Source organism: Ictidomys tridecemlineatus, chromosome 5 (genome assembly GCF_052094955.1).
Source record: "Ictidomys tridecemlineatus isolate mIctTri1 chromosome 5, mIctTri1.hap1, whole genome shotgun sequence".
Lineage (NCBI taxonomy): Eukaryota > Metazoa > Chordata > Mammalia > Rodentia > Sciuridae > Ictidomys > Ictidomys tridecemlineatus.
The window spans coordinates 72,067,223-72,139,311 of record NC_135481.1 but is presented as its reverse complement, the minus strand read 5'-3'; the positions used below and the strand labels follow the sequence as shown (position 1 = coordinate 72,139,311).

Genomic DNA, 72,089 nt, shown 5'->3' with positions numbered 1-72,089 from the left:
CATAAGTGTGTAGTTCACCAGCCATTATATCTAGTGTTTATATTTTTATATGCTCTTTAACTTTCAAAACATTTATGAAAGTTCATGCTTGGAGAAAGGATAGTCTTCAAAGAATGGTGCTGGGAAAAATTCATATCCACACACAAAAGAATGAAACTGGACCAATTTCTCTAAGTAGCTACAAAATCATTCAAAATAGGTTAAATATTTAAATATAAGACCAGAAAATAAAATTACTAGAAGAAAATATAGGGTAAATACTTTAGGACATTAGAAACAGCACAGAATTTTTGGAGAAACCCCAAAACCACATGAGACAAAAGCAAAAATAGACAAATAGGACTACATCAAACTAAAAAGCCTCTGTGCAGCAAAGGAAATGCAGAGTGATAAAAATAATTGCAAAGTATACATTTGGAAAATATTTGATATAAATATTGAATCAAATAAGCTGATTAAAATTGAACAACAGACCTAAATAGGTATTTCTCTAAAGAAGATGTAAAAATGTTCAACATATATATGAAAAAATGTTCAGTATCACTAATCACCTGGAAATTCAAATCAAAATTCCAATGATATATCACCAAACCCCAGTATGAATGACTATTATGAAAAAGACTAAAGACAACAAATATTATTGAAGATATGGAGAAAAAGGAGCTCTTGCATACAGGTGGAAATATAAAGTATCATAGTCATTATTTAGAGCAGTGTGGAGACCCCCCCAAATACTTAAAAACATAACCATCATATGATCTAGCAATTCCACTATGTAGTATATTTCCAAAGGAAATGAAATCAGCACAAAGAATTGACATTACTACTCTGTTCATTGTAGCACTATTCATAATAGCCAAGAAATCCAAATAACCTGTGCCATAAACTGAGGACTGAGTAAAAAAAAAATGTGGTATATATACACAATGGTACATACATGATTCATTTAATAAAGAAATCCTTGTATTTGCAACAATATGAATGAAACTTGAGATAATTAAGTGATAGAAACCAGACACAGTAAGGCAAGTATTGCATGATTTTACTCATAGCCAGAGCGTTGAAAGGTTTATTTCATCAAAATTGAGAGCAGAATGGTGTTGCTATTGACTGTGAGAATGGGAGGAAGGAGTTTGGAGGAATGGGAAAATGTTGATATATCTAAGTTCCATTTCGTTAATTAGGAGCAAGAAGTTTTAGTGTGCTATTGCACAAAAGGGTGATTATAGATAGAAATAATGCTCTGCACATTTCAAAAAAGTAGAATAAAAAGCTTTGAAAGTTTCACCATAAAAAATGATAAATGCTTGAGAAAATAGGTATGTTTAACCTGATTCAAACATTACACAGTGTATGCATGTATCAAACATCATGTTACCCTATTAATAGGTACAATTTTTATGTTTTATGAACAAGTTAAAAATTAATTCTCTAAAGTTAGTAGGCATTTCAGGACAGAATTCAGAAAGGAATGTAGATAATCAAAGACAGAGAATCTATGAAAAGTTAGATATTTTCAGGACCAAATGTGTACTCTATGGTAGAGTGCTTGCCTAATGTGTAAGTCCCTGGCTTGGATTCCTAGCACTGAAAAATTAAAGGAGAAGATAAAAATCATTAAAATTATAATTCAGACAGAGTAAACGGGCATCAAATGAGGTAAAATGAATTTGAGAAAGTTTATATAGATTGTTATTGGGGAAAAGCTTCTAAGTAAAGAACTGCAAAGCCCTGCATTCAAGTCCTAAACCCCACTTGGAAGCCATGATGACAAGCATTATTCTCTGATCTGCACAGTCGAGGAAACATCAGCTAACTCAGGACATGTCAAGGAGACCAAATGAGCAAAGTGCAGTTTATGAATAATTTTATTTATTTACTTTTTTCAGATTTGAAGACATAATTTGACTCTGTTTAAAAAGTTCTTCAAAAATGTTTTAGATGTGTTAAGATACATGATATTTTTATAATCATTAAGTCTGTTTTAGTCCTGAAGTTATAGACTGCCTGAGGGCAGAAACAATGACTTGTATTTTTTTATTACCTCCCATTGTCTCTTTTCTAATGTTTGTAAAATAGTATTTTAGCATTGGGTTTTAATTGTTTGAAGTCTACTGGAAAGAATATTCCCTCTGGTGGAGATTTATTGCAATGCCCTCCAGAAAAATCCCACATAGCAACTAAACAAAATTCCAATGATAGTTTCGTTTTTTAATCCATCAGCAGTATTTCTTTAATTCATATCAGTTCTTCAAAGTTATCTATTGAGTCAGGTGCCATAAGGGAAAAAAAAGATGAATAAAACAATAGTATTATAGTCAAGTACTCAGTGAAAGAAAAGAATGCAACACCATACAGGTCTGATAATGTGATGCACCAATTTGAGGAGGGGAGATGAAGTGTGCCTGTGGCTTCCCAGGGGAAGTACACATCCACTCAGTTCTTGCAGGATGGGTATAAATTTAGAGGTGGACAAAAATGAAAGGGAATTCCACGTTAAGAGAAAACCATGCACAAAGCAGTGGAGGAGTGAAAGAGCATCAAATACACAGAAACCTACAAATGGTCCAGGACTATTCAAGTATAGAAAAATAATATGAAGGGCTGGATTCTACAGAATATAATATGTCTTCTTAAGGAGTTAGATTTTTTTTCCCCTAGTAATGAGATTTGGTTGACAGATCTTAAAATAGTTAAGTGTTAGTCGAAATTTTGAGAGTAATTTTGGTAGTTTGCATAGCAGGCATGATGAAGGAGATAGGGTTATTAGACAATGGTAGATAAGGGATAATAGTCTGGTAGAATTTTGCAGTTCTTATGTACAATCCCATTGGTTATTAAAATTGGTCTATGTCCTATGTAGCTCTTAAATCTACTACCAGATTTTAATAATTTATGAGGTAAACCCAAGGAGATTGGGTAAGGGTTCCCTGGAAGCAGATTCTATGTTAGAGCTGTGTAGAAAGTTCCTTGGGAGTGTTCTAAACCCCACTTGGAAGCCATGATGACAAGCATTATTCTCTGATCTGCACAGTCGAGGAAACATCAGCTAACTGAGGACATGTCAAGGAGACCAAATGAGCAAAGTGCAGGTTATGAATAATTTTATTTATTTACTTTTTTTTTTCAGATTTGAAGACATCATTTGACTCTGTTTAAAAAATCAACCCAATGCAGAAACAGAATTGAGCAGAAGCAGCAATTTAAAAAAGCCAATAAGGACTTCTTATGCCACATCAATGAAGACATTTTCTCACTGCATAATCAGAATCATCCTTCCTCACAGAAACTCAAAAAATTAAAGGCTTTGGGGTATTACCTCTAAGAAAGTTTACTCAAGCATCTGAACAAAGCATTTTTTATTCTAATATGAAAATGCTAACTCATCTTTGCCCTAACAGAGATGGGACTATATTAATAGTTAAGCAAGTAGTCCTTCTTAAGAAAGGATAAAGTTTTTGTCAAACATTTGTAAATTTGATGTTGGTGTGCTCAATGACAATGCAATCCAAATATTTTTGAAAGTATACCTTTAATTTATTACATGTCTATCTCCCTGGACAATTTGAAGATTTGATGAAAAAAAATCTTCTGGCCTATTAGATGTTGCTTAGGTTTTTAAGTGTATTTTAATCAAACTGTTAGAGTTACAGATTTAGGTCATTTAATTTATGAAAAAAAGTTCACTATATAACTTAGTGGGTACAGCCAGTCCTTACTATCAAATCTATCAATCAAATTAAGTTGGCCTCTTTCCAAGAAAGATACAACTATCATTTCTTCTTTGGAAATCATGACCCTTCTCACTTTTGAATTCTTAGACTAAGATAGGTTGTATGATGGAATGAAGAGGGAGAGGGAGGGAAGGAAGCATATTTAGGCTGAAGAAGTACTTTGGATGTAGAGGATACAATAGAATTTTTAGTTTGTAATTTTTTACTTGTTCTTTTTATAAAAATGTGACAATAGAGTATATTTTAACATACATGCATGGAGTATACCATCTCATTCTTGTGCTTGCACATGATTAGGAGTTACACTGGTCTTGTATTTCTATATGAACATAAGAAAGTTATGTCCAATTCATTCTACTGCCTTTCCTATTCCCATCCCCCATCCTTTTCCTTCATGCCTCTTTGTCTGATCCATGGAACTTCTGTTCTTCCCTCCTCTTCCCCATTGTGTTAGCACCTGCATATCAGAGAGGATATTTGGCCTTTGTTTTTTGGGGGGGATGGGATTATTTCACTTAGCATGATAGTCTCTAGTTCCATCCATTTACTGGCAAATGCCAGAATTTCATTCTTCCTTATGGCTAATATTCCCATGTATATATGGAGCTCATTTTCCTTACCTATTCATCTGTTGAAGGGCCTGGATTGGTTCCATACCTTAGCTATTGTGAATTAAGCTGCTATACACAAATGATGTGACCATTTCACTAAAATGTGCTAAGTCAATAACTGAGTTAAATTAGTGGTTTTATTCCATGTTTTCTGAGGAATCCCCATACAGCTTTCCAGAGTGGTTGTACCAATTTGCAGTCCCACCAGCAATGTACGAGTGTATCTTTTCTTCCATATCCTTATCAGCATTTCTCTTACTTGTATTCTCAATAATTGCCATTCTGACTGGAGTGAGATGAAATCTCAGTGTAGTTTTAATTTGCATTTCCCAAATTGCTAGACATGTTGAACATTTTTTCCAATATTTGTTGACCATTCATGTTTCTTCTTCTGTGAAGTGCCTGTTCAGTTCCTTTTCCCATTTATTTTTTGAGTTATTTGTTTGTTTTGTTGTTGTTGTTGTTGTTTTTGGTTTTTGGTGTTAAGTGTTTGTATATCCTGGAGATTAATGCTCTGAAGTGCAAATGGCAAAGATTTCCTCCCATTCTGTAGGCTCTCTCTTGATGCCCTTGATTGTTTCCTTTGATTGTTTCCTTTGCTGTGAAGAATATGTTTAGTTTGATACCATCCCATTTATTTGTTTTTAAATTAAAGTCTTTATTTATTTATTTAATATTTATTTTTTAGGTGTAGATGGACACAACACAATGCCTTTATTTTTATGTGGTGCTGAGGATCGAACCCCGGGTCCCGCCTATGCTAGATGAGCGCTCTACCGCTGAGCCACAATCCCAGCTCCCCATTTCTTCATTCTTGATTTTACTTCTTGCACTTTAGGTGTCTTGTGGAGGAAGTCACTTCCTGAGCCAACATGATGGAGATTTGGGACTACTTTTCCTTCTGGTAAGCACAGGGCCTCTGGTCTAATGCCTATGTCTTTGATCCACTTTGAGTTGAGTTTTGTACAGGGTGAGAAATAGGGGTGAAATTTTATTCTGTAAAATATTTATTTCCAGTTTTCTCAATACCGTTTGTTGAAGAGACTATCTCCAATGGATATTTATGATGACTTTGTCTAGTATGAGATAACTCTGTGTGTGTGTGTGTGTGTGTGTGTGTGTGTGTGTGTGTGTGTTTATCTCTGTGCTTTCTCCAAGTTCCATTGGTCTTCATGTCTGTTTTTGTGCCAATTCTATGACATTTTTGCTATTATAGTTCTGTAGTATAATTTAAGGTCTGGTATTGTAATGCCTCCTGCTTCACTTTTCTCGGTAAGGATTGCTTTGACTATTCTGGGCCTCTTATTTTATTCAAATAAATTTTATGATTGCTTTTTCTATTTCTATGAAGAACATCTTTGGAATTTGAATAGGAATTAGCACTTCTGGTAGTATGGCTATTTTGACAATATTAATTCTGCCTATCCAAAAACACTGGAGATCTTTCCATCTTCTAAGGACTTCTTTAATTTATTTCTTTAGTGTTCTGTAGTTTTTCATTGTAAAGGTCTTTCACCTCTTTTGTTAGATTGATTCACAAGTATTTTAATTTTTTTGAGGATATTGTCAATTAAATACATTTCTTAGTTCCTATTTCAGCTCATTAATCTTAGGTGTATAGAAACACAAATGATTTATGTTAATTTTATATACTGTTACTTTGCTGAATTTGTTTTGAGTTCTAGAAGTTTTCTGGCAGAGGTTTTTGGGTTTTGTAAACACAGAATCATGTTGTCAGCAAATAGGGATAGTTTTAGTTCCTCTTTTCCTTTTTGTATCCCTTTAAATTCTTTCTTTTGTCTAATTGTTCTGGCTAGAGTTTCACAAAATATGCTGAATAGAAAGTGGTGAAGGAGGGCATTCTTGTCCGGTTCCAGTCTTTAGAGGGAATGCTTTCAATATTTCTCCATTTAGAATGATGTTGATCTTGGGTTTGACTCATGAAGCTTTTACAATTTTGAGGTATATTTCTATTATCCCCAGTTTTTCTACTGTTTTGAACATGAATGGTTGCTGTATTTTACCAATTTTTTTCTTCATTTATTGAGATAATTATGTGACTCTTGTCTTTAAGTTTACTAATGTGATAATACCCTGCATCCTAATTTCATAATGGAATGAAATTAGAAATTTCAATGAAAAATTAAAAAAAAATAGAAGCTATTCTAATTTCTGAAGACTAAATAATATGCTCTAAATGACCAATGGAAAGCTGAACAAATCAGGGGTGAAATTTAAAAAATGCTTAGAAGTAAATGAGAATAGTGAGACAACATACCAAAATATCAATAAATGTAACAAGAGATTCTTTTAAAGAAATCCACACACTGGGAAATGTGCTGAAATTCTTTGTATCTTTCTAGGAATACATTACATTTACCCCAATAAGATTATCGCTTTGTGGAGAGTAGTGTGCATATATTTAACTTCATAATAGTTGGTAAAATAGTGACTTTCTTGTGGTGGCTAACCATTTGATTTTAGATGCATGCAAAGATTGGGGCAAATAGTTATACAATATTTTTTTTATAATTTATAACTATGCTTCACCTTATCATGTATTCATTTTCATATTGATTATTTGTTTCACTCCAATATAAGCTACCTGGGGGTAGATTTGTTCACAGCTGTAATGTTATATCTCAGAACAATCAAAAAAATCACCCATTAAATATGTAGACAGATTGAAACAGATTTTTCTTGCTGTAGAAACCACTATGGATAGACAGCTTGGGAAGATTCTTAAAGGAAAAAGCTGTCAAAGCAGAAGAAACAGTTCAAATAATCATGAATTTCTCTTTAGACATTCTGCCTAAATAGTAAAATAATTGTAAACTCAACCAAAGATGCAAGGAGAATATTTTTGCATAATGTTATCTCTCTTTATTTTTTCTTTATTTGCAGATTTATTTTAAATACAAATTCTAAAAATATATTTTGCACTTAAAGATGGTGATTCCTTAACTGTACCTACAAATGTCAAAACACAAGAAAAATAAGTTTACAAAAGGCATAAATATGATGCTTTCAAATTCAAAAGCTAGTTTTAATATCTGATGTTTTGCAAAAGTTTTTCTTATGGTTATACGTATAAACATTAAATTATTATTAATGAAGCAATTTAAGGACATGGAGCTTTTGCATCTTGACTTTTCCTGAAAGTATTTGCCATAAAATATAATGAATGTAATCTATTACTTAGAATTCCATATTTGTGTGTATGTGAATGAGTATGTATATCTGTATGCATTTGTGTGTGAGAGAGAAATTCTATGGCTTGTTTCACTGCTATTTGTTGACTGTTTTACAATTATAGATGCTCTCTGGGTCTTTTCTATTTAAATGTATCTAGCTAACCAGTAAAATAATATTATGCTTTGTGGTATTACTTAGCATCAATGATTTTCCAGTGTTTACAGGTATTATTTTTAGGATCTGAAATGTTTCCTAAAAACTCACTTGTTGAAATCTTGGTCCCCAGTGCAGCAATGTTTACAGGTAGGGTTTTGGGAGGCTAATTGGCTCATGAGGATTAATCCATTGATGGGGTCATACTTGATAGCATTATTTAGAAGTGATCGAAATTGTAGAAAGTGAGACCTAGTTGAAGACTGTGAGCGTGCTATAGTTTGGAGGTGAGGTGTCCCCCAAAAGCTCATGTGTGAGACAATGCAAAAAGGTTTAGAAGAGAAATGATTGGGTTATGAGAGCCTTAATTCAATCAGTGAGTTAATCCCCGGAAGGGTATTAACTGAGTGGTAAATGAAGGCCAGTTGGTTATGGCTGCCGCAGTCTAGCTAGGTAAATAACTGGGAGGTGACAAGCAACTTGAAAGTTCAAGCAGGAACTGCTTTAATGAGAGGGAGCCGCTTTAATGCAGGACAGCAGAGGTACATATACCTGATTACACACAGCTCGACTCAATTAGCATCATCTAGATATAGCAATCAGCCAATAAGAAATCCCCACCATCTTAATGGCTTGCTGGTGTTGCTTCACAAACCACTCCTCCTGGCAATCTGCCAGGCGCCATCTTGACTTGATTTGCATCCCCAACATCTCCTCCCTTTTGTTTTATTAAACAACAAGGATGTGGCTTAGGGACCGTGCCTGTCTTAGGTTGTCCAATACTACATATGGTCCTTATCCGTCATTGGATGGTCTGACCTCAAATCATCAGCCTCCTGTCTTAGGTTGGTACCATTGAAATTGGATCTTACCCATTTTTGACTACCGGCCCAGCATTATTTAGCCATACTTGTGGATAACAACCATAGTGGTTTTTACACAAACACCATAAACAATCTTCCACAAGCAGAAAGAGGAGGATACAAAATGTCATGATACCAAGCCATATGATGACTCCAAGAGAGAAACCCTTGGAAAAACTGTACCACAGATGACACCATCAGCAAAGATACCCTGGTACTGTTACAATTATCAATAGATTAGTTCATAATGCATATAAAGTAATACACAGTCCAGGTAAGTTCTGTAAGCAGCTTAAAGCAGAGGAATCCATTAATATGTACTTATTGATGCAGCAGTTTGTACAGTTTGTATGATAGCTATCGAAGAAGCTTTAGTAGCAGCAGCAGAAACAGCAACAGCTGTGATGATGGTAGCTGTAATTCCTTCTTCCTGTAACTTGCATACGGGTTTGAAGGCATTCCCACAAGTAAGCCTCAAGGTTTTCACATTTGAAATAGGCCTTAATGGTGCTCATTATTCATTAGCCTCCAGGTGTGGAAGAACCATTGTCACAGATGTAGCTAAACTGGAGTTCTGGATATTAGCTGTTATGGATTTGAGCCAAATCATCTTCTTTGTGGTCTGTAGAAATCGCTTTAGTTAACCTCTCTGGAGTCCAAATCAGCTGCTGTTCTCTCTGTGGAAACACAAACAGGCCCCCGACTCCAGACAATCACTGGGTCAGGACCTTTAATGCTAATAACTGTAAGCTGATGCAGCTGTGGTAAAAGCTGTAAAATACCAAAGAATCTGAAGGTAAATGCTATCACCATAATTGACAACTCGAGTTCTGGATGTTCCGTGGCAGCACCTGCAGCAAATACGGAAAAACTGAAGACTCATTAGTTATTGGAATTGGAAATGGCCAAACTTCAGGGGTTCCAGGCGTGTCCTCCACTGCCGGCTGCAATGTCCCCAGGCAGCCCCATGGCAGGGGGTGGGGAAGAGGCAGCTGGAAAGTCCCTGCTGCACCACAACCAGCTTGCTTATGCGCAGCCACCATGCTATGCTGTGGCTTCACACACCCTCTAGTAAGGAAAAGTGTTCAGTAGCAGCCTTTTGTTGTAACTCCTTCCCTGATAGTCCTTTCTCCTCTGAACTTTCTTCCTTTTTCTGACTAGAGTTTCTGGGCTTTTATCAACATATGCCCTAACTGTTCTTGGTTTTACTGGGGTGCCTCCTTCCTTTAGCAATTTATTTAACACCCTTTCAGCTTGATTTCCACCAACTTCTGATCCCATACTTCCATAACAAAGACAATACAACACACCAAGACAAAACAAAACAAAAACACACTGTATTAATCTTCTCCATTTTCTTGAACTGGCCATTCGTCCTCTCGCCCTATCTGCTTCCTCAGGGGTGAGCAGGTTTCCTCCTGTCCTATCTATTTCTAGGGACAGGCAGCTTTCCTTGTCACTTACCCCCGGGTGTCCCAGAGTTCCCTGTACAGGCCACCATTTGCCACAGTTCGGCTGGGCAAATAACCAGGAGGTGACAAGCAACTTGAAGATTCAAATGGGAACTGCTTTATTGCGGGGCAGCAGGGGTATATATACCTAACTAATTACACACAGCTTGACTCAATTAGCATCATCTAGATACAGCAATGAACCAATAAGGAATCCCCACCAACTTAATGGCTCGGTGGCATTGCCTTACAAACCACTCCTCCTGGCAAACTGCCAGGCACTATCTTGACTTGATTTCAGCCCTCAACATACGGCTGAAGGAGGTGGATCATTGGTGGCTTGCGTTTGGAGTATATATTTAGTATCTGACAAGTGAAGTGTCTCTCTGCTCTCTGATCATCATTTAAGCCTCTTCCCTCCACCACTTTCTTCTGCCATATTGTTCTGATTCACTTGGAGACTTGAGGAATAAAACTGCTCTCTATGGACTGAGACTTCTGAAATTGTGAGTTCCCAATTAAACTTTTCCTCCTCTAATTGTTCTTGTCTGATCTTTTAGTCATGGCAACAAAAATGCTGACTAAAACAAGTTCTTGGAAGCATGCCCTTGGGGACTACACCTTGCCCATGACCTCTTTCTCTCTCTCTTTTTCCAGACTGTCATGAGATGAGCGTTTTTTCGTGCCCTTCCACATAGGGTCCTTTCTACCACAGGCTCAAAAACAATGGAGCCAGCTGATCATGGATGGAAAATTCTGAATATGTGAGCCAAAATAAATCCTTTTTCCTTTACATTGTTTCTCTTAGGTATTTTGCCACAGTGACAAAAAGCTAACATAGCATGTAATTAAATATCTCTAAAGCTGAATTACACCATTAAACTATTTCAAAATACTACAATTGCACATTACTCTGTGAAATTTTCTTCTTGATAGACATTATGTGTTCGAAGATTATGATTGTATGAGCATACCAAATTCAAATGAGCAATCTGATTATCTACATTCTAGTCTCTTCCCCTCCACCCTTAGGTCCTGAAATCTTTTTGTTTTTATTCTGAGTATACAGGTTGCAGAATCACATTGGTCATACAGTCATGTATATACATATAGCAATACTAGTGTCTATTTTATTCTGCTGTCCTTCCTATCCCCGCCTTCCCTTCCCCTCCCCTCTCATCACTTCTCTCTACCCAATCTAATGTGACACACTTCTAGTCTCTTCTTCACCAATATTAAAATTTCTACATGTAACCTACATTAGTAATCCAAAAACAGCTTTCTCATGCCTTGCATAAACTTCAGTTAAACAACAACACTGCATGACACTGTTGAATATTTTATTTCCCCAATATTACCAATCTACAATCAACGGCAAAAGAATTGAAAACCTAATGACTTCTAATGTACTTTCTGCGCTGAATCTTCTGTTTTGGACTAAACTTTAAAATGAGTACTCCTTTGTATTTGTGATGCATGAAGAATATAATAAATTATTTAATTACCTCACAGAAATTATACCACATGAAAAAGTGTTTTGTTTTGGTACTAGAGATTAAAAACAGGGTGTTTTACCACTGAGCTACCTCCCCATTTTATTTTTAATTTTGAGACAGGGTTTTTCTAAGTTGCTGAGGCCTTGAACTTGAGATCCTCCTGCCTTAGTATCCTGATTTGTTGGTATTACAGGTGTGTGCCACCACATCCACCTTGAAAAAGTTATTGATAAATTATTGAAAAATAACTTTTTCAAGGTATTGACTTATCAGAGTAATTTTGTTTCTATATCTGAAACATCACAGCTTCTCTATTCAGTCTTTGTATTTACTCAACTATAGTTTAATCATCCTAACTAGATATTCTACAATATATAAATCTTGATATCTCTCAAATTTTTCCACAAAATAGTCCTAAATATTGCATTATTTGGAAAAATACCATATCAATTTAATTGAAATAAATACATTTTCAGCCTTGAACAGCAGTCAACTTACTAAATTCATATTATTTTCATACCAATTTTTGTTAAAGCAGTGGTTCACAAACCTTGTAACCTTCTAATATTTGCAATAATGAAATAAATAATATATAAAAACTGATATATATTTCAAGTTTTGACAGTAATTATGACAACTACTATTAGATATGGAATTTGAAATTAATTCTTTGATAATTTTACATCTGTATTTTTTATAATTTATTTTCATAACAATAAAAGAAATGATGTAGGTCCATGAAGACAAAGAAAGAGATGCTAAAAGAGATGAAGAAAGAATAGTTCTCAAGTAGTGGATTTAAATATTGATATCATGTTATTTTTAATATCTGAATTTTAAAATAATATGCATATTTCACTGTTATTTTATTAAGGAAGTTATTGTTTGATAAAATAGTGTTTCTTTCAATAAACAAAGCCTTAAAGATTAAGTGCTGCAAATACTTGTAATTGATGATTAAATATATTACCAACAAAAAGTGAGATTATTGTAAATTATATCAACAGCTTTTATAAGAGGAGAAGTTGATCTAGTGTATGAGAGTCTAGGGACAAATGAGCTCTTATGAGATTAAAGAATTGTAGAGAAATATAAAAGGACAATTGTGCCATAAACACATTCATGGATTGTTTATAAATGGGAAATTTAAAAGCAAGTAAAGGTTTCTAATACTTGCTAACCAGGTTTCTACAGACCAAATATCCTACTGAAAACAAGAAGAATATGTTCAGAAAATTTTCCAACATAAAACTTCTTGGATGACTTTTAAGAGTTACCAAGGCAATAATAATTTAAATGGTCAAGAGCTGGAAAGAGAAGAACCTAAGAAAACTAAAAAATAAGAAGCTAATCCTAGACTTATTTTTAACTACTCATTATCATACACATAGATAATTCTTTCTTGAGTTTTTTTTATTACCTTCAGGCCCAACCATCTAGTCTAGTAAGTATTTCTATATTGCCTAGTATATTTTAAATTGATATAAAATTACATTTGATCTAAAGTCTATTTTGAACTTCCAAGTAGCCTCCTAGTTGTAATTTACCAATGTTGATAATTCTATAATTCTATATTTATTCTGTTCTCTATGATTTTAAACTATTTTGGCCTTATATTCTCCATTTAAATCATTTTAAATATATTTTTTAGTCTTTACTTAATTCTTAAACACACGATCTTATAATTTCATTTATCCATCTGTGAATATTTTTCAAAATGAATTGCATTTATTTTAAGTGGAAGCAATAGGACTAAATTTAACAATCTACTGGTACTTGCACTTGGCAGAATATTTGGTCTCCTGTACCCATTTCTACTTTATAAATCAAAGGACTTAAACTTGTCTGTCTCATTCTACCATCCTCCCCATCCCAACTGCCCCACTCCTTCCCTCACTCCCCTCTGAACAATCCAAAGTTTCCTTCATTCTTCCCTAGCTGCCCCTCCACCCCTGGCACATACATACACTGTACATCAGCATCTGTTTATCAGAGAAAACATTTGGCCTTTGGTTTGGGGGATTGGCTTTTTTCATTTAGCATGATATTCTGTAGTTCTATCCATTTACCTGCAAATGTCATGATTTCATTCATATTTAAGGCTGAGTAATATTCCAGTGTGTGTGTGTGTGTGTGTGTGTGTGTGTGTGTGTGTGTGTGTGTATCGCATTTTCTTTTTCCATTCATCTATTGAAGGGCATCTAGATTGGTTCCATAGTTTATCTATTGTGAGTTGAGCTGCTAAAATATTAATATGGCTGTGTCACACTATAGTATGCTGATTTTAAGTCCTTTGGGTATAAACCCAAGGAATGGGATATCTGGGTCAAATGGTGATTCCATTCCAAGTTTTCTGAGGAATCTCCATACTGCTTTCAATTGTCAAAATAGGGCTTCATGCAGCCTCAGAAACTTTGAGAACTCCTTGAGACAAATTGCAATATAAAATGCTCATGTGTATATTGCAATTTTCTGGAAACTTGAATCATAATTTTTAAGAGAGTTTGTGATCCTGAATAGATTAAAACCTACCACTCTATATTTTGGATTAGAATCCAAAATTGCTATGACTGGCAATCCCCAAACCATTTTTATTGTATTTCTTCCTTGACTAAATCTGGCACTTCCAAATAAATGTATGTTTGAAATTTCAATGTGAAGGGAGATAATGTACAGTAGTAATTATGTTTTCATTTATGATTTTCTCCATTTTTTTTCAAGATAATTTGCATAAATTTACCATGCAACTACAAACTACATCTCTGCAAAATAAAAGTATTAACTATTTGAAGTTAATAAAAGTAAACTAAAGATTGGTTAATTAAGTAGGTTCAGAGAGAAAGAAGAGCATATAGGTCATTTTACCTTCTCTTTTATTTCTCAAATTTGTTATTAAAATGCTGTGATTTTCAAGTTACTAAATATTTTAGTATTGACCTGCACCTCATCTCCTTTTCAGCTTCAAGTTTACATGGTATTCAAGTATAGAGGACCATAGATTCTTTCTTACATCAAGTCTTTCATTCTGCTTTCAGTGCCTCTTCCACAATATGATTTTGTTTTTATTTGGTCAACTGAAATATTCTTATATAAGGTGAGCAGGGTGTTGGTTTTCAGCTTCTCTACATGCACCCTTTCTTTTCTGTGTACTGCTCAGGAGCCCAGGAAGCTGATCCAGAGGACCTAGGGCCATCTCCTGCTTTGCCCTCCAGGTTTGGTTTCTGTTGCTGGCAGAGGAGCCCCAGACAGGGTGAAGTGAAGACTGCTACTTGCTCTCTCCTGGAGGTTGCCTTAGGTTGCAGAATCCCTGTGCTAAAAACTGCTTCCTTCCTGCTGTGCTTTTTTTCTGTTCCTTCCTGGGTGGGCCTTCTGTTGCTTTCCAAGGCCGGCCTCAATAAAGCCATTGCCTTCAAGTTCATTTTTATACGGTTCTTCCACAAAATAAATCCTTATAAGGCACCAAATTGTTGCTCATCACATTCTTAAAAATTATTAATATTCTTCTGATCTACTCCTTAAGGTAAAATGTGTCACATTTTGCCTTTGAAATATGACACAATTCAGATTCTTCTATCAAAACGGAATTGTTTTCACTTTTCCTCTTCATTATCTCGTACCCAAGTTACTAACAGGACTAAGAACAAATAAATGGTGGTTCTGTCCTTTCTTAATTGATTGATCTTTCATAAATTAGTTAATTTGGCTTTTAATCAAATAGTTAATACTTTAGGTAATTTATCTCTGAAAGCATAAAAATTTAAACAAAAATCCAAACTCTTGGTATTATTTCAAAGATTAAGTTAGATATAAAGAGTTTATATCATCTTCCCTGTGCAGAATCTGGATCAATCTATTTACATATAGATTGATACAGATTTTATTTTTAACACTTCCTGAAATCTATCATATAAGGTTGTGCTCCAAAGTCACCATTTTAATTTCAGCATACAGTCCTTAAGTTATTTCTTGTTCCGCTAACCTTTCCAACATTTTTTAAAAAATACTTTAAAACACTTGTATTACTTTACATGTTATGTATTTAATATTTATATTATAATATCCTCTGGGGCTAGGATATATATATGTATCCTAATAACTTGATAATTATTAAATTAATATATGACAGAAATGACAGAATGAACTATAAATTTGTTTGGCTTGTCTCACTGTTTAAATAAAATAAAAAATCTACCATATTTCATCAATATGATCTCAAATTCTTTTCTCCACATGCTGGTAAACATGGTTGTCATTAGATCTTTATATTTATTGAATTTTAAACTGCATATTCCAGTTGTTCATTGGTGGTATATAAGCAATCAATTAACTTTTGTACATTATATTCTGTGACCTAACTATTATTATTTTACAATCCAAGTAGACTTTTTGTTGATACTTTGAGATTTGTTTCATCTTATTATATTATCACAGAACAAACACCATCTTTTTCTCTGCCCTCAAACTGGGTATGTTTTATTTCCATTTCTGATGTTATTACACTAGCTAGGGCATTTGTTATACTGTTGAAGAGGGATGGTGACATGCTACATTCTTATATCATTCCCTATATTAGGGGTAAAGAATCCAAATTCTCTATGTATGATATTAGCTATAGATCCTTACAGATATTCTTTTATAATTTTAATTTTTTATATATGATAGCAGAATGTTTTACAATTCATACCACACATTTAAAGCACATGTTTTCATATCTCTGGTTATATAAAATAGAGTCTTTATACATGTACTTAGGGAAATGATGTCCATTTAATTCCATGATCTTTCCTAACCTCATGCTCCCTCCCTTCCTCTCCCTTCCCTTTGCCCTATCTAGAGTTCATCTAATCCTCACATGCCCCACCCCCAACCACATTATCAATCAGCATCCTTAAATCAGGAAAAGCATTTGGCATTTGTTTTTTTGGAATTGGCTAAATTTACGTAGCATTATATTCTCCAACTTCATCCATTTACCTGAAAATGCCATGATTTTATTCTCTTTTAGTGTTGAATAATATCCCATTGTGTATATATGCCACATTTTCTTTATCCATTCATCTACTGAGGGCATCTAGGTTGATTCCACCATTTAGTTATTGTGAATTGTGCTGCTATAAACATTGATGTGACTGTGTCCCTGTAGTATGTTGTTTTTAAGTCCTATGGGTACAGATCCAAGAGTGGGATATCTGGGTCAAATGGTGGTTCCATTCCCAGTTTTCAAGGAATCTCCATACTGTTTCCAAATTGCCTGCAACAATTTACACTCCCACCATCTGTGTATGAGTGCGCCTCCCCCCCCCGCCCCCCCCCAATATCCTCGCCAACACTTATTGTTTGTATTCTTAATAGCTGCTATTCTGACTGGAGTGAAATGAAATCATAGAGTAGTTTTGATTTGCATTTCTCTAATTGCTAGAGATTTTGAACATTTTTTCATATATTTTTTGACTGATTGTATATCTTCTTCTGAGAAGTGTCTGTTCAAGTCCTTGGCCCATTTATTAATTTTGTTATTGGTTTTTTTTTTTGGATTAAGATTTTTGAATTCTTTATATATCTTGGAGATTAGTGCTGTGTCTTATGTGAATGTGGTAAAAATGTGTTCCCAGATTGTAGGTTCTCTATTCACCTCACTGGTTCTTTTGCTCAGAAGAAGCTTTTTAATTTTAATCCATCCCATTTATTGACACTTGATTTTAATTCTTGTGCCATGCTGGATGGGCCCCACCTCACCTCTTGGTGGTGGGTTCTTCTGTTGCACTATCCACATTCTTTGCTGATTGCCACTTAGTTCTCAGTTCCCTCAGGAGAGGTGTCCTCAATGCCTAAAGTACACCTAAGGGCGTCCCCTGCCCTGACTTACTTAACATCATGACTGTTTATGCATCTGACTACCTGTGGTTATGTCTGTTGATCTTCTCTTCAATTCATCCTCAGCTCCTTGGTCTCAAAAACATACTTTGATGTGCTCTATTTCCCAAATCAATTCTGAAAGTCAAAACTCCAAATTATGCCTCACTAATCTAAATGAAATCAAGGTATCAACATATTTGGTTTCCTCTAGCAACTCTAAAAGAGAATCAGTTTCCTTGTTTTCATCAGCTTCTAGAAACAACAGGAATCCTTGATTTGTGGTACTTTCATTTCATCTTCCAAGCCTTCCATGTAGCTGGCATTTGATGATAAAAAGCATACTGTACACTTTGTAGGAGTCATTAAGGAAGTTGGGGCCTAATCCAGCATGATGGAGATTTTGACCTACTCTTTCTTCTATTAGGCCCAGGGTCTGATTTAATTCAGAGTTGAGTTTTATGCATGGTGAGAGATAGGAGCTTATTTTCCTTTTGTTTCACATGGATTTCCAGTTTTCCCAGCACCATTTGTTGAAGAGGCTATCTTTTCTCCAATATAGGTTTTTGGTGCATTTGTCTAATATAAGATAACTGAAATTATGTGGGTTTGTCTGTGTGTCCTTTATTTGTACCACTGGTTTACAAGTCTATTTTGGTGCCAATATCATGCTGTTTTTGTTACTATTGCTCTTTAGTGTAGCTTAAAGTCTGGTACAGTGATGCCACCTGCTTCACACTTCTTGGGAAGGATTGGTTTAGTTATTATTGGTCTCTTATATTTCCAGATGAATTTCATGACTGAATTTTCCTATTTCTTTGAGGAATTTCATTGGGATTTTGATTGGAATTGCATTAAATGTATACAGTGCTTTCAGTAGTATGGTCATTTTGACAATATTAATTCTGCCTACTCAAGAATAAGGTATATCTTTCCATCTTCTAAGATCTTCTTTAATTTATTTCTTTAGTATTTTGTAGTTTTTATTGTAGAAATCTTTGACCTCTTTTGTTAAATTGATTCACATATATTTTATTCTTGTTGAGGCTATTGTAAATGGTGGAGTTTTCCTTGTTTCCCTTTCAGAGGATTTGTCACTGATATACAGAAATGCCTTTGATTTATGGGTGTTGATTTTATATACTGCTACTTTGCTGAATTGATTTACTAATTCTAGAAGTTTTATGGTGGATTTTTTTGGGGGTCTTCTAGGTAGAGACTCATATCATCAGAAAATAGTGCTAATTTGAGTTCTTATTTTTCTATGTGTATCACTTTAATTTCTTTCATCTGCCTATTTGCTCTGGCTAGTGTTTCAAAAAGTATATTAAGTAGAAGTGGTAAAAGAACAAGAACTGTCTTGTTCCAGTTTTTAGAGGTAATACCTTCAATTTTTCTCTTTTAAGAATGATGTTGACCTGGGACTTAGCATAGATTGCATTTACAATGTTGAGATGTTTCTGTTGTCCCTAATTTTTCTAGTGTTTTGAACATGTAGGGGTGCTATATTTTGTCAAATGCTTTTTCTGCATCTATTGAGATGATCATATGATTCTTATCTTTAAGTGTTTTGATGTGATGAATTACATTTTTTGATTCCCATATGTTGAACCAACCTTGCAGTTAATTCTAAGTTATTGTTTGTATTATTGAGTTCTATAGTTTTGTTGTTGTTTTTCAGATTTTGTTTGGAAGATCTATCCAGTGGTAAAGAGGTCTGTTAAAGTCACCCAAAATTATTGAGTTGTGGTCAATTCAATTCTTGAACTTGAGAAGAATTTGTTTGATGAACATAGATGCTGCATTGTTTGGGGCATATATATTTATAATTGTTATGTCTTGTTGGTGTATGGTTCCCTTGAACTGTATGAAATGTCCTTCTTTATCCCTTTTTATTAATTTTAGCTTGAAGTCTACTTTATTTGATAGGAGGATGGATACCCCTGCTTGCTTCCACAGTCCATGTAAGTGGTATGATTTTTCCCAACCTTTCACCTTCAGTCTGTGAATGCCTTTTCCTATGAGATAAATCTCCTGGAAACAGCATATTGTTTTGATCCAATCTGTAATCCTATGGTTTTTGATTGGTGAGTTTATGCCATTAACTTTCAGGGCTATTATTGAGACATGATTTGTATTCCCAGTCATTGTTGTTTATTTTTGTTATTTAACTTGACTTAGTTTCTCTTTTGATTAGTTTTTCCTTTAGTGTAATATCTTCCTTTGCTGATTTGCATTGTTGATTTTCAATTCCTCTTCATGGAATATTTTGCCTAAGATGTCATGTACTTTTTATTTTTTTTTACCATGGAAGATTTTTATTTCATCATCAAATCTAAAGCTTAATTTTGCTGGATATAAGATTCTTGGTTGGCATCCATTTTCTTTCAGAGCTTGGTATATATTATTCCAGGATCTCCTGTCTTTCAGTGTCTGAGTTGAAAAATCTGCTGAAATACCAATTGGTCTCCTCCTATATGTGATCTCATTCCTCTTTCTCTTTTGGCCTTTAAGATTCTAACCTTATTATGTATGTTAGGTATTTTCATTATAATGTGACTTGGTATAGATCTGCTCTAATTTCATAGATTGTATTTGATTTTCCATTTCATTCTTTATATTTGGGAAATTTTCTGATATTATCTCATTAAAGTGATAGTGTACTCCTTTGGTTTGAAACTCTGCGCCTTCTTATATCCCAATAACTCTTAGATTTTTTCTTTTGCTGCTATCACATAATTCTTGGATGTTCTGCTCATGATGTCTTACCATCTTCACTGTGTGGTCAACTTTAATTTCCAGATTGTATGCTTTGTTTTCATTAGCTGACATTCTTTCTTCTAAGTTATCTAGTCTGTTGGTGATGCTTTTATTGAATTTTTTATTTGGTTTATTGTTTCCTTCATTTCAAAGATTTCTGATATTTTTTATTCAGAATCAATCTTTCTTTCTTGAACTAATCTTTTGCTACCTATATTTGCTCCCTTATCTCTTTGTTGGTGTGATTGATGGATACCTGTATTTGCTCCCTTTTCTGTTTATTGGTGTCATCAATGGATGCCTGTATTTGCTTTCTTATCTCTTTGTTGGAGGATGAATTTTTGCCTGTATTTTATCATTTAGGTAATTCTTTAATTCACAGATCATTTGAAGTATAAATGTTCTGAACTCCTTTTCTGACATTTTATCAACTGCACTGTCCATGGATTCTGTTACTGTAGTATTCTTGTTTGGGGCACTTTCCTCCCTTATTTTTTCATGTTGTCTATGTGATTTCGTTTCTTGCAGTATGGATCTGATGTATTACAGTTTCTACCCTATAATTTTGTAGTATCTGTACTGATTATCTTTATCTTACCTTGATGTTAGGCTTCCAGACCCTGCTGGTGTCCCAGGATGGATGCTACTGCAACTATAGGTGGTAGGTGGAAATAGCAGGAGGTAATTCCAGATAGGAGTGGAGGTGCCCCAAGTTGGATGCAATTTCTTCCAAAGATGGGACTGAAGGGTGAGCCTTACTCTGGCTTTGGGATGGCTGCTCCAAGATGCAGCTGCTTCTAGCCCCTGTTTGTTGTCCCAGAGTAGAGACTGCAGTGTCTCAAGATGGAAGTGGGTTAGACCTGGGCTCCCAGGACTCATGGGGAGCTACCCTGGGCCCTGGCTCCCATGTAGGTTGGCAAGGTTGATCTGGGCCAGTTCTGAGATATGGTGGGTATCTGCTGGTTGCAGGATGGACTCGGGCCTACCCTGGGTCTGAACTCCTGCACAGGTCAGTGAGTGAATCCTTTTAGATATTCTTTATTAAGATAAGGAATTTCCTCTGACTTACTGAGAGTTTTTATCATAAATGGGTGTTGGAGTTTTCAAATATTTTTGGTAAATCAATTGATATTTTCATGATTTTTATTTAGTGGATTATTTAATGTTTGTTAATGTTGAACTAGTCTTGCATACTTGAAATAAATCCCACTTTGTCTTGGGGTAGAATTATTAATATCCATTCTTGGATATGAATTCCTAATATTTCATTGATAATTTTGACATCTGTGCTCATGAGATATGTTGACTATAGTTTTCCTTTCTTATAATGTCCTTGCCTGGTTTAGATGTTAGAGTAATATAGGAGTAATGTTTTATAGAAGATAGCTAAAACATTTTCATCTAATTTAACTGAAATTTTAGGCCCATTAATGAATAACTCCTCATTCTCCTAAACCCAGCCCCTGGCAATCACCATTTCATTCTTTGCTTCTATAAATTAAATTATCTTAATTACTTCCTGTTAGCATAATATATTTTTCTTTCTGTAATACTGAACATTTTTGCACATATCTGTTGGTCATTTATATGAATTCTTTGAAGAAATTTCATTCAAATCCCTAGACCTTTTTAAAATGGAGTATTATATTTTGGGTTTGTTTGTTTTTTGCTATTGAATTATAGGAGGTCCTCATATATTTTGAAGATTAACACTTTATCAGATACATGGTTTAGAAATATGTTAATTAAGTCTCAGTCTTTTAGTGTGTCTGAGTCCCAGGGCTAACATTCAAATTACCTTCAGAAGTATTTCAAATTTCCCCTATCACTCTTTTTTTTTCTTTTCCTTTTTTTTCTTGTTTTTATTGTTGGTTGTTCAAAACATTACATACTTCTTGATATATCATATTTCACATTTTGATTCAAGTGGGTTATGAACTCCCATTTTACCCTGTATACAGCTTGCAGAATCACATCAGTTACACTTCCATTGATTTACATCTTGATATACTCATGTCTGTTGTATTCTGCTGCCTTTCCTATCCTCTACTATCCCCCCTCCCTTCCCCTCCCCTCCCCTCTTCTCTCTCTACCCCCACTACTGTAATTCATTCCTCCCCCTTGTATTATTTTTCCCTTTCCCCTCACTTCCTCTTGTATGTAATTTTGTATAACCCTGAGGGTCTCCTTCCATTTCCATGCAATTTCCCTTCTCTCTCCCTTTCCCTCCCACCTTTCATCCTTGTTTAATGTTGGTCTTCTTCTCCTGCTCTTCTTCCCTAGTCTGTTCTTAGTTACTCTCCTTATATCAAAAAAGACATTTGGCATTTGTTTTTTAGGGCTTGGCTAGCTTCGCTTAGCATAATCTGCTCTAATGCCATCCATTTCCCTCCAAATTCTATGATTTTGTCATTTTTTAATGCAGAGTAATACTCCATTGTGTATAAATGCCACATTTTTTTTTTATCCATTCGTCTATTGAAGGGCCTCTAAGTTGGTTCCACAGTCTTGCTATTGTGAATTGTGCTGCTATGAACATCGATGTAGCAGTGTCCCTGTAGCATGTTCTTTTTAGGTCTTTAGGGAATAGACCGAGAAGGGGAATAGCTGGGTCAAATGGTGGTTCCATTCCCAGCTTTCCAAGAAATCTCCATACTGCTTTCCAAATTGGCTGCACCAATTTGCAGTCCCACCAACAATGTACAAGTGTACCCTTTTCCCCTATCACTCTTTAAGAAAGACTAAAAGATTCCAGGGTGCTGGAGACAGATATTTTCCCCAAAAGATAAGGCTTTGGAAATTATTTTTCCTTGCTGTGTAAGCCTATTCTATGGAGAAGGTTTTGGGTGTATTTCCAAATGGCAAATTTTCTTTCCTCTTTCCAGAAATATGACGATTTTACTTAACTCTTCACAGGTATACCTGCTGGGGTTTCTGAACGTAAATCTCATGAAAACATAGAAGCCAGCCAAGCACTATGACCCTAGCAGTTTCTCACTCTTGAACTAGATTACCCTCTACTTCATTAATGGGCCACAGTTGCTATTTATAGTGATTTTTCTGGCTGGCTTACTACAAACTTGGTGTTTGAAAACAACAACAACAGATGTATGGCCTCACAGTTTAACATGGCATAAGGACAAAATCAAGACATCATCAAGATGGCTCCTTTTGAGGCTCTGAGGGAGGACACGCTCATATTTCTGGCTTCTCAAGGATGCAAGCTGTGTTTGGCATTTCTTGCTGTAAAGCTGCATCATTCCAATCTCTTCCTCTGTCTTTAAATGACCTTATTCCATGTGTTTCCCCTGTGTCTCTGAGTCATCCTTTCTGAGGCCTCAAGTCATTAGATTTAATGCACACTCTAGTATTTAATGCACTCTAGTATTGACATGAGTACATCTGCAAAAGCCCTATTTCCAAATAAGACCACAATCACAGGTATCAGGTGTTAGAACATGGATGTATCTCATTTGGGGATAGCATTGTAACCCCTAAGTGTTTAAAGCATCACTACTAATTTATGGCTCCAGATGCTTTTGTTCCTGGTAAGCTGATTTTTCTCATTTCTCTATATTTGCCAATCTCTTCCAATTTAAGGATATCAGTTTACCCCATGGCCCGTTATCTCATGGATCAAAGAAAAGTCATTGATTTCCATATTTTCTTAGCTTTTGAAAAATCATAGTAACAGAACGACTACTTGCAAGTTTTTTATGCACTAAAATAAAAATAAAAAGTTTTCAACAATTTACTGAATGACCCATATTAAGAGTTCAGTTCATTCATGCATGAGTGGAATGAATAAGTATATACATGAATTATCTATTCCTTTTGACTTACTCCTTTATTTAAAATCTGTGTATTTATATTTCTACTGTAAAATCTCACAGCCTCTTCTTTAGCTATTTATGTTCTTATTTATCATTATATTACAATAGACAAAAAATAAATTTAACTGTTGCATGATATTTAAGTATTGAGGTTATCCACTTTTTTCTGTGAAAAATTATTGGTTATTGACACAAAGAAATTTCTTAATGTTTGGGGATTTTCATTGTTTCTTTATGGGAGTTTTTGGTGGTTATTATTTTGCTATAATATGTTTATTTATTTTATTTTGTTAGAGGACAGAAAGGAAGAGGTAGGTAAGATGAAAACAGTCATAGAATGGTGGATTTTGAGATTTAAACATTTCACAAGTCATCATTTTATTTAGCTCATAAACTTTGTTTTAAAAAGGACTTTTCTTGCCAGGTGTAGTGGCTTATACCTGTAAATCCCAGAGGCTCAGGAGGCTGAAGTAGGAGGATCACAAATTCAAAGCCAGCCTCAGCAACTTAGTGTGGCTTTAAGAAACTTATTGAGACCCTATCTCAAAATAAAATGTTTAAAAAGGCCTAGGGATATTGCTCAGTGGTTACGTGCCCCTGGGTTCAATCCCCACTACAAAAAAAAAAAAAAAAAAGCCTTTTTTTGGTCCTACCTCTTTCCCTTTTATTTCCTTTCTTCTCTCTCTTTTTATTCTTTCTCATTCTCACTCACTTTCTTTCTTCTTTTTTTATTCCTTTGTCCTTATTTCATCCCCGCCCCCCACTTCCCCACCCTAGGCCTAGAGGTGCAAAACAAAAGCAAATGAACTCAGCAGATTTAAAAACTCACATGGAGAGGAAACATTTTTTCCTAGTATCTCTATTCCTTTAGTGTTTTAAGATTCTCTATTGTACCTTAGGACCTCTTGCTCTTCCCTGGGACCCACACAGTCCTGCAGAAGCTTGATGTCCTACCATTTCGTGGGCCTCTGTGATACAGGGATTCCCTCACGGTGGGTGGCAGCATGGGGTGGCTGGTTCTTCCTCACCTGTGTTCTCACATTTAGACCTCTCAGTTTCATTCACCTTAGAGTTGGGAAATTATCTCAAGCAATTCATTCAACATACAAAATAAACCCTTTGCATCAGAACAAATGCTTTTGTGATATTAAATAATTATAAAATCAATCATTTTTATATTCTCACTGTCCAGGAAAGAAATTAAATGATCAAATAGGTATTAAATGAAGAATACAAAAATTTTCTATTTCAAATTGGGCATTGTGGCCCATGCCTGTAATCTCAGCAGCTTGGGAGGCTGAGGCAGGAGGATCCTGAGTTCAAATCCAGCCTCAGCAAAAATGAGGTACTAAGCAACTCAGTGAAACCCTATGTCTAAATAAAATACTAAATAGGGCTGGGGATGTGGCTCAGTGGTTGAATACCTGTGAGTTCAATCCCCAGTAGCCCTCTACCACCAAAAAAAAAAAAAAAAAAGGTTTCTATTTTAAAATATTTCCTTTTGTAGACTTAGATGTTGGCATTTAATCTTTATGGATTAGCCATTTTAAAATTGTTCACACTAAAGGAACCTCTGTTTGGTGCTCTGCTCTGTCATGGAACCATCTGTGCAGAACACTTACTGTGTGAACGTTTGCTTTGCACTTTCACTTGCAATGTCTTATGCTCTATTTTAATAATTTTTAATGTATTCATTATATATATATGAGGTCCTCATATATTTTGAAGATTAACACTTTATCAGATACATGGTTTAGAAATATGTTGATTAAGTCTCAGGCTTTTAGTGTGTCTGAGTCCCAGGGCTACGACATTCAAATTACCTATATAAATATTGTCAATGCCATTCTAATATTTTTATATATTCTCTAAACATTCTTCCTAAAAATGGTGGCAATTAAAAACATATATGTATATAATAGATTATACTTCTGTCCTCAGTTTTCCTTCTACATTCATTTTTGATCATGAATGAATAAATATATACATGAATTATATATACATTAATTAGGTTGGCACCTAGTGCTCCTAAATAGAATGCTACAATTATCTTCTCCTTCATGAATTTTTTAATCTTCACTGCTTTTATTTTCACCCTTATTAACTTCACTTTAAAGTTTTTCCTCAAAATTTTTACCATTTCTTACTCTACATGGTTTATAAGGTTGTTCATATATTTGATCATATTATCATTTTTCAAGACTCAAGTATGTTTGGTATCATACCAATGCAGTTATGTGCCTTCAAATACCTTGGAAGATATTATCTTCCAAGTTATAAAAGTGATCTAAAAAAAGAAAGTAATGAGTAGTTGTAATTCAAACATTGTTTTCTTAAACAAAGACTATTTCCTAATACAACGTTTTCATGAACTGTGTGGTTTGAAGAGGACTGTTTCCTTTTTACAAGAAAGATTTTTAGTTAACATTATTCTCAATGCAGAAAACACAAAGATTTTAAAGAGAAATAGTTATTTTTAAGAAACCCTGTGAATTTGAACAACTAAATTCTAGCTTAAATTCTGATTTATGTTTATCCAATAATTGTTTGTTTTGTGGCTTTTATACAGCATGTACTCTATCAGATATCTAAAACAAAGGCAGAATGACATTAGATAAAGTACACGAATTAAACCTGAAGACAAATGAATAGAATCTGAAATGATTATAAAGGTTAATATTTGTTGAGTGACTAATTATGCTAAGTGCTATACTTCTCCTAAATTATTTCCTTCTTATCAATCTTAGAAGATACACAGACAATTACTGTTTTCATATAAGGAAGAGGAAACTGAGGTGCTTAGTGATTAAGATATTTCCCAAAATTCACACAGCTCATTGATTACAGAGCTAGAATTGGGAGTTAAGCAGCTTGACCCCAGAATCTACAGTTAGCCATAAGGCTAGATAGACTTTCAAGGTAGTTTAAAATTATTTAGTAAGGTTGTTACTTTATACTCCTTTCTGGAATGTTCACCTGTTCCTTCTCATTTATGTCATATATAAATGATTTTAGTCTCATTACTGCTCCATAGGTCTTTGTGTAGTCTTGAGAGTGACCAGAGCACATTATACAAATTATTGTTATATATCAGTCCCCCCCTTGAATGATATAAATTATTTGAATGCCATAAAATTTCCCTGTTTATTTTTATATTCAAAGTATATAGTATGACCACAAACACACACAATTTATTATAAGGAATTGATTCAACAATCATGGGGGTCAAGAGGTCCTCTGACTTATCATCTGTGAGCTGGAATCTTTGGTGTAATCATGAAAGTCTGAGGGCTCAGGATGTGAGTTTAGGTGGAGAACAGGAGAAAACTGATATCTCTGTTCAAGGAATCAGTAAAGAGAGTAAATTCCACCTCTCTCTCTCTCTCTCTCTCTCTCTCTCTCTCTCTCTCTCTTGTTGTTCTATTCAGGCCCTAATGCACTCGATGGGATGGTACTCACCTACATTGAGAAAGACAATCTGTTCACTGATTCAAATTCTAATCTCATATAGAGTCATCCTCACAGGTGCAGAAATAACTTTTAATCTGGCATCCTGTATCCTACTCAAGTTCACATAAAAAATTAACCATCACATTTGCTGAACCAAGCAGTTAGCCTACATTTATCAATCCTATTGATTCCATGCTTTATCATTTCAGGAAGTCATAAATGTATTTGCAATGTATTTTCTTTAAGTTAAAACCATGATACTTAGCTCCTATGTCTGAAAAGCATTGTCTTAAAACACAAGTAGTAAGGCCCCAAACTGCATATCCTTCTCTTCATTGTATTAGGGAGTCGGAGAGAGAACAAACTTCTAGATGTACCACTAACAGGCTAAGCAGCCTTGGAAACTATCATCTATTCTCTCCACCTTTAGTTTATTCATCTATAATTGAACAGTTGGGCTAAATCATTTCAAAGTTTCTAATTATTCCTATAAATTTATGAAGAAAAAAGTGTTTGGTGAAAAATACTTGAGTAAATAACCTAAAAATTTTGGTAGATAATTTTGCCCACTATTATGTGAATATTTTTATCACAATTTGGTTTTCCACTTGAGAAAGAGAAAGTAAGAGAGAGTCTTAATATTTAGTTATTTAATACTATGAAAATAAGCACCTTTGACTGACACATCTGGTGAATGATAATACAATTGATAGCAGAAACCCTATCTACCCTGAATGACACAGAAGCCATGTTGCTTGGCAATCAAGCACTAAGTGTCATGGTATTTAGGCTCCATTCAATATTACTTTTCAATACTATAATTAATACTATACTAATACTATAATTAATCCCTTTAATTATGAAAATAATAGAAATGATAATGAGTAATAAAAAACAAATATATGAAATAAATGTAACCAGGAAGAAAGATTTGGATTATTTCAGCTAAATAGATCAGTAAACAGTAATTTTTACTCTTAGAAAATGCCTCAAGGGACCCATTTTTTTTGAAGTCAGGGGCATTCTCTAGTTGAAGTTTCTGTTTCTTTGAACAGTAAAGTGAATAAAAAAATCAATCATGTTGTTATTAAGCATATTTCACATATTAGATATACAATAATAACTATACCAAAATGATATCTTCACTAATCAATGTAGAAATAAATTTATTTGGAACTTGTGTTTACAGGATTCTTGATTTTGATTAATTTGAGAAAATATTAAACTTACGTTCTCTCTTTCCCCATTTGATCTGAGTCTCCTCTCCTACCCTGTGAAACCCTGGATTCAGGGGTACAAAAAGGTAGTTCCCAGTACATGAAGCACTCATCCTGTGAAGTGTTCTGCATCCTGTATACCGAGCATACCAGGAAGCCCTTCCCTACCTAGAAGCCAGGCAATATGGATTGAGGAATATACTTCAAAGCCTGTAGTCACCATTGACTGAGAATAAAGTGAAACCCAGCAGTATGAGATATACATAGCAGGTCAAAATAATGCTGCCTGGCCTCTAAATCATGATTCTGTCACTGGAACCAAAGCTCTCACAGTAGACCAAGATTTGTTTGTCAAACTTAAACAGGGTGACCATATATTAAAATAAAATACTCAAGTAAGATCCAGGTCATCATAACATAAATAGTCCAAATGTCTAGAATATTGCCCATATTCTAGCTGTAATTTTGTCCTCTTGTTTTGCAAGCTGTTACCATCAGAGAACCCAAGCAAATGGCTCATGGGATGTGTAAGTATTATTTTTTGAACTAATAAATCTAAAATGATTCTAACTATATGAATCTATAATTCTAGTATGTCCCTCTTGAAAACACCTTGAAGGAAGAAAAAAGGAAAGAAGAAAAGAACGGCCTTCAAATTCATTTTCCCCTCTATACATACATTTGATGTTTCCCTTTTTATTAAGTTTTATTTACTCTTCCTGTACTACAATAAAGATTATATTTTTTTAAGTGTCCAAAGTTGTTGCTGTGATTAAACTCACCAATAGCCTTAGTATTGTCAAAAATATGCACAAAACTTCCTACTAATTAAAATTTTCATTATTGGAGTTATTTGTCCATTCTCAAGCCACCACTAAGCACTGTATTATGTATTTAATCCAAAGAAAACTGAATGTGAATATGAAGCCAATAGCACGTAAGCTTCAAGACCTTTCACTTGCACTGGGAGAAGCGCTAGCAATTGTTCACAGTATTATGTTCTTTTATACCTAGAAAAAGGTAAGATATTCTTATTGTGAACGGTCAACCCACTGTGTTTTTATGCTCTAGATTATGCTCATTTATAGTTCTTTTCTATAATGTGGCATCGTGACATGTCTCCTGGCATTACTGAGACTTAGTTAAGGAGGTGCTCAATTTGGGCTTCAGTGAGATATATGTTTGTAGTTCATAAATGGTTTCTTGATTTATATTAATTATAAGCCACCTAGCACAGAAATGATTTCCATGAATATTCTCACCCCCTTTTATTCGAACAAATCAGATGTCAAGAGAGAAAATACAAACTAGATATCCTATTTTAAAGGTGTTTATCTATATTTATTTTAAAATAATCTATTAAAAACATAAAAAATTTAGACATTAACGGGTACTATGTGATACTTTGATAAAAGTATACGTTGTTTGATGTTAGAATGAAGTTAAACATGTCTATCTTTTCAAAAATTTCTTTATCATAAAAACTCTTAAAATGCTTTCTTCTAGCTTTTCAAAATGGACAGCATAGTATTGTCATCAATAGTCACTCTAGAACTCCTTGCTTACATATAACTATAACTGAGTGCCCTTTGATCAACTTTTCCCTATTCTTTCCTCCCACCTACTCTCTGCCCTCTGGTGAACACCATTCTACTTTCCGTGTTCATCATCTTTTAAATTTTACCTATAAGTAAAATCATACAGTACTTGTCTTTCTGTGCTTGGGTTATGTCACTTACCGTGATGATCTCCTAAATGACAGAATTTAACTTTTTATAGCTGAATAGTATTCCATTGTGCATAAATAACACAACTTTTTGTTTATCCATCAGCTGATGGTCAACAGGTTGTTTGCTTTCCTTGGTTATTGTGACTAGTGCTGCAATGAACATGGTGTGCAAAATGTCTCTTTAACATATTGATTTAATTTCTTTTGGATGCTCTTATTCAAGGACTGTTTCTTTAATAAACTGGCTCTCGAAATATGGAACTCTGCACTCTCAGGTCTCTTTAGGCCACAGAAAACAAAGAGGTAGCCTCACACAGGGTCCAATTCCAGTGTCCACCTCCCAGTATCCAAGGGTGGGGTTCAAATGCAAGGGCAGGCATTTATCATAGATCCTCTCCTTAGCTTAGTGTAGAGAGTGGGAAGTACGTTCTTGTTCCTGGCTTCATCATAAGGAAAGAAGGACTTGGAACACACTTCAACTTCCCAACTGTATCTCGAGGGTCTGACTTCTACTTTACCTGTCTTGGTTTGCTGACAGGACACGTTACATCCTAATCTCCAGGGAGCCACCAAAACCCACAGGACAGTTGTTCAGACAGACACGAAGGTTTGAGAGACACTTTAGAATCTACGGCCAGATGGATTCATCAGAGACCCTCCTTAAATATAAAAGTTTCCTGTGATAGCCAGTTCCAAAATATACGAGCTTAAAAATACCTTGAAATATATGCAAAGCCAGAAGATAGTCTTTGGAACATTTTTCAGTAATCATATGTATCAAATGTAACCAGAAGATTGATTCTTTTTAAAGCATACTCAAATCAGAAATTCTCTCCTGACCAGAATATAGGAAGAACTGATCAAATATTATGCATCTAAACCTTCAGTGGTATGTGAAATATTTAACTATTGTAAAATTATAGTATTTTCCTGAATTTTTTAAGTTTCTTATAGACAGACCTTTCCTAAAAACTCTAACTTGTGTTGATCTTTTGTATTCTAATTTTAAAAAGACCGTTCATTTTACTATGTTGTTTTACACAAATGCTTTCAACTTATGATGGGGTTATGCCCCAATAAATCCATTGTAAGTTGAAAATATAAGAAGTAAAAAATGCATTTAAGATACCTAAACCTACCAAATGTCGTAGCTTAGCAATATAAGAAATTGTAGTGCACTGTTGTGGACAGTGTTGCAAGACAGTATTGACTGTTTACACTCATGATCCTGTGGCTAAGTGAGGGCTGCAGCTCACTGTTACTGCCCAGCACCTCAAAAGCTACCTCAGGAAAAGATCAAAATTCCAGACTTTGGGGTATGGTTTCTATTTAATAAATGGTCATTTTCACACCATTATAAAGCTCAAAAAATTATAAGTTAAATCATAGCAAGCTGGGTACTCTCTTTACTTGTAATTTTGTATTCTGCTTCTAAGAAGGACAACAAGCTTTTTTAATACTCAGCTTTCTCAAAACCTGGAACTTCCTCTATTGACTCAGATTTCATTTATACATAAGAAAATAGGCATGATTTGGGGGTATGGACTCTTCCTTTGACTGTCATACCTTATCTTAGAATTCATGGCCTACCTCTGACTCTCTGTTCTGAGCTTCTCATATATATGCACTTTATGGAACCTCTCTGCCAGTATATTTCCTTTAAATAATGCTATAATTATGTGCAAAAAAAAAAGGTAGGCAAAGATCAGTTGCTGTTGAAATAAAGGAAAATACCTTGGCAGGTTGTCATACTGGAGCTGAGTCCTACAATCAAATGAGTATTTATACTTGCAGAACACAAAGCAAATAACAAAAGAGCAAAGAAATATGGGATATGTCCTTCGTCCATTTATACATTGAGGTTGCTATCTTTTTATTTCTGGTTTGCATGTTTGCTTATATTGTTAGATATTTAATCATTTTTCCTTAGGCATTGCTTATAATCACCTTTCCTGTTACCTGTATATTCATTTATCCATGGTGGTTGTCTTTATACAAAAATCCCTTACTGTATTTTTTAAATAAAAGTATAGGAAGCAAATGGAGCCCATTCATGGGGCCTTAGAATAAGTGGTTGTATAAGAATGTACACTGCGGAGCCATTACCCACCTATCTTGACTGGAAAAATTCTAGTAAGATAATTCTAGTTCAGGACCATCTTCCTCATTTTTTATTGTCAGATCTGACAGTTCTCAAGTTATAGACTGCCATTCAACCAGGCTTTGATTGGACCAGTCCATGGAAGGGATATTATCAGAGTAGGTTCACTTACCCTTCCTTAAGCCACCACTGCATTTGGTGCAGAGCTGGAGAGCCCAGATATTTGCTGAGTTCTGTGCCAGGCCAAGTTAATTGAAGTGATGATTTTCCTAAAATTATTGAATCTGACATTTCTGGATTTCCTAAACCCATATAGCTCAGAAACACATTTTATTAATATGATACAAATTAAAATTCATGAATCTGAGTAGCATTTTTTTATATACTTTAATACTCTGTTTAAAAAGCAGACTGGGTGAATGTATCATTATTGTTTTGTCAAACATATTGCATTTTCCATAACTGTTTACTGCCCAGCTTTCTATTTAAAAAGGAGTGTTCTATTATCACCAAACTACTAGGTACAACTTTAGGGTAATTGATAATAAATTTTGACCATAGAGATCTCAAAGTTGAATCTTTCCCTATGTCAAAAGGATCAAGATGGTTCAACAAAGTGTTATATGGGAAAAAACAGTCACATTTATTCCTCATGCATTTAATTATGTTTTTAAAAAGTGTGAATGTGGGGACTGGGGTTGTGGCTCAGCAGTAGAGCACTCGCTTAACACATGGGAGGTTCTGGGCTCAACCTCAGCACCACATAAAAATAAGTAAACTAAAAAAAAAGTGTGGATGTGAAAAATAAAATTATTTTCTTCCTATCATAAACTCAAAAGTCTAAATTAATTGATTTTTTGCTTTCTCTGAAGACAAGAAAGATAAGACAATGAGGAATAGATGATAAATACTTGGGAAAAGGCCATAAAGAGGCTAGATTACAACCTAGATTGTAATTGGATGTAATGAATACACATTAATGGAATTCCCTTGACTTGTAGTCACTATTAGCAAAACAATACACTTAGTGTGATAATAAATGACTAAATAAATTCAATAGAAATGTAAGGCTAGTATTACATGTTAACCAATTCAAAACAATATTAATGCTCTTTCAGTGATGTGCCTCAATCACACTGCAATATATCATTAAGAATACCATGTAGATATGCAAATTAATGTTTAAAAAGTTTAATTATTTTAAAGTTATACAAATAGTTACAGACAAAGCCAGAATATTACCTAATTAAGGCTCATTTTATTATACTGTATTGTCTCTAAAGTTACAGATTCGAGATTGTAGTTATTTTTTTCTTTCTTTATTGGAGGTAGAGAAAAATTATGATTCAGAACAGTCATTCCAGGTTTACTGAAGTAAGTCTAAGGAAATGTTTCTATTTTAAAAAGAAGTATCCTCTCTAACAATGTATTTATAAGAAATTTATAATATTAACCAATGGTTCATCAAAATTCCTATATCAGATTTGTTATGAAAATATTAAACAAATGCAATGGATATAAAGAATAAAATATTTGGACATTGCAGAAGTGTAATTATATTTTAATTTGACTTCTGATTCAGATATAATTTTTCCTTAAAAGATTAAATTTAAAACAGCTTTAGCCTTATACTGTTTTACCAGGAAAGCTTCTTGCTCTTTGCCTTTGAAAATCAATAAAGAATAATCATGGCATTAATTTGATTTTCAATTTGCACTATCTGTTTCAACTATAGGCATGATTTTATTAAAGAAATAATGCTTGAACATGAGCCATCAGCATGTTACCTATTTTTATGTTGTTTCCTAAAGGGAAATCAAATTAGCATGTCCAGTTTTTATGTTCTTTCTCCAAAAGCTACATGTATTTTTGAAAAGCAGTTATTTTCAAACAGGTCCACAAAAGCCAGACATTAAGAAACAGCATCCTAGAAACAACTACTAATGTTGAGAACACATTCCTAAAACCTGTCTGTCTCAGTTCTCATATATCCCATGAAGAATGACACAGTGGCTCAAGGAGACCCTACGAGTTTTTGTTTTGTTTTGTTTTGTTTTGTTTTTTCCCCAGAATCAGTTAGAGATTTTCTTACTAACTGTACCCTGGTGCAGAGAAAAAAGTCTGAAACAAGTTAAGTAATCTAAGTTAAGGCTGCCTAAGCACTTGTTTGAGGCTTTGGAAACTGGCTGAAGCTACTGTCAATCCTTGCCAAAATCACTGACATAGTCAGTCTTCTTTGAAGTAGCAATAGAATGCTTGGGTTTAACTAGACAACCATAAGCAAAGTGTGAAAAATATATATTCAAGAAAACTTTAGATATAGCTCAAATAACAAGCAGTTTTTCCTGCCAAAAATTCATTTGTAAGTTGATTTTGTGAGTCTGAATCCATTTCTCTAAATAGATGGTAGTGAGTACTACATCAAAATTCTTCCACACAAGCCAAATTCTGTTCTTAAAAATACATGAAATATAGTATTAATGCATTTTATCTATCAGATATTTTTAAATGGTGACATTCAAAGTACTGATGCCAAGAACATGCCCCACTTCTGAGGCAATAAGAAACTGCAGGTCCTTTTAAAAGGACACACCTTTCAAAAGCTTAATAAAATTGGTTTCCTTTATAACAATAGAAGCCCTTCCTAAGATTTTTATAAGATAGTTTAGAATATCTGGGGTACTCTCAGTTGATAGGATTATTTATGGTCCCTAAGAGTATTATTATTTTACTGATATTTCTCTCAGTTGTTATAAATAGTTATTCCCTATTTGATGTTTCTTTTGGGTGAGGCTTGGTTTGGTGTTTTTTTTTTTATTGGTTGTTCAAAACATTACAAAGCTCTTGACATATCATATCTCAAACATTAGTTTCAAGTGAGTTTTGAACTCCCATTTTTACCCCAAATACAGATTGCAGAATCACATCGGTTTGGTGTTTTTGTTGTTGTTGTTTTTACAATGGCATTAAGTACTGCTTGGGGAGCTCTTGTGTTTTTTAAAGTTTTATACATTTAGATATGTTTCTTAAGATTTTTACAATTGTGAAGAAAAATAAAACATCTGACCAAATGTGTTTTATGAGTCTCAAAAAAAAATTGAAGAAGCTTTGTTCTCCATGCATTCACATGATTCAGTAAAATCATTGTTATGTAGATATCTAAGTAGACAAATTGTAGAAAGAAAACAAATAAATTAGAGTAAATCGTTTCATATCATACAGGTAAAAATCATTCCCTTTAGTTGTTAAATTTGAGGGAGAAATGAAACTTTCTCTCCTTCCTACCTTCTTTCTTCCCTCCTCAATTTACATGTTATGGTTTAGATATGTGGTGTCCCTCCAAACTCATGTGAGACAATGCAAAAAGATTTAGAGGTGGAATGGTTGGGTTGTGAGTCTTAACCCAATCAGTGCATTAGTATCACCCTCCCACCAAGCCATTAACTGGGTGGTAACTGCTGGCAGGCAGGATGTGGCTGGAGGAGGGGACTTTGGCATTGTGGCTTTGGTTTTTATTTTGTAATTAGAAGGGCTCTCTCTCTGCTTTCTGGTGTCATGTTCCCAGCTGCTTTCCTCTGCCATACCTTTCTGCCATGATGTTCTGCATTGCCTCAAGCCCAGAGAAATGGAGCTGGCCTTCTATGGGCTGAGAACCCTGAAACTGTGAGCCTCAAAATAAGCATTTTCCCTTTCATTGTTCTTGTCAGGTCTTTTGGTCATAGCAGTGAAGAGGCTGACTAAAACACTCTCCTTCCTTCCTTCCTTCCTTCATCCCTTCCTCCTTCTGTCCTCACTTCTCAGCCTTCTCCCTTCCCCATTCTCCCAATCGTGCTTTATTCTCCTTTTGCAAACTGTCATTCCACAAAAAAAATGATTTACATGTTCCAGGCACTGTACTCAATTTAGAGAAGTAGTGGTGAGCCAGAGAAATGCTGTTCCATCATGTGAGCAGACAGACACAATTTTATTAGAGTCCAATGATAAAAATCTGCAACCAATGTGATCCTGTAATCTGTACACATGGAAAAATGAGAATTCACACCCCATTTGAATCAAATGTATGTCAAGATCATTGTATTGTCTTGAGCAACTAATAAAAAAATATAACAAAAAAGAAAATGATATTTGAGGAAGTGTATTTAGAGAAAATCAATTATTGCATTCTTCAGGGTATAATTTTGACTTAAAAATTGTTTTATGATCATGTAACCAATACAATTATATGCATTAATATAAAAAAATTGTGAACTGCCTAAACTAAGTTTCTGACTATAGGAGTATACTTAGGAAATGAGCAATTTATCATTTTTCAGAGAAAGTAGGAAATCCACTTAAAATTGATCTCAACTTTATATGCTAGTATAAACCCTTATATTTCCCCAAGAATTCCACTTAAGAAAATCTGCAGAGGAAACAAAAGCTGTGGTTTAGAAATCAGGATTGACAGGAAGTTGAAAATTTAGGACTCCTAGAAAAGACTTCTCTTAATCAACTCTGCCTCTCAGGAGACCTTTCAGTTTTTCCCTGTTCACAGATGTTCATTGTAGGAAGGATAAAATGAGAGGTGAGGAAGATGGGCTCTAATCTCATACTAGTGGTTGTTATGCTGCCAGGAGTGCTGCACGTATCTTTACTCTTCCTTCTTCTTTACTTTGCACACATCTGATGCCTAAACTCTTTTTCTTTAGTTTTCTGCCTCTGTTAATCCAGGTTCCTGAACCTGGATATCAGTTGCTTTATTCCTCAAGCTATGGCTGGATTTATTTTCTTCTTACAATAGGCATGGTTTTCTCCATCACTGTCCTTCCTTTAGGGGAAAAAAAAAAGAAATCTGAATATGACCCAGCTGCCTTGTTAAAATCTTCACTAGTTTCTGCTCTCACTTGACATTGCCAGCTGCCCTCCTATATAAAACAGATTTTATGCCTGCATCTTTTCATTTCTGGCACCTCAGGATCCAGAATCTGCCATGCCCATAGATCGGTTACCGACTGCCAACTGTCCCTTGTGCCAGCTGGTCTTCCTGTGGATGTTTAAATTTTCAGAGTTCTCTATATTCCTGCCCTTCACCTCTAAGCCCGATTTGAGTGACTCTTTTACCCACTGAATGGTAGTGTCCCTGAAGTCAGGCCTGTTTCCTTTCCAGCCACCACTGAATCCCTATTGTTCAATACATTTTTTGAATAAATGATTTCCTAGGTCTCTCATGTTTATAAAATTTTTTGATCTCTCACATGCATATAGTTATGTGTTTAAATTTTGGTTACATTATGTGTTTAAAACTAGTTACATTTCATAACACTTTGCATTTCATAGTTATGTATTAGATTCAATAAGTTTATAAATCACCATTTCCAAATGAGAAATAATACTAAATTTTTTTTATGACCTACTGTGTCAACATAGCATCCAAATAGTTCTAAAGAGATGTGGCTCCTTAAAAACAAAACCACTATGAATTCTGATGAATTTCACAGCTTCCTTAATAACACACTTTCACTGAAGTCTCCCACATTGTTTACTTTGAATGAGATTCGTCATGTATTTTCAGTGGCACAATATCATTGCTAGGGTGATAAAACCTATGTGGAGGGGAGAAGTTTTAATCTATTTATGTATAAAGGATGCATTTGCATACATTACAGCACTGGCATTAAATGAGGAAAGAAATGTCTAAGTTTCCATGTGAGCCAGATACAATGGTACATACCTGTAAATCCAGTGACTTGGGAGACTGAAGCAAGAAGATTCCAAGTTCTAGCCTACTTCAGCAATTTAGCAAGTCTGTCTTAAACAAATAAATGGAGATTGTTTCACTGGTTAAATAGCCCTGGATCCAATCCCCAGTACAAAAACAAAAATATCCATGTGAGACAATTACATAAAATATTACGAACAACTATAAATAAAAGTAAGACAGAGCTTTATCTTTGCTTTAGAGAGGGCATCAAAATCAACAGACAAAGCTTTCCAAAGGGTTGACTTCTAGAAGAAGTGGCATATACTGAGAAAACTATAAAGGACAGTCTGAAAAATGACATAGTAGACAGAGTGATATACTCAAGAGAATTTCTGAATTGTAAGCTTCTTTCAAACATGACCTTTCATTTCAACTTATTATTTTCTAATTATCTTTTTATCTTTTAACTACATTTTCAATTGATTCCATTAACATATACACGCAGCCTTTTGACAGTAATGCCAGATTACTTTTTAAAACTATAGTTCTGTAGTTTATTTCGGTTTCAAGCAGAAAAATTCAATTCAAAGAGATACAGCTATTGTCTCATGACTCACAAAATTTAGTCACAGCTACTTCTAATAGCAAACTGTTTTCTCCAGAAATAAAGCATTTCAATTAGAGCCAAATGTCCACAAGTCTCCAGGGTTCTAATACTCTAAAAACAGTGCTACTCTTCACAATACATTGTAATGACAGCCAGGACTCTAACATTTGAAAACATTTTCTTTGGGTTAATGATTTACACTAGCTTCACTGTCCCTAACCATCCCATCCATTGCAATGACTTTTTCTATTTTGCCAACTAAATCAACACACTTCATTACCCATAGTACCAGAATTCTGAAACACTAAAATATTACATCTATTTCTTTGACATACCTATTATCTGTCAAAGACAGTCAATTAAATGGCATCTAAAAACCTCATTGACCAGCTCTTTTGATAATATTTGACAACCATTAAAATTCCTTTATTTCTAATTTTCTCACTTTCATTTTGTAGTACTGAATTTTCACATTCCTGTTTTAACCAATCTGAGTGCTTATATGAATTCTCTGCTTTCAAGCCTTCTGTTACAACCCCTTTTACATTTTGTTTATGTTATTGCTGCTGTTGTTTATAGACATTCTTATTAATTTCTATGATTTTATTTGCCAAACTATATTAGCATGCAAGGTATTAGGTACAGAAGATAAAATAGATATAATCCTGGCTCCTAGAATCTCTGATAACATTCTTCCAAAATTTCATACATATATTTCCAGTGTTATTTTAGAGCTCTTGATGCTTAAACACTGTGAATATCTCAGACTTATAATTTATAAAATGAATCCTTTGTATTTGTTGTTTTTAGATATACATGACAGTAGGGTGCATTTTGACATACTATACATACATGGAGTGCAGTCCATTCCAATTAGGATCCCATTCTTCTGGTTGTACATAATGTATAATGTGGGGTTATACTGGTCATACATTCATATATGAGCAAAGGAAAGTTATGCCTGATTTATTCTACTGTCTTTCCCATTCCCACTTCCTTCACTTCATTCCCTGTTGTATAATCCAGTGAACTTCTATACTTCCCCTACCTTACCCTCCCTTGTTATGTGTTAGTATCTGCATATCAGAGAGAGCATTCAGCCTTTGGTTTTGGGGGATTAGCTTATTCACTCAGTATGAAAGCCTCCAGTTACATCCATTTACCAGCAAATGCTATAATTTCATTTTTCTGTATGGCTGAGTAATATTCCATTGTGTATATATGCCACATTTTCTTTATCCATTCATCTGTTAAAGGAAACCTAGTTTAGTTCTATAGTTTGTCTATTGTGAATTGAACTGCTATAAACATTAATGTGGCTAATTTAGAACAACTAGAGAGAGTAGGAACATACCTCAACATCGTAAAAGCTATATATGCTAAACCTGAGGCCAACATCATTCTAAATGAAGAAACATCAAAAGCATTCCCTCTAAAAACTAGAACAGGGATGACCTCTTTTGACACTCCAATTCAACCGTCTTTGAAACCCTAGCCAGAACAATTTGACAAAAGAAAGAAATTAAAAGGACATAAACTCTTTTTTGACCCTAAAACCTACTTTTCTTCCCATTTGCTTTAGCTTGGTAATGGCATAATATCTAACATTAAAACAAACAAACAAATCTACACAGTTAACTTTCTTTCTGGCTTCTTCGTCAAACTTCAAATACAATCAGAGAACAAATATAATTTGCATACACATCTTTTAATTCAAGACCTTAATAATGAAACCATTATTAAGAAACTTATTAATTTTAATTTCAAATCTGGTTTCTCCACTTAAAACTTTAGTGATCTTAAACAGAACAAATTAAAACCATGTATTTTGATTCCTTCATTGACATGATGGGAATAACCTCTAATAAGAGTGTTGTAAGAACTATTTATACAGTTTCATTTTTTCCTTTTCCCCTAATTTTTTTTCTTTTGTGGTGTCACTGAGGTAGATCACATACTTATCTGTGTCATCTGGCACAGTCTTACATGCCTCTATTCTCTGTTAATATTTATATCAGTTCCATAATGTTATTAAGTTGATTATTTTCTCCTGGAGGCCTTTCAGAATTATCAATTAACCACAATAAAATGTTGTTCTCCCTGGGAATACATCACATCATTTGCCCTGGGATATAAGCAACCTTCCTCATTCAGGTCCACTTTACCTGCACTCCTGTGGTGGGTATGACCTCAACTGCTGTATGGAACACGGTCCTGCTGTTTCCTGATGTGATTTTAGATACCAACATCTTGTCACTGCATATGACTTTCATATTATGACACATCTAGGAGAAAATGCTATTTTGCTCAATAATTGAGAAGTTATGTACTATCTTTCAGTGACATCTTGTGATTTCTTCCCAATTTAACAAGACATGGCATTTTTTTTTTTTTCTTTCAAGTATGTCGTTTCATACCAAGTCTCATTTATTTGCTTGGCTTGTACTATCATATTAACAGAGCTCATTTTCCAATCTTCACGTGTCTTTAAATTCTAAGTCAAGTTACTTGTTATCACCAGTAATTTGATGGAAATATAAGTTGTTTCATAGATGAATACAAGAGGTTTGGAAAAATATAAAAATGCCTGGTAATCAAATTATCATCATCTCCTGGAGAGGTTTTCTTCAATTGCCTAACAAGATTCTCAAGAAGTGTTTTATTAAATGGACTCCAGGAGGTAAATGCTCATTTCCAACATTTTGCAGAATAAAATTTTGTCCCTTTATACTTCATTTTGGTTTTACATAAGCACATAATATTATTTTGCTGTGAAAAGAGTTTTCAAGTTATAATTTTAAGAATAATATTCCCTCAAATGACAAGGAGCACCCAGCATAGCTGTCCTGAGCCCTGCTGCCTTTGCTTTCTCCCGATGTTTCTGGAAATGTCAGGCTCAAATGACAGGGCCACTGAGAAGAACTTCATTGAGGAGCAATTCAATGAGGAAAATGTGATTTTAACACTGGTCCCAGTTACAGAGGAACAAGAATATCCAATGGAAACAAGTGTTTCTTCATCTGCAGAAATCAAACACAAAGTCTGCCTTCATCAAACAAAACCTAATTTTAAAATAGCATCCCTTCCCTTGCTGACCATTTTGCCTCCAATTAATAAGGTTTCTCAGGATACTTTGCGAAACTGGTGCCAACAATTTAATTTCAGTACTGATGGCCAGAATATAGAGGTTTATTTGAGACTACAGAACCATGCATACCCTGAACAGAAATATGATATTCCTGAAACATCTCTGGAGGTCAGATTGAAGCCAGTTTCTAGGAAATGGAAGGCAGTGGCCAATACAGCAGGGCTTCAGGAAAGTCGTAATAAGGTTAAAAGAGAGGAAGAGACTAACATGGTTGAAGAGGTAAATTCAGCTCAGGAGTCCATATTGGCATCTTGGGCAAGGATTGCTGCCAGAGGCACTCAGTGCAAGGCTGTGAATCCGTGTCCCATCCCCACTTCCACTTTTTGCTGCAAACTTCTGGTGTCAGGTGGTGTGTGGTCCGTGGCCAATCTCTTTCTGCAGAAACAGCGGGCTGGGTTCGCCTGCAGTTCCATGCAGGTCAGACTTGGGTCCCTGACACTCCCAAGAGGATGATTTCCCTCTTCCTGTTGCCAGCCTGTATTTTTCCACCCTTGGGACTAGAAGATAATATGTTATGCCCTGAATGTGTAAAAAGGAATAAGAAGATGATGAAAGGATTAATTATAACAAGAGAGAAAAATCAATGCACTGTAGGAGACCAAAAGGTGCCACCTTAAGCAATGTTAAAGTACTATTTTGATCTGAAGGCAATTGAGAAGAAACAGACAAAAAGTTTTCTGCTTTCCCACTATTGGCCCCAAAACAGGACATAAATTTGCAAATATTCCTCTTCCCTCCCAGGACAAGTGGTGGAGAACCCATAGGTAAATCATCACACAGACTGATGATTGCTGGGCTGGTTCCTGACCGTCTTTCATTTTCAGTGTCTCCTGATCATTTGTGTCAGACTAAAGTATTAACTATACTTTTTTTTTTTTTTAAGCAGAGCTAGGTTTATGGGAAAACTGAGCAAAAGAGTTCTTTTATACTTCTCCATTTGATGCATTTAATATTAATCTTGTGTGTGTGTACTAAAGATTGAACCCAAGGACACTCTATGACTAGGTTATAACATTAAACCCCTGCCTCTTTTTTTGTTTGTTTGTTTATATTTTGGCACTGGGGATTTAACCACTGAGTCACATCCCCAGCCCTTTTAATTTTGAGACAAGTTCCCCCATAGACTTGCTTAGGGTCCCGCTAAGTTGCTGAGGCTGGCTTTGAACTTGCAAGCCTCCTGAATCATAGAATTATAGGCATGCACCACTACTACTGGCAAAACTAGCTCCTTTTTATTTTTATTTTTATTTTAAGATAGGGTCTCACTAAATTGCTGAGACTGCCCTTGATCATGCAATCCTGCCTCAGCCTCCTCTCAGTAGCTGAGATATAGGTGTGCATTATCGCACCTGACTTTAATACTCCCAGGTCCTATTAGTGTGGTACGTTCCTTCATTGATGAGTCAGTATTGGTACATTATTAATTTTGGTGGGGGGTGGGATACCAGAGATTGAACTCTGGGGCACTCAACCACTAAGCCACACCCCAGCCCTATTTTTGTATTTTATTTAGAGACAGGGTCTCATGAGTTGCTTAGCACCCTACTAAATTGCTGAGACTGACTTTGAGATCCTCCTGCTTCTGTCTCTTGAGCCACTGGTATTACAGGCATGTGCCACCAAGCCCAGATTATTATTAATTATTAACTACCTATTATTACTAACTAAAATGAATTATTATCTTTATGTGGCACTGAGGGCCTCATGTGTAGTCAAGCACTCCACCACTGAGCTCAACCCCAGTTGTATATTTGGTTTCATGCTTTTTGTTGAACATTTTGATCCGTGTGTGTGTGTGTGTGTGTGTGTGTGTGTGTGAGAGTGTATCTGTGTGTGTGTGTGTATGCATGTGTGTGTGTTACTGGGGATTGAACCCAGGTAAACACTACTACTAATCTATATCCATAGCCCATTTTATTTTTTTATTTTGGTATAGGGTCTCTCTAAATTGCTGAGGCTGGTTGGGTGTTGGAGATACACATTTGTAATCCCAGAGACTTGAGAGGCTAGGTCAAGAGGATTGCAAGTTTGAGGTCAGTCTCAACAGCTTAGCAAGACCCTGTCTAAAAATAAAAAGACTGGGGGTGTGGCACAGTGGTAAAGCATTCCTAGTACTCACTCCCCCCCAAAAAGGTTGCCAAAGCCAGTTTTGGATTTGCAATCCTCTTGCCTCAGTTTCCCAAGTAGTTGGAATTATGGCCCCCACCACACTGGCCACTGACTAAGGTTTGATGTGGATCTAACATTCTGCATGATAATTCATGAATTGCTTCACGGCCCTAATGCTCCATCCCTCAGTTTTACCAGTTTTTTTCCTCCTGCCGAAACTATAAATCAGAACTTTTTACTGTCATTGTAACTTTGCCCTTTCTAGGATGCTTTATATTTAGAATCATACACATGTATTTTAAAATAGTCTGAAATATATATTTAAGGTCAAAAAGAATTATATTCCCTCAAATGATAAAGCAAAATGTAAATCTGTGTTTTTTTACTATATTCACCTAGTTGTTTACAATATGATTTTAAACTCTAATTTCCATTTTCTTTTAAACATTCTATTCTTCAAATAGATCAATGTACTCATAAAACTGAAAAAATATCCTGACCTTTATTACACTTTTTCTTTGTTTCTGTCACTACTCTTTTCATTCAGCTAAAATTTAATTCAGAGTTCTATTTTTTTTTCTGTCTCTTTATCGTACTCTGTAACCCTTACTTTGCACTATCAGCTTCTAATATAAATTTTTATTGGTTTTATATGTGTTGCTTCTTTTACTAAATTGAAGACTTCCTGGGATAGTAAACTTCTCATATCCTTTTTGAAATCCTCTTAAAATTATAAAAAACTTTTGTATTCTAAATGTTGTACGTTACTATATTTTAAAATTTTTCATTTGTAAGATGGTTATAATTTTTGATAAAATTTATTTATATCTTTAAGAAATTCTTTATTTCTAGCATAGCTCTTGACTATCAAAACTACTTTATCTGACATTAAGAGCCATGCTAGTTCTCTATTTTTGTTTGTATAGGAAGTAATTTTCTATTATTTTACTTTCAACTTGTCACATTCCATAATTTAGAGTTTGTGTCTTCTAAAAGTAAAATAATTAATACTTATTTTTTTTAATCCAGCCCGATAACTCGATCTTTTCATAGAAAAGTGTCTGCTTGAACTTAATGTTAAGTGTCTATATGCCTGGATTTAAATCTTCCACATTAGTATATGTGTTCCATTTTTCTCAGCCATTCTCTTGTTTCTTCTAGCTTCTTTTCTGTTTGATCAAATGCCTTTTTTATATTTCAGTTTATCCCAAAGATGAATTTTTCATCTTTCATTTTTAGATATTAAACACTGTTTAGAGATTCCTATTGAGTTTTAACGCTTTCCATTTTATTTTTAAATATTATCAGACTAACCTTATAGTAGTAGAGTTCCATTTTGTCTCTACATGCACTGTAGCTCTTATTTATCACTATATATATGTACACATATATATGCACAATATTTATCACCATATGTATACATGTAGAATAATCTTATGAGAAATATACACATGTGCAATGATCTTATGAAAAATTATCATTTTTCCTTAAAAATCATTAGTGAAATATATATAATTGCATGTGCATACACAGATGTATACATAAATTTGTATATATTAATGACACTTAATAATTATTTTTACTTCTCTAGCAGCCCCAAATTGTCATGTGTAGTCATTTCATTCATTTTGAAGAACTTTCACTATTTCTTGTAGAGCATGTCTGCTGAGGCTGAATTTTCTGATTTTGTCTTTACAAAGCTGTTACTTTGTCTTCATATCTACATGGTGCTTTAACTGAAAGAGAATTGTGAGGTTGATGGGCTTATCTCGCCCCTACTTTTGCTTTGTAAAAGCTTTCCTTTATCTTGGAGCATTATTTCTATTGAGAAGCAGCTATTATTTTTATGGTTGTTTCCTACTGTGCTGTGTGCCTTGCCCTGAACTCTGATTATCTTGAAAGTTTTCTGTATCTTCAGTTTTTAGCAGTGTAACTGAAGTACCCAGATCTGATTTTCACTGCATTTTTCTCACTTGAAATATTTTAATCTTCTTAGGACTCAATAATATGTTTCATGTACTTTGGAGGATTTCTAGCCATCATCCTTAAAATAATTTCCTGCTCCATTTTCTCTCTTGTCTCCACCTTGTACTCCAATAATTACACACACACACACACACACGCATACACACTCAAGATTATTTCATATATTTGACAATCTGTTAGGATTTTTCATTTTTTATTGTTAATTTTACATGCCTTCAATTTCAATGATCTTTGGACTCCTCTGTTGAGCCCAATACAAGATCAAAAGACTACTTGAAGATCATTTAGTGAATTCTTATTTTTTACAGTGCATTTATGTATCTATTTTAACATTTTCCTTTTGCTTTTCTATGGTTTCCATGTTTCTAATAAAATTGTTCATCTCTTTCTGTATATTGTGTATCTTTCAGCCCTATAATTAATATAGTTAAAGTTCTTGCCACAAAACTATATTGGGGCCCTCTGTAGGTTTATATTTTCCGTTTATTTTCTTCATCTTAGTTTCCATTGTTTTGCTTTTTCATGGAACTTACATTGTTTCTTGTGTGTTGCACGTTGCATGTAGAATAACAGTAGAAACTAGAATAGACAAGGAAGAGCACACCCTTGCCTCTGACAGGCTTATAGAATGACTATACTTTTCTATAGTTGACTGAATCTATGTGTTGCCACAACTTTTGATAAATTAAATTTAATGTTTGTTTCAAATATTAGATAGGGATGATTCATCTTTTAGCAGAAAATCCCCTGGAGATCACTTTGTGTTAATATAGCAGAACTCAGCTTTCAGAAGGTTGGAGAAATTCTTTTAGCCTTTTATCCCTTCTCCAGTTTCTGCACCTTAGCTAATGTCTCCATTTTGCTGACCTGTGCTAGTATCCAGATGCATAGGGAAAAGGTGCAGGCAATGGCGCACTGCTCTGTGGTTAAGGGTTCACAGGATTCCTCTTCTCCACTATTTTGCCCATGGAAATAGCTATGTGCCTTTTGTGTCTTGGAGTGTCTTAGATTCACTTTTTCATCATCAACCTTCCAATGAGTTTAAAATTAGTTATGATTTGATATGATTTTATTTATTTCATTTATTTTCACTTTTGTTTTTATCGGTTTTGTAGAGGGCGGCTGTCTCTTGTCACTTTTCATAACTCTAACAGAGGGGTAGTTGCCCCTTTTTATATCTCTTCATTTTCTACCAGTGTACTTTAGGAATACATAGTATTTTATAAACATTTATCAATTGAAAATTTTATTTTCATGTCGGAGACATTAAACTTCTTACTAGAAAAGAAATAATCAATCATGAATTTCTAAGGGACATATCTCTGGTATCACACTGAAATGTCCTTCAGGTTCTCCTTAGTGGCCACTAACTATTCAAACTCATGGAACAGGCAGTCTATAGATTCATATTTGGCTATAGATTCTCTTAGAGAATTTAAGTCAGAAAATATTATTTTCCAGTGTGTTACTAATGCATATTTTACTTCTATGAGTGTCTTTGTGTCATAAAGAAATTATTCATTTTCATTGTTCAGACTAAGGAATAGAAACAAATGATGGGCAAAGGAAGGTAAAAGATACATTAATCTGAAAACCTGGCGCTCAAGTTTCTCATGCCTTTCATCTCCACGCTAGTTCTCTCTTCCAGATCTGTCTCTCTTAAATTTCGCAGAAATCTACAAATCTTCACTCATAATCTTAAAGTTACTAGAAATTAACCCACTTATAAAAACTGTCCACTAATACAGGTACTTTTAGAGTAGATTGAGCAAAGGGAGGTACAAAGCCTGTTGCATAGGATATTTTTCCAGCATTATCTGTGATCCAATAATGAAGAAGGCTTCAACCTAGGGATCATGAGAATTGCCAGACCAGCATAAACCATCCTGTGACCACCCAACCAACACCATCCTCACATCATTTCCCAGGCCCACTCCTCCTCAAGTCTCCTTTAGAAGAAAAGTCTGAGACCCCAAAGGTACATCTTACTCTTGAGATAGCCCCCCTTCTCCCTTAAATGTGTCTTCCTTGCTTTCCTAAATAAACATCTGTGCCTGGATATATGACACATGTTGAAATTCTTTTCTGTCACATACATTAAGGACCCTTTGGTCCTGAGTTGAGGTCCCCCACTCTGAGGCCTTCTTGACAAGACGAGATGTCTTGATGAGGACATGAAAGGAAACTAACAGTGGGGAGATGAGGAAGTCACCCTTGGTTAACACTCATTCCTTGCAGGAACTAATATCTCTTATTATTACTTGATGAGCATGGTTCTCAGGTTTCAGCAAAGGTCAGGCCAATTACAACTGTCACTGTAAACAGGAATGCCCCAAACTATGGTTTCCTACCGGTATTTGTAACTCACATATCCCAAGTGCAAATTACCCAACGATGGTCTATATTTACCATAAACTTGTATAAGTTTACCAGAGAAAAGAAACAGGAAGTTGACTAAATTTTAATCCAGAATTTCACATTCTGATTTAAAAGTGTTTGTGCTTGCACTATTTCAACATTGAAAATTTCAAACTCCTCAATTGTGTTTTTGCAGAGGATTTTATGAATTCATCGTAGTTAAAATAACATTTTTTTTTGTGAGTACACTAAATTTTTACTTTACTTGAATGCCACTTGACATGAAAAGAGTAATTTATTAAAGCTATCAATTAAATTTAAAGTCATGGGCTTAAAAATGTAAAAGAAATCAGGCAGCCATATTTAATTGTATTATAATCATCTTAAAAAAGAAAAGAAAATCTAAGTTATAACCTATTTTCCAGTGTGCATTTTGATATAACTTCTACATATTGTGTATAATATGTTATTCATGTGAAAGATGTTATTCTCATGTAAATGTCAAAAGATGCAATTAGGAAGTAGGAATTTTATTATACCCACTTTAGAAATAAGGAATCTGAGCCTTAGAAATGTTCACTAATCAGCTTTCACTCACCAAACCAATGAATTTGCAAAGCTATATTTAATCCAGATCATTTCATAACTCCAATCTGAGAAGTCACAACATGCCTTGGGAATAAACCTGTGGTATTTACTGAATAGTTCTAAATACTTATACTTTATCCATATGAATCCTAGCCCTTTATAAGATAGCAACATATTAAATATTTTTTTAAATTGATTTTTAGTTAACTATATATAGTCTGTGCAAAATACTTCAGAAGGAAACTAATGTATTGTTGTTGCATATAGATCCATCCGATAAACTGATTTATTGTCACCTTATTATAAAATATTCTTTTTAAAATTGCATACTTAAAACAAAGGTTTATTTTAAGTTATAGTAACATTAACTCAGAGGATACAAAATGGAAACTGATTTCTCTTGGGTTTGTTTTCAAATGTAAAATTTGTTTTTATTTTTTTAAAACTTACTAGTCAATGGATAATGGGCACTCAAATGTGATATTCAGGATAGAGGAATTTTGATATCTTCTCAGATGCCTTTGACTGCAAGATAAGAAAACCCCAATTCCACTGGCCAACGTAATAAGGAAGAATTCATTCTTATGCAATCAGTTTCAAAGAGAAGTGAGCTTTAAAACTGGTTAATCTAGCAATGCAACAATATCATCATGGTCCAAATTATTGCCATCTTGCCTTCCTGCCACCTTCAGGTATCAGATTTGTCCTTAACACTGGCTACTACTATAATCACAGATCACAGATGAACTAACAGGAATAAGGTACATGTGCATAACACAATGTACATTTAAAAAAAATAGGGACTGTTTCTTCCATATTGAACCTTGTAAGAACAAAGAAAAAATTCTGAGCAATTATTCAGTAGACCCTTCTAGTTATCTTTTTGGCCCAGGGTCACCTTATTTCTTCATACCAGACAAATCATTTGCAATAGGAATTTCACAAAGATGAGCTTTTTAGACTATTGGTGATTTAACCATCAAACTTGGAATTGAATTCATTCTTTGAGTAATAAATATAAAAGGGAGAGGGGAAATTTCAAGCTCAGTTGATACTGCAAACATGGAGATAATATCTGTTGGGAAGTAGTATTTGCTGTTCAGTGCTTTGTTTGTTGTTCATTAGTCTGCAAAGAAACTTTGAAAATATCCTGCATAATTAAAAATATGTCATTTTTAGGGGTTTTAGGAACTATAAAGATTTTTACTTTTCCCCCCAAAGTTAGTTATAACAATGCTATCTGTGAAGAAATAAGATTTTTAAATGTCAGCAGGGACTACTGTCTCAGTTTCTAGTTTTAGTAGCAATTATGAATTTTCAGTGTAAGAATAGTGAGTTTTCAGTTTGAACACTAACTTAATTTGGGACTTGGAGTTTACATAGCAAGCAATTTTTTGAAAGGCACATGAATTATATGCTTATAGAAATTGCTCAACATAAACTGTTTGGAGGACAATTATGATGACTTCTATATTTTCCTTATAACTGGGAACACACTTTATTATTTAGAAAATATTTCCTTTGTGATATCTTGAATTTTTTCTAAACAGTACATGAGAATAAAATATTTAGAAATCAAAGTAGATACTGAGGAAGCAGGAATCCAAAAAATGTTGATAAGAAGATGTAAGATTTGGAGCAATCTCACTGATTCTCAGGGAGGTTTGTCCATCTGTCAAATGATTGTAAGAGATGCTCAGTATTGTGTAAATCAACCCATTAATTATAAATCTAGTTATAGACCAATAATTACATAAAATTCTTTCCTTATTCTGTATGCTGAGCATTTTCATTATAATGTGTCTTGATATAGATTGTTGTAATTTTTTATAATAACGTATTTATAAAGGGTAAGGTTGAGAGAAACTAACAAATTTTGTGAAGCACTTTTCCTTCTGTAAACTTGGAAAGGTACGAGGTGAAAGAAGAGTGAGCCATTATGAAAAACTTGTAGGAGAAAGTGAACTAACTGAAGCAATTCCCACCAAAAACATGTAGAAAACAACTCACAGTCTAATAGAATCTTATAGGGAGTAATAAAACACCTCACTCTACTCTCGCATATTCTAAGTTCGTCTCTTTGGTGTCCCTTCTGATGGAACACTACAAGAAACCACGTAACAAGGGGACTTATCATGCAGCCTACAGCATATGTCTCACTAAATGGTGAAAAATAGAGAAAGAAGCAAATATGGCAGCCATTGGTTACCATGAGGCTACTGAGTATTAGACAGGTGTCTAGTCTGAATTGAGGTATGCTATGTATTAAACAGACGTTGGATTTCAAAGAATTACTAGGACAAAGAAAATGAAAACGAAATATCTTACTAACAATTGTTAGTATTTTAAAAGTGTTTTAACAGTACTGGGCACATTCTAACCACCTGATAACAAATGGCTATTATTATGATTCATTAAAATAACCAGCATCAAGCTGTTTCATAATGAGATAGGTAGAGGGAGCATCGGAAGAATAGATGAACTCTAAATAGGGCAAAGGGGTGAGAGAGGAAGGAAGAGGGCATAGAGTTAGAAATGATGGTGGAATATGATGGGCGTCATTATCCAAAGTACATGTATGAAGACATAAATGGTGTGAATATACTTTGTATACAACCAGAGATATGAAAACTTGTGCTCTATATATGTAATATGAATTGTAACTCATTCTGCTGTCATATATAACAAATCAGAATAAAAAATAAATTAAAAAATAAAATAAAATAAAACATATAATGACTTAATGAGTGCCATAGTACACCATGTGAAGGGAAAGAATTATTTGGCAGTTATACTTTAACATTTTTAATCTATAAAATAGAGATGTTAAAATTCCCATTTTATAGAATATCAGCTATTATTTTATCATAATCTTCATCATCATTTCCCTCATAATCCCCTGACAAGAAAAATCCTCCTTATATTATAGAGGGGCTGCACTGGTACTGCTGCCCTACATAAACTATCATGACTTTTATCTAAGAAAGTTGTGCATTAGATGTATATTAGTGTCCATTGTCATTGTGTACTCAGTCTTAGAGTTATGTGCATTGCATGAGAGTAAAGAGAAAAGATATCTCCCAAGAATATCCATATCAGGCATTCTCAGGACAACACAGAGGGTAGGAATTTGGAAAGAAATAGGAGAAAGTAATGAAGGATTGGAAATTCATCTCGACAAAATAAGGAAATTTTAAGTCAAATTTAAAATGAAATTAATCAACAGAAGATTAGGGGAGTGGCCTATTGGAGATATGAAGAGAGAAAATATAAGAGATTTTGTGACATTACTGGCAGAGTGATAAGGCAGAAAATAAACACAAGTCTATACATAGACATTTATACTATACTTTGTAATTCTAAAGTACTTTCTAAGATTTAAAAACGGTGTTTGATGTCTTGTAGAATTAGATGTAGTATTAAATGTGCATTTTCTAAGTCTTTTCTTAAAGGAAATGGCTTTTCTAAATGCTTCATGCAAAAATTAAGCATAATTACACAAAAGAGGCACAATTTACTTCCGTATTATTCAGCTAAATACTTAAAAGTGATGTGCAGGAAGTTACAATATTTCAGAATTAGAATTCTTAGTGAGGGAAAGATTCTGAAGCTAAAAGTGTTAAAGTGGCAGGCACCTGAAGAAATAGATATGTTTGGTACGCAACCCATGAATTATTGCTCATGTGCATTGAATTTCACTTCTCATGAAATGGATTTTACTAAGAGAAGTTATTGGAATGCCTCTATGGAAGATTATTTGAAGAGCCATGTGCCCTGCAAATCCCATGTAATAAGGTACTTGGTTAAAGTTTTGAAAAAATGCAGGATGTAAAAGAGTGCAATGGTCTTATGAACCATGACTGAAAATGGATGGCCAGTGGCCTTTGGTGCAAGGAGAAAGTACCTATCTTCAAACACTACCTCTCAATTGTACTGGTGCTGAAAAGGACCATTCTACACAAGTGTAAGAAGGAAATGCCAGCTTAAGAAATCTGAAGAGTCAAACGACTGGTATAATTTAAGACTAGAATATGGGATTTAGAGGGTTAGCAAGAAATTAATAGAAGGAAAATTTTAGGAAAGGTTTAGATTGACAGAAATACCAATAATTATATCTGGTTCCTAATTAGCAGAAATAATCTATGCGCTATTGTACTCATGGGTGTTCCCTCCACGATGAACTTATTTTTATTTTTACTTGGAAAGAAAATTTTAAAATGTTGACAGTATATTACTTTTACTCAATCATCTAGGCACTGTCCAACATTATTTACTTGATATGTACTAGACAAGTTAAAACAATTATTTAGAAGTAATAATCCAATTTTTATCTCAATTTTACTTGAGTATAGTAAAGTCTTCCCATCCAGGTAGTAAAGTTCCAGAAACATAATTATTGAGTTCTCCTACAGGCCTAAGTTTTTTAAAAAAAGGCTTCTTGGTGACTACAACAATAAAATGACAAACTTTGTTTGTCATACAAAGCATATAAGCATATTAGAACCTTCTCTTAGTCCTCTCGGGGGAGTTCCTGGTAAATGATCTAGGAGGAGGACTTGAGTCCAGCGCTCACAATCATGCTTCCTCTCACCCTAGCCTGCAGTCCTTAAACTTTCTACACCTCCACACCTTCTACTCTTACTTGATTTAGGATTTTATAAAGAGTAACTCCTCTGATAGGTACTTCCTAGTTGAAGCCTTCCTATCAATTCTCCGAAAACACTCCAATTTAGTGTGACCAGAAAAAGGATATAAACCCAGTGACTGCAGGAAACACTTGACATTTATCTCCCATGTGTGAGTAGGAAAATGTACTCAGGAAAACTCTTTAAGACTTTATGTTCAAAATGGGATAGGGAAAGTAGAATAGGCTTTTCTGATGTCTGAAGAAGATGAATGGGACAACACTCTCTTAAAAGGGCAATATTCAAGAACAAAAAATACATTTGGACTTAATGTAATATTAGAACACATGGAAATTATTGAAAAAAACCTTTTTCAATAATTTAATTTACTATTAATTACTGAGCCACATCCTCAGTGCTTTTTATTTTTTCATTTTCAGACAAGGTCTTGCTAAGTTGCTTAGGGCCTTGCTAAGTTCCTGAGGCTGGTTTTGAACCTGTGGTCCTACTGTCTCAGCCTCCCAAGTTGCTGGGATAACAAGTATGTGCCACTGTGCCTGGTTAAAAACTACTTTTTGATAGGAAGTAATCAAGTAGAAACGGGTATCCTAGGGAACCATGGGAGTCATGATATGTGAATTCATAAATATCAATTTGAAAGGAAAAATCATTATAGACTAATGTTTTTGCGAGTGTACTATCACGGAGGATTTTAAATTTCTTTAAAATTATATTGGTTACAAATATTGCTTTAGTTTTTGAAATATAAGCTGTATACTGTTGGGGGGGGGAACCCTTCAGATTAAAAGACATTACATAGAAATGGAAGATGGTTACAAATGTGTCCCTGAAGGATTTTATTCAACCACTGACTTGGTTTCCTCTTTTGTTTCTGATATTTTAACAATAAAGAAAAGAGAGAGAGAAAGAGAGAAATATGGTAGTTTCTATTTACTATTTTTCCATTACTCATTATTAACCTTTGAAACATTTAATAGGTGATTCTCCCTAAATTTCATGAAAATCTGATGCAGAATAAATTAAAACATATATTCTGTATCTTCTAAATTCAGTAATTTTTCTAAAATATCTGAAGATAGCAAAACCTCTCTATGAAAATCTTAAGACTGTGGTTCTCTTTGTTTATTTCTTCCTTCCCTCCAAGAACCTGGACATCTGTTAAGCTTTCCTTAAAATGTTCAGCATGATCCAGCCAGCCCAGACTCTACTTCTTGCTCACAAATGTGATTGGGAGACAGTTACTATAATTGTCATCTCTTCATTCTTTCATTGAGAAAAATGTTTTTTTTTTCATTCATAATTTTCACCTGCTTTTACAAGTTTACCTGACTCCAATATTCTATTTATTTGAATACCCATTTCTTGCTTATCTGGTTATTTTATTTCATGAATTCTCAGATATATATTATATTTTAGAAACATCTTTTGAAAAAGATGAAATTAAAATGTGTGTAATTGGAGTCATCATTTATAGATATGCAAATTACACACTAAAGTATTTCATAACCAGTATAGAGTGATCCTGCCTTGGAGAGGAATAAAAAAAATGTTCACACAGTTTAACATGTTGGATTTTAATATTTGTTCAAGTATCTTAAAGCTATTATTTAATATTTTCTTGGAATTACTGTAACCCCAATTTTGAGCCCTTATCCTGTCAGATGGGTGAGATGTTCAATCTTCTACCCCAGCTTCAATTCAAAATTCCAGTATTCTACAAGGAGTCATGGTATCAGGAAGAAATTTGGTGACCACTTTGAAGAAGAACCAATAGCTCCACTTTTCTGTACTTAGATGCTTACTGTGCAGTCTGCAAAACCCTCTAGTCTAAAAGCACCATTGCTGCTAGGTCAGCTTCTGACCTCTGTGACTGCCATCTAACCTCTGAATGCACATGACAGCAGAAGCTCCCTTCCAATCCTTATCAACCTGAAGTATGAGGCACACTCTGTTTCATCACCCTGAACCCACCATTCAACTTTTGACTTCTTTTTAATCTCTGTAAATTCCATCCCTTCCCTACTCATTTTGCTCTCAAACACATTCCCAGAATAATCTCACATTAAGTTTGGACCCTGAACAAAATCAGAAAGAAAGCTAGCAAGCAACTACTACTTTTTGCCCTACAAATCATACTTCAAGCAAGGAAATATGAGAGGCCTACATAGCTACTTAGAATTAATGACAAGTGGTAGGGAATGTATGGAAGGAGAATTATAAACATATGCCTTTCCCCAACATGCAAACAAATATGTTAGGTTTCAAAGGGATTTCAGTAGACATTTTTCTTCAGGTTCAAGCCTTCAAACAGGTAAATATTAAAAATAAGTGTATAGGTACAATGAGACAAAATAGTTTCATGTAATATATGACTTACCTGAGGTCAAATGGGGAGCAATGGGGAGCAGACTGGTCTTGCCTTCATGAATATTATACTTCAGTGGAAGATACACATGAAGACCCTTGAAAAGGTCAAGAACAGTGTGAAAAAAATATTTTTAGTGCAAAGTCATGGATTCTGGTTTGGACTATATATTAGTTTTCCTTTGCTTATAGACAAATTATTGCAAACTTTATGACTTAAAACAATATACATTTTTCATCCTAAAGTTCTGTAGGTTAGAAGCCAAGCACAAGTTATACTGGGCTGAAATCAAGGGATCAGCAAGTTGAATTCCTTTCTGAGGCTCAGAGGATAATTTGTTTCTTTGCACTTTTAGAGGACAATGTAATTCCTTGGCTAGAGACCCTATGCCTCCACCTGCACAGCCAGCAATACTGCATCTCTCTGGCCATTCTTTCATATCACAGCTTCCTCTAACCACAATTAGAAAAGATCTCCAACTTTTAAAGATTTATTATATCAGGCCTACCAGTGAAGCCTAGAGAAGCTGGGAGTGATCCTCCATCTGAATGTCCTTAGCATAATCATATCTGAAAAATCCCTGTACCGTGGGAAGTAACATGCTTACAGCTCTCAGGAGAGGAGTTATGTATATCTTTTAATGAGTTGAGTTTAAATTATCTTTGAGACATTGCATTATTCCCAGTGTTTCTGAACTACAATTTTAAAATCTTGCTCCCTGTACTAAGAAAGAAGTATGGCAATCTTCTCCCTGAGTAAAGTTTTCAGAATGGCTTCTTGGAGTCATTTCATTTGTTTTAAACTCTGGATATAGGACTATAGATCAAAAAAGAGAAAATTCATTTCCTAGATTACACTAAATATTTAGATTATGAGATAAAAGATGAGACAATTGATTGGCTGAATAAGTATCAGAATGAAAGTAGATATAGACCATTTTAAATTAGCATTTTTTGTTGTTGTTTAAGTTTTATGGAATCAAAGCCAAAGTTTGTCAAATACTAATATTAATGCCCTATAAATCTAACTTTAGTTTTAACCATACTATATGTAATACAGTGGAATTTCAAAATAGAGCTTGCTATGGAGTGCTTATTGCTAGATTAAAATTACATGCAATTCAGGGAAGAGTTAGCAATAACAGTCCGTCAGCTGGTAACTTCTGTTTTTAATGTTTTTCATATTTTATCTTTTTATTTATTCCAGTGTTATATGGCTTTGATCATTAGCTATTCTATATATGTTCACTTACTTTATTATGATTTTTATATTTTTAAATTTTTATATTTTTTTACCATTTCTTTAAATATTTAATGTAATTTTTAAATTTCATAAAAATTGTGCATACTTATGAGGTATCTACCATGTGATGTTTTGATATGTGTATACTTTGTCTAATGTATGAATAAGGGGGGGACTAACCTATCTCCTTAAATATTGATCATTCCTTTGTGATGAGAACATCAAAACCATATTACTCTAGCTTTTATACATAGTACATTATTGTTATCTATAGTCACTCTATAGTCACTATACAGTAGCCCATCAGCACTTATTTCTCCTATTTAACTATAATCTAATGACTGCTGATCAACCTTCCCTTGTCTCTCTGCTCCACGGACACATATACTTTCTGTTATCCGTTAACCACTACCCTACTCTCAACTTCTGTGAGACCAATTTTTACAGATTCTCCATGAGTGAGATCACATGGTTTTTGTTGTTGTGTGCCTGGCTTATTTCATACAAAACCTAAATTCTAGCAATGTTGTCACAATTTATAGCATTTCATCATTTTTTTATGGCTGAATAATATTACATTGTATATGGGTACCATATTTTCTTTATCCATTCATCTGTTGGACCCTTGAGTTTGCATTTTTTGCCTATGATGAATGATATTATACTAAATGTGAGCACGCAGATGTCTCCTCAACATACATACAAAATTTCATTTTCTTTGCATACATGCTACATAGTAGTTGGATTTCTGGATCATATGATAATTGTATTTTTAATTTTTGAGAAAATTCTATACTGTTGTCACCTGAAATGTGTAAGACTTCCCTTGCCAATACATATTGGGCAACACTTATTATCTTTGGCTATTCTAACTATGATAGAAGTAATATTTTATTATGGTTTTGATTTGCATTTCCTTGAAGATTAAGGATAGTGAATATTTTTTCATATATATTTTTCACCATGTTGGTCATATGTATGTCTTATTTTGAGAAATATTTATTTAGATCTATTACCCACTTTTTAATCAGATGTATTTTTGCTATTGAGTTTTTTTTAGTTCCATATATTGGATATTAAACCCTTGTCAGATATGTTATTTTAAAATATTTCCTTACATTCTATAGGTTATCTCTTCACTCTGATGATTGATTGGTGGTAACTGCTATTAAGACTTGGCAATTTTTCTCTATAACAGAGATGACAGACTATGGAAATGTGGAAGTCATAACCATGATTTGAATGTTATTATGAATTTTGTAAGTAAATTAATTTCTTCTTATTTTTCAAATGCATTGTTATTCCTGAATAAATATATCATATTTCTATTAAAATGCAGATAAAAATAGGATAAAATATGATGTGAGGAGGTAGAAGTGTTACCTATAAATAATGACCTCACAGAACTAAAATGTGTTGTAAATATCACTTGAGAACTGATTAAAAAAATGTGCTAGAAATACACATTGAAATGAAGTTTAAAGAGAAACTAACTTCTGGGAAAGTTTTTAAATGATTTATGGAGTGAAGGAAAATGTGTTTTATAAAACATTAATAAAAACATCTTTCTTAAAGCACATAACTAAACTGAGAAACTTAACCTCAAGCAGAAATCTTTATATTATGCTAAATTTTTATGGGCAAAAAAATGAATTTTGTTGACATAAGAAAGTAAACACTATTAGTGTGAAAAATAGCAATAGTTTTAGTAGTCTGGGGAATGAAAAGGTATTGCCATGTAGTAGTAAACTATTCTGTGTATTGAAATGCACCTATGCATAAGAGCATTTCCATATGACCACATAGTTTAGAGTCCACTGATGTCAACAGCAGTCAAATCTTTCAAGAGTTATACAACAATATAAATTACATTCTAAAATATTTTAGGGCTCTAAAAATCTATTGAGAAATAGATATAATTGTTTTAAAATATTTTTAACAATTCAGATATAACTATAATAAAAGTTCTATACTGACAATTTTCTAATTCTAAATATATATTGCAACTAACACAGGGTAGAAAGAATAATGGAAATACAGAACTCTATCATAATTTTAAATTACAACATTTATTTATGAAATTAACATAGGATCCATAATCTCGGTTGCTACTTTGGGAATACAAGCATGCTCAAGTTTTCAAAATATAAACATTAAAATGACTAAAGCCTTTTTTTCTTTCTTTTTTGGATTTCCTTTGAGATATATATGACCTTTCATAATTAATGAAAACTCCTTTTAATTTCATTTATTATTAATTTGCACCATACATTTTCTTTGTTGTCATTGACTACTAAGACTAAAGTTTTATCAATTTTTTTAAACTTGTTTTTTAAATTGACAGATTGAAGCACACATACATTGTGGTATAGTTAAGTCTAGCTAATGAACACATATATCACTTCAAATAGTTGTCATTTTTGCAGTGCAAACAATATCCACTCTCCTACCATTCATAAACATATCTTTAATTTGGTCACCATCTACGCAGTAGGTCTCCTGAACTTGCTGCTGCTATATAATGGTAATTTTGTATACTTATTTCCCGTACATTCCTTCTCTAACACACCTAGACTCTGGCAACCATCATCCTATTCTCTATTATTTCTATGAGAAAAACATTTTTGTAGTCCACATTTGGATGCACATTAGTATAGTCTTTATGGAAAACAGTATGAAGGTTTCTCAGGAAAACTAAAAATACAATTATCATATAAGGCAACAATCCTGCTACTGGGCATATATCCAAAGGAAATGGAACTACTGTGGGGTAGAGATATCTGCACTCCTGTGTTCCCTGCAGCCCTATTCACAATAACCAAGAAATGAAATTAACCCATTGTCTGTTAACAGAAGAATGGAGAAGGAAAATGTGGTACACATATATAATGGAATACTATCCAGTCATCTAAACAACAACATCCTGTCATTTGCAACAATATGAATGAACCTGTACGATATTACATTAGGTAACATAAGTCAGCAGAGAAAGAAAAATACTGTATAAAATTTATCAATTTTAATGATCTTTTAAGACAGACAAGCCCTTGGTTTTATTTATTTTTCCAGATTGATTTCCTGTTTTCTATTTAATTGATTTCTACTTTAGTTTTTAATATTTCTTTCTTCTGCTTACCTTAGCCTTACTTTCTTATTTCCTCTATTTTTAAGTTGAATCTGAGAAATTGATTTTACATCTTTTTTCTTTTCCTTTAGATTCATTTATTTCTCAAACTTTTTATCTAAGTATGATTTCACTGCATCCTACAAGGTTTGATAAGTTCTATTATCAATTTTATTAATTTAAAACACTTTTCTCATTCTTCTGAGACTTCTTTGACCCAGGTGCAATTTAGAAGTGCATTGTTTAGTCTTCAAATATTTGGAGACTTTGAGCATTTTCTCTGATTGATTTCTACTTTAATTCTGTTGTGGTATTTGAGCATATTTTATGTGACTTCTAGCATATTATGTTCTAAATAAGTTGTATATTGTGTCCCAACATGTGCTCTATCTTGGTGAATATTCCACGGGATCTTAAGAAGAAAGTGCACTCTACTGTTGTTGGATGGCATATCCTATAGACATCAGTGAGACCATGTTGATGTAGAGTGGTGATAAGGTCAATGTTATCCTTACTGATATCCTGCCTTCTTATCTATCAATTAAAGAGGGGAGTAGAAATGCCCAGATATGATGGTGGCTGTGTGTGTGCCTCACAGTTTGAATGCTCTGTGATTAAGTGTCTACACATATGGGAATGTTATGTTTTCTGGAAAGTTCACCTATATATTATTATGGAATGCTTCTCTTTACTCCTAATAATTTTCTTTGTTCTGATGTCTGCTTTGTCTGAAATTAATATCATAGCTTTAGTTTTCTTTGTATTAATATTAGCATGATACTTTATTGTTATAGTTTTTGTCTATAAGATTTTTTTACAATTTAAAGTGAATTTCTTGAGGAAAACATAATGAGATATTAAATAATAATAATAATAACAACAACAATAATAATATAAGTAAATAGAAAGATCCTATTTTCTTATATACATCATTTTTGTCCCTAAAGAATTTTCTTTAGGCTCAGGAGGCTGAGGCAGGAGGTTGCAACTTCAAAGTCAGCATCAACAATTTAGTAAGGCCCTAAATAACTTAGTGAGAACCTAACTCAAAATAAAAATTAAAAAGGGGTGGGAATATGGCTCAGTAGTTAAGCTCACCTGGGTTCAATCTCTGGAACAAAAAAAAAAATTTTTTTTTCTTTAACAGTTCTTAGCGTGAAAGATCTACTACAGTTGAATTCCCATAGATTTTGCCTTTCCAAGAAAGTCTTGATTTGTCTTTCTCTTTTGAATTATAATTTCTCTGTATATAAAATTCTACGAGGATTTTTTTCTTCGCCACTTTAAATATTCCATGTTTTTCTTTACTTACACACATGGTTTCAGGCAAGACATTTGATATAATTCTTACTTTAATTCTCCTTTATTTTTTCCCTCCTCTGGCTTTTTCAATATTATAAAATTTCCTCTGCTTTTCTTCACTTTGAATATGATATTCTTAGGTGACACTTTTTGGTATCTTTTATCCTCCTGCTTGGATTTCTTTAAACTCCCTGGATCTGTGGTTTGATGTTCATGAATTTAAAAAATTCTTAGCTGCTATTGCTTCAAATACTCCCTGTTCTCTTTTCCTTATCTTTTGGTATCTCAGTTATGTACATAAACACTTCTCAATTTTTTCATAATTTTTAAATGTTTGATTCTTTTTTTACTTGATTTTCTTTTTGCACTTCTGTTGGGACATTTGTACCAACCTACCTTCTGGATAAATGATTCTCATCCATGGTCAAGTTGCTGGCTGGTGCCATCCAAGTCATTCTTCATTTATCTTCTATGCTTTTGTTTCTAGCATTTCCTTTTGTTTCTTTCTTAGAGTTTTTATGTCTCTGCTAACATAATTCATCTGTTATAACGTTCTTGTATGTGGCCTATTTTTTCCATTATAGTTATTTATATATTTAGGTAATTTTAAATCTCTTTATCTGGAAATCTCACAATCGATTTCATGTCAGAATTTGTTCTGATTTTTGTCTTTTCAGACTGATTCTTCTTGTCTTTTAGCATACTCTGTAATATTTTCCTGAAAGCCAGAAACAATATATGTAGTAAAAGGAGCTTTGGTGTGATGATTTATTTTAAATTGCCTAAGCGTTAGTCTGAGTTTAATATTTTCTGTAGCTTTAGGTGCCAGATGTTTCAAATTCCTTTTCTTCTATTGGTTGGGGAATTCTCTTAACATTCTGCACAGATATAAATTTCATCTGCAGCTGTTTCAATTATAATCCATCATTATTTTACTGAAGGTTGCTGATCTTATAGCAAAGTGTTTGGAAGTGGAGTCTTTAATAATCTTATGATTATCATTTAAGACTTTAGTGAGACTACTTTCCTAAACTGTGATCTTCATGATGCTTCTTACTTTCTCTATTGCTTCTTTAGGTGAGACAGGAATCCTATGAAGTGGCTGCTATGGAGAAGTACACTTCTCCCAGTAGGGTAAGGCTCAAGTATTTTTTCTTCTCTGTGGTGAGTAATACATTTGTTATAAAGAATGTTTGGGGATGTATCCTACAATGATGTCTCTTCCCTGTTCTTCACCAGACCCAAAAATGGATTGCTCTTAATGGTGAGATACTTATGGAGTTTCAGGAGCATGAAAATGTTGCTGTTGCGACCCTCTAAGACTGTTGCCCCACGCTCACCCTGGAAGTTCAGCAGTGTTATATTTAAATGTTCCTCCCAGTTTGTGGCACTAGCAGCTTCTCCTAGTGATAGTTTTCAGCTGTGACTCTTAATTTGCCTGTCTCTCAAGATTTTAGGGTGGCAGTTGTCCTAATTATCTCAGTTTATGATGGGCCTAATATGGTAATTTTCGAGTTATTCAGCTTTTTCTTATTGTAGAGATGGAATGATGTGATAGCTTCCAATGTCTCCACATGTTGGAGTTAAAGTCAGAGTTCACTGGGTCTATTTTGACTTATGCTAAATTAAATACAACATAAAATTTTAAATATTTGTGATAAAAAATAATGACTTGTTTTTTTCTACATCTTTAGTTCTTTAGGATTTCTAGAATGGTACATGCTACGTTTAAAAGGGAAAATAATATGTATGTAGTAAAAAAGGTGAAAGTTGTCTTGGCTCTCAATCCAGTATTCTATGATTTTAAATGTAAATAAATATTTTAGGATTCTGATTTTCTTTTTAAAAAATAAAGTATGCTTCTCTCAGAATTTATATTCATAGTTATAAATTAATAATGCTAACATATTAATAACATTAACTGCTTATTATTCAGATGAAATATTTTAAAAGTAATGTAATTCTAATATTTTAATGAAAATTTGGGTCAACTTTTGGCATTCAGTTTTGTTATAATTAAAATTAAAATGATGTATTTATAAAAATATATTCCATACATTTTAAAACAATTTTGAAAGTATATATGATGTAATGTGTATTCACACAAGTAAAATAAATTGCATAAATATTTTTGTACAGACCTTATGTATGTTTTTAATTATTTAAAATCAATGGTATTTTACTTGCATTTATTTTAGTCTCATACTTCTTTAATTTTTGAAGTTTAAGCTAAACTAAACTGCATTGGTTTTCCAATGCTAAGTGATCAATTTTGGCTTCTTGTTACCATCTAAATTAAACCTCATTTTAATTTAGCTTTCAAAGACTAGTAATTCAAAGCCCCATATCTTTTTGATTTTTGTGTTTGACAAAAATTTATTTTTCCACTCTGACAGTTGTGGTTTATACTACAATTAGACATGCAGACCTACTAATTATAATGTGATATTTTATATTCCAATAAATGCTATTCAAGTAGTCAGGCGAGCAATTAAAAACCAAGTTTGAGTGGGTGTACTGTCTTGGAGGGAATGCCATCTTAGCTAAGTTTGAAAAGTAGATACAGAATAGTAAATTGAAGAACAAGGTTAACGGGCAGTCCAAGTGAATAGAATAATGTAAAAAGTCCTAAAGTTTAGAGGAATCTGAGAAAATAAAAAAAAAATAATTAATAATCTGCTCAGTACAGTTAATCATGGTGTATGGGTCAAGAAATGAGAATAGCTGAGGATGGAAAAGTACACAAGTTTCACATAAGATCCTTAGTAGAGCCCAGGAGGGTTTGGCATTTCCTTTAGGAACATCACTGACTGCCAGGTGTTTTGCCATACACCTGTAATCCCAGCTATTCAGCAGCCTGAGGCAAGAGGATTGCAAGTTCAAGGGCAGCCTGGGAAATTAAGCAAGACAGTATTTCAAAAATTAAAAGAGCTAGGAATGCAGCTGAATGGTAGAGAATTCCTGGGTTCAATCTTTAGTTTCCAAAAGAAAAACAAAAGAAAAAATATATCACTGACTTTAGAGAGATATGACATGGTCAGATTTGAGTTTTGTTTTTTTTTTTAACATTTCTTTTACCTTTATTTTATTTATTTTTATGTGGTTCTGAGGATCAAATCCAGGGCCTCACATGTGCTAGGTAAGCATTATACCACTGAGCCACAACTCCAGCACAAGATTTGTGTTTGAAAATATATTCTGGTGGGTTGCTGTTGTGGCTCAGAGGTAGACTGCTCACCTAGCATGCGTGAGGCACTGGTTGGATCCTCAGCACCACATAAAGTGAAAAAAGACATTGTGTCCATCCATAACCAAGAAATACATATTTAAATGTATGTATTAAAATATATGTATCATTTATGTATTATACACACACACACACAGGCAACAAGAAGATTGGAATAATGAAGGGAAATATTGGAAGCAGGAAGATCACTTAAGAGTCTGTGCAGTATCTAGATGACAAAGAGCAAGGGTATGAACTAAAGAAATGACATTTGGAGAAATGAAACCCATGTACAATTTAGTGACTTAGCAGACCTTGTTGACCTGCCTAAATATTCTGGAATCTCCTTCACTGGTTTGATATGCTCCTCTCCCAATTTTTACCTGTGTTACTTCTTGCAGACTCCTCTAGAGAAATGCATTTATGTGAATGGAGGAAATTTGCAGTTTATATTATTCCAGGATCTACAAATGTGCTAATCAATGTTAGAAATGGTACAAAAGATTTTGCTCACTCTGGGAATTAATACCTCATTAACATAGGCAGCAGCTGAAGCTTCCATTATTTTAGATGAACAATTGAGTAATTTGTCATATGAAAACCATAATTTGATATAAATAAATAAATTTTATATTAGAACATATAATGTAAATTTTAAAGGATTAGCAGATTCTGGTGTCTGATTTTAATTTCACCTCAAGAAAGGGTTTTGTAATTAATCCTGCCCCAGATAGATGGTGCTATGCAAAGTGAGTAGCAGTCTCAGCAAATTTAATGTGAAATACTTATTTCTTAATTTTTCTGAAAGCTGCTTTGGTTGAGATGGCTGGTTGGTCTGGTGCTTGCTGTAATATAGTCACTAGCTTTTTAAAGAGGACTACTCTTCATTAGGCACTTGCTCAAAATGTACTACTATGTACTTTTGCTTTCCTTGTCAACCACAGCCCAGAAATAACTGCACCAAACTGCAGTCCTAACCTGAAAGCATTGTTTCTGCTTTCTTTTCACCAACATGTAATTTTCTTCTTATATGGCTGAGTTCTTTCCCACTGTTTGTCCATAGAACAATATTAAAAGTATTTATGGCAAGAAGAACCTTTTCTTGCTCAAGAATCTAGACTGCAATTAGACCCAAATTTGACCATAACCACAGATGTCTCTTTAATGTACTAAATAATCTCCTACAAAGACACTGTGAGTTGGTTCAGGGCATTAACTATGTAGTTAATTCATGAGCAAAGGTGTGAGGTTACATGTGGCAGTCAACTAATCATTGTAAGAACCAGCAAAAAGACTAAAAATGAAGCAAAATTGTTGTTGGTGGTGTTGTTATTTGATTGCCATTTGCAAAACTGACTAGTCATTTTGTGAAAGAGATTGTGTGCCCTCTTCAGGATGGTAAACAGTGAGCAGTTAAAGTTGTAGCTGAAATAGATATTTAGCAAAACAAATTTTCATGCATCTCTGAAGAGGAATTTGATATGCTTTATTAGCTTCTTATATGCATATGTATAGAGTACCCAGTTCTTTAAAGAAAATCTCATCTCCTGGGTATACTTTCACCAGGAATTTTAGAGCTCTTTGTAAAGTATTTATGAAATAAGCAAGTGAGTCTTCATATATGCCCTTACTGTGAAAGAAAAGATGAACTTTTAGGGGCTAAGTTTCTTTCAAGTGCATGATAAAGACAACTGTATTCTTTTAACAAGAATTTCATTAAAAAGAAAGAAAGAAAAGGGAATATTTTGTGAAGACAAATCACCAGAGAAGTTTTGAAGGGTACAGAATGAATTCCCCTTGACCCTTTCCCTTGCTGAATTTTTGAAAAATCTGTATGTTGTAGGAAGAAAGAGAATAAATTAAATTTACATCTGTGACCATGTTGGCATAGAAACAGACAACAACTTCAAATATCACTTGGTTCAAATAGTGTTGGTATGAATAATAAGACTCTGTGGTCTTGAGTTTGGGGGCTTCATTCTTTAAAGTCACTTGAGAAAAGGGGAGATAAGTGTTTAGGTGATAGAGAATAACCTGCTACAACAAGAAAACATTTATAATGAGAAATACATAGAAATTTGAACACTGGACAGAGAAACACAAAGCAGATGTTCTAGAGCACCTCAGCCACATATTTGTATGACATTTACTTCCCTAAACATTTTACCTCATTTGTGAAATGAATATAGAAAACTTCCAATTTGTGACAAGGGGAAAATGTCACTATTAAATCTATAAATATGTAGTGAAAGTAAATTAGTGCATATATGTGTTTAAGTTATATCATCGTCATTTTTAACTGATGACTTTGGGGACAGACAACCAAAATAACCAGTTGGTAAATCAAGGATGAATTTGTTATTCCCTGTAATAACAGAAACATCACATTGACAGTCTTAATAGTGCTTCTGAAAGGAAAGCTAAGAGTAAATGTTTATAAGAATTAGACTTTGATAATATGGTGGATCTCTCAGAGCAGAAATTGAAAATTCATATCACAACTACGGAGAATTGGTGAACAAAGTGGGCAAGGTTTCTAATAAGTCATCGTGAATAATAAGTATTTATAAGAGAGGAGTTTCCTTGATTGATTCATTGTGCTGAAGGGTCAGGCCAATGGGGCAATCTATTATTCAGTTACTTAAATTTTCAGAAACTTTCTGAAACAGTAGATTTACTGTAATATTTTCTTCATGAACAAGAATTTCCTAGAAAAGTATAGTTATCATGATTTAGACAGTTTTTAATGCTACTATGTGTTTGTGGCACATACTTCCCAGGCAGTTTGTTATAATCATCATCAGGTTAAGTAGATGTTATCAAGCGAAAACTGTGTTGTGGCGTTCTTCTGCTTTGCACTCCACCTATGAACTTTATTTATTTTTAATAAGTGGCCTATGGTGATATGTTCACCCAAAGTGTGATTTTATTACTTGTTGAATGTCACAAATCCCATTTCTCTTAAGAAAACAAAAATAAACAAGGAAAACAAAATAAACAAACACTTGATAAGGCACCAAATTTTTTCTCTGTCACTAGTTCAACTAAGGTGAGATTGTCTACAGGAGTACAGTTCAATCCAGAAGAATTAGAAACCTAGACAAGATGTCCATCTAGGAAATTAAAGAGATGAAAAATATTTCAAGATTTTTTTAAAATCTGACTCAAGTTCTTGGAAAATGAACTATCTCACTCCAGTAAGAATGGCAGCCATTATGGAGTCAAGCAACAACAAGTGCTGGCGAGGATGCGGGGTAAAAAGTATACTCATACGTTGCTAGTGGGACTGCAAATTGGTGCAGCCAATTTGGAAAGCAGTATGGAGATTCCTTAGAAAGCTGGGACTGGAACCATTTCACTCAGCTATTCCCCTTCTCAGACTATACCCAAAAGACCTAAAAAGAGCATACAGGGACATACTACAGGGACACAGCCACATCAATGTTTATAGCAGCACAATTCATAATAGCTAGACTATGGAACCAACCTAGATGCCCTTCAATAGATGAATGGATAAAAAAAAGTGGCATTTATACACAATGGAATATTACTCAGCACTAAAAAAAACAAGATCATGGCATTTGCAGGGAAATGGATGGCATTAGAGCATATTATGGTAAGTGAAGTTAACCAATCTCTAAAAAACAAATGCCAAATGTCTTCTCTGATATAAGGCGGGGAGTATGACTCAAAATGGGACAGAGAGGGAGAACATGAGAAGAAGATTATCACTGAATAGGGAAGAGAGGTGGGAGGGAATGGGAGGGAGAAGGGGAATTGCATGGAAGATGGAAGGAGACCCTCATGGTTATACAGAATACATGTAGGATGTTGTGAGGAGAGAAAAAAAAAGAAATATGTCACATTAGATTGGGTACAGAGAAGTGATGGGAGGGGAGGGGAGAAGAAGGGGGAATAGGAAGGGTAGCAGAATAAAATAGACATTATTATTGCTGTATGTATATACGTGACTGTATGACCAATGTGATTCTGCAACCTGTACAATTGGAAAAATGAAGAAAAATGAGAAATTATACCCCATTTGATTCAAATGTATGAAATGTCAAGACATTGTACTGTTATGTGTAACTAATAAAAAAAGAAAGAAAAGAAAATGAAGGCATGATTCTAAAATTGACTTAAAATTTCTCTTTTATGACTATGGTGAAAAAATAGAGAGAAATTAAAAGCTGCAAAGATATATGAATTAGTAGCTTTCACACATGAAAAATCATTGTACTCAATGAGTTAAAGCAACTAGGGTGTATAACTACAAGAAGATGCTACCCATATTTATAAATATAATCTCACCAGACTTGGAAATGGGACTGAACTCTCAGACTTGGACTGCCTCTAAATGTACACAAATCCCAACGACTATTTCACTGTCTGATTCAAATATCCTTTACTTCTCATATTTTAAGAGTTGAGATTTTTCACTTAGAAGAGAAAAATAATTAGAGAAGTATAAAGATCAAGAATAAATATGACTCATTATTTTAAAGAGATTACTATTTAACAGGGAAATGTTTATGTCTTGATTTTATGAGTTTGTATGTATTTTTATTTATGGTAAATTTATGCAAATGAGGAATTAAAATTAATTTAAAACCAGAAAACATGCCTATAAAATTTTTTCTGAATCACTGGATCAACCCCGAGTCTTACTCCATTCAGAAAATAAAATTTCTCTGTAGCTACAAAAGATAAACATTTTGATTACAAAATGCTGGAAGTGTTTACTATACTAATCATTTCTGGTGATTAAGTAAGCTTATTTTAGAACAAAGGTACCTGAGTAAGATGATAATTACATATCAGCTGATTTGGAGAAAATTCATGAACTATAAAAGAACCACATAAAATATGAAGTGAAAAGAAAACTGAAACTCTGCTGCTGAATTTGCACATCAAGAGTTAGAATAATTTTAATTTTCTATATTTAGAGACCCACTTTGAGAGGAAATCAAAAAGCAATTAGGAATATCACCAAAGTTTTAAAGATCCATTACTTACATGTTCATTATGCAAAAACCAAGAGTTGTTCTCTTTGGCTCTGCAAAATAATATACTTTCCTTGAGAACTCAGAAAAGAAAATATTTTAAAGTTATATATTTTCCTAATTTTAATATTTGCTCAATATTGTAAATTATTTTCTTATAGTAAAATGGGTGATCACTAAAAGACTGTTCATCATAGTCTGTGATGTCAAACAGATGTCTATTTTTTGATGTCAGGAAGAAATTTAGTGAAATTCCACTCTATGTATTAGAACATATTTTTTAAAGTATTTGATAACTGCAATAATATAAAATGTATCAAGAATACAAATAATATATTTGGTTTTGTGAAACTAAACCAACCAAAATATGGTTCATTCTGCTTTTCATTTTTTTTTTTGTGTGTGTGTAAGTTGTATTTCTCTCACTATGAGAGCCTAAATTAAACTCATTTAACATTTTTTCAAAAATTTATCCACTTCTTACATTAACACACTTAACACAACATTTTAAAATAAATAATCTACAGTATAAATTAAACATATGTTAGCCTGAAACTTCTGAGACCAAGGGATTTCTCAAGTAAAAGGATTTATTGAGTTATGCAAATGTCTACTAGAAAGGGGGAAAAAAAAAAACAGATGCTAGAACAAGTTCCTGCAACTACAAGCAACAGGACTTCATAAAATTGGAAATATATCCACCAGACCTATAACTAAGAGTGTTTTTATAAAATTTGAGGAAGGGAAAGCTAAACTTACTTATTATACTGAGGGTAGGAGAAGAGGGGTGGTGAATGCTTTAGGATTGAAAGGAAGTCCATGAGTAGTTATTGTTGCCTCTACATTGATATTAATTGTGGTTCACAGTTCAGAAGTTTTATACATAAGCAGGACATGGTATCCTGGAGGTCTGCAGAACAGGGATAACACCCTCTTTAGTACCATTGGTTTAACCTGAAGCTATTAACTGACTTTTCTGATTTCTTCCTCCTTTCACCCTCTGGTTTTTGTAATTAAATTTAGGACACCACAGGACTTTTCTTTTATCAAATATTATCTGCTTTATAAAGTATGTTATCACATTTTTATAACATGTTCTATGTATAATTTAACTAAAGAAAATTTCATTTTTGTGCATATTTTAAAGGACAGAAAAAAAACGAAAACACTGCTTTTAAATGTGGAAACTAGCATCTATAGATACAAACAAAATTAGCAATGGGATCCACAAAGTATTTGACAACACCTCCCTTTTGGCTTTTGGAAGAATAATGAAATTCATATATTTATATATAAGCAGAATAAAAATACAATTATTAATAATATTTGTGACAAGTTGGTAAATATATGGGTGGTATTTCTTTGTACCTTTTAAATATGTTTCAACATAATTTCAAGGAATCTGTGGGATTCTGATGACAGTTTTAAAATTTAGTTTTGCTTTATTTTTATAACCATAAACCTTTGGCTATTTAAAATTTATATAAAAGATAAAATAAGTCAGTTTCTTAATTAATTTAAAATGGAAAAAGATATCTTTGGTGAGGAAATTTAGCTAAATATATAAGTAAGTATAAGTATATTTTTTAATATAATGGTACCATTTTCAACTTTTATGTTTACCTATTTTAATTTTAAAATCATGACTATTTATGCCATTCTATATCTGCACTTGTTATTTTTCTACGTTAGTTTTCAATCTTCAGTACTTTAGAAGTGTCCACATAATTTCTGTGTGTTTTCTTATGTAATTTCTATGCTCTAGTTCATGCTACACCATAACATTTCTTAACTTCTAATTCTATTAAGGAAACAAACAATAAATGTCTTTCTACTTTTAACACAACTATTGGTAAAAACAGTCCTGCTTAGGAACAATAAAACAAAACATAACAAAAGCAAACAAACAAACCTGAAGGGGCTCTTCATATTTAGTGAGCTGTTTTAGTCAGATATGTGTCCTTAGGGCCAGAAATCATTTCAGTGGATTTGTGGATGAGTACATTAATTAGGACTTGGTAGCATTTAGAGAACATTTTTAAATTGCTCTCAAAATCGAGTTTATTTTTGCAACCTTTAATTATTTCTGAGCATTTCAAAGTATTTGTGAATTAGATAAATGTCAGAAATTCGCAGTCAGACTTGCTTATTGGCGTTGTCTTTGTATTCAAAAGAAATTGCAATATGGAGTTAATACACTGTCGTGTTACTTTGACAATTGTGAATGTTTTTGATTGACTTGTTTTCAGATCTTATTTG

General features: G+C 33.8%; 1 pseudogene; it reads left to right on the top strand.

Moving 5' to 3' along the window:
* Window positions 1–41,620: 41,620 nt before the first annotated feature.
* Window positions 41,621–42,498, top strand: LOC144377642 (developmental pluripotency-associated protein 2 pseudogene; annotated as a pseudogene).
* Window positions 42,499–72,089: the final 29,591 nt, after the last annotated feature.